The following is a 60,948-nucleotide window of genomic DNA, read 5'->3' on the forward strand; positions in this document are numbered from 1 at the left end:
AACCCTCCCTGCCTCATTCCCGGGCCCTTGGATGCAGGTGGCAGGTTATCTCTGGGTCCTGCTAACGTCTGGTCTCTCACCCAAAGCCAGGCACAGCTCCTTTGCTTCTTGGCACCGTGGTCCAGGAATGGCCGGAGGTACCGGCTGGCCAAATAGACTGCCTGAGAGCAATTCAGGCACTGCAAAAATCAATAATAAACTCCCACATTTCCTGATATATATGAGAGGAAGAAAACTGAGATGCTCGACCGTGCCACATTAAAGGACCCAAAAGTCTTGCAGAGGGACAACTGGAAAATGAAGTCTAAGAAACCATCAGCAAGAGTAATGACTGTGTCTGTCAATGAACTTTATACCCATATTTTCATCTGTAAGCCACAGTAAAGCAAAGGGAGGGTAGCTGGTTATGAAGAACACATTATTGTGACAAAAAGCATGTTGCTGGAGGTTTTAGACATTCCTGCTGCAGAAAGAGGTCACCCGGTGCCCTGAGAAGAACTCATCCCACCTCCTCTGCCTCCTGGTCATGAAAAAGCCTCCCTCTGACTTCCAGAGCCTGAAAACATTGCCATCTGTTCTCACTTGAGGGAAATACTTGTTTTATCTTTTCCATTTGTTTTAAGCTGTTTTTAAACAGGAGAGGCTCAAAATACAGGCTGTGCAACAGCATATGATACAGTTAATTTCTCTCACCATCTAATGTTAACAACATATGGAGAACGGCCCGAATTGCCAAGGACATAAATCTATCTCTGCCTGCTGGTTTGTTCACTGAATCTCCATTTTTTACGACTACACATTCCTACACAGAACTTCACCAAAACACCTGGTGGGGACGTTCCAGATGAATGAATCTCACTGTGCAGAAGGGACTCCTCTTCTCCCTTCCCCCAGAAAACATCTCCCATCAATCTCCTTTCCCCCAAATCCAGATTCCCATTTCCATTGATAAATCCCATTTCATTAATAAGCTTGATTCCTTTTTACAGTTTTATACAAATGACTACAACTCACTGGGTTTTTCCTTAAAATTGTTTCATTTGTCAACGACTCCAGGGCTCATGACAGCAAGGGACATTCATATCAGCTAGAGCCAAACCAACTGTGGGCAGGTATTGTGCAAGCTTCCTCACCATTTTGCCAGCTGACCTCATTCTTGACCTGCAAATTCTCTGCTATTCCCTTCCCATGCCAAACTATGCAGTGGTTTTGAGATGCACACAAACAAACTCTCAAGCTCTTTCCAACATGCTGAATTAACCAATATTTGAACTCAGGTTTCAGGCTGAAGACATTTACACAAACCTTAAACTGCATTGTAATCAAAATTTGGCATTTCAAGGCCACTTGTTCAAATGGACATTAGTCTTGTACGCTTTGTAATTGCTGTAGAAAAATAGCTGGCCTAATATTGGGAAGAAAATTATAACAGCAATTTTTGCTGAGTTGCAAATGGGCCTACAGGGCAGCTAACTGGAAAACCACTGAAACGCAGAGTGATGCTGAGGACTTGAAATGGACATTTTTATTTCATGTTTTTGTCCTTTTCCCTACGTACTGCACTGAACTGTGTTTTTAGGTACCTTATACATGAAAGATGGACTCTGCTTGCAATCAGCATGTGCATCTGGTCTCTCACAAAGCCTATACGTAATTAAAATGGAACAAAGTCCAAGATGTGAAACCCACATGTCTCAGGTGAAACCAGATGGTAATGGATGCTTGCTTATTCTCTTATGTATCCTGTCTCCTTACAACATACATAATGTATATATTTTGCTATGAATATCTTTTAAGTCTGTCAGAGATGGGGAATTAAGCTGTCACCAGTAAAGTCTATGAGCTCCTTTCTGTTAAAGGAAAAGTTACATAATGGAAGTTTACTGGTGATGTTTTCTTTTAAAATCCTTAGCTATCTGTCTTAGGGACAAATTCTGACCACAGTTCTCCATAGGAGTTAACTACTGAATAGTTTCATAAAAAAAAAACACCTGACTGCACAGACTTGAGCAATATTTCTGGTTGTCAGCATTAATGGGCTATCATATGATGAACTGGATTATTCATTAGAAACTTCTCTTGCCATACCATCTTGCACAGTGTGAAGTCACCTGGGTTTCAGACAATGTATAACATTGCAACTTTACCTTTTTCCAACTGCTTTTTCTTAATTATTGTGATCATTTCAGGTTTGGGGATATTTTTCCCCCAGTTCTAATTCTTACCCCCTTTTTAGGGAATACATTAAGATTAAAGAATATCAACATGTGATAAATATTTTTTCAAGAAATGGTCTTTTCTTTGAATGAAGAAATTAATCCAATGTTTCCTATGTTTGGAAGAAAAAAAAAAAAACTCTCAGACTGTCAGGTGAGGAGAAGGAAGCAGAAATGAACCTTATACTCTATCCAGACAGACATCAGGATCGTTTCTTTTAAAGCACGACATGCCAGATCCAACCCCATTTCTTTTTAGGTGCTAGGACTTATTACACCTTTCAAAAGCAGTGAAAGAAAGCACACTGTATGCCACAAATGCTGTTTTATCACTATGTCAACAATAGCACAGGCCTCAGCATTTAGCAGGAGCTATTTACTTTAGGGCTGAAAAGTCTCTCATCGGCTGGGGCAGACAGTACACAACACCAGTTTCAACACAAGGTGCCTATTTTTTTCTGATGTTGATACAGCAAGGTGCAGAAATGCTGTGTCCAGCTGTTGTCAGCGCTGTATTTCGCTGCTGTCGACTTCAGTTCAAGCTATTTCTGCCTTGGTCACGTTCCAGCTCAAGGGGACACAGAGGAAAGGGGGGGTTACGGTGCAGAAAGCATCAGGAGCTCCCTATCAACGCTGTTTGCCAATCCGGAAAGGAGTTTTGCAAATAGGTCACTCATTAAAAGTTTATAGAGCTGAATTCAGGAAGCCTCCTCTAAGTAGAACAACGGTAAAGAAAAAAAAAAAAAAAAAAAAGGTTTTATTGAGCCTTCTGGGTGGGCACAAGCATCAGGCTGAATCCAAAGCCTACATAAAGCATTACCCTTCAGATACTTATCTAGCCCCTCTCTAAGCGGCCAGTTATTATTTAGCCCTGTGTAAACAGCTCTGAAATCATTTTTGTACCTCTTTACAGAAGCCTAAAGGAGGAAAACTTGACTACAATATTAAACAAGTCACATTTGCTGTGTTTTCTTTTTAACCAAAAAGACTAATTGAGATGGAAAAAAAAAAAAATCCAGCTGAAAACCAATCGTACAAAAGAAGCCTCTCTTCTTAACTCCTCCTCTTCAAAAGCGAAGGGACCACTTACAAACGTAAAGTGAAGATTATGTGCTAATGTTGGCAGGATTCGGGACTTTACAGCTTGTGAAACTATCTGAACTTGGTCTCTTTGGCTGGGCAGGGCAAGTGTATTCTGTAACACACCTTCCTTTCATAATTGTTCAGATCCAGGGATATTTTCAGAGCTTGCTGCAACTCCCTTCCTTTGTACGGAAACCGGCGTGCCAAAAGATGGGATGCAAAGCCGAGTCGGGAGCTGGGAGGCACTCCTACATCTTACAGGATGGAAATTAAATATTAACATGCATCTCCTGCTACCTGCCTGGAACTGAAACAGCATTTTAAGCTGTCGAGTAGCAGGGAGGTCAGGTTTGAGCTTTTGAGTTGTGGTAGGCTCTCCTGTTCCTCAGCAGCCAAAATTAAACACTCCTCAAGTCCTTCAGCTTACGGCACTGCATTTTGAATAATTTCTTATAAGAAACTGAAACATTTATACCTTTAAATTCTGCTCAGTTTGGAGCAGCTGAAGCAGTTTTCTGGAGCTGAGAGACAGAGAATCTACACAATTTCTTCAACAGTATAGAGGCTTGTTCTAGATTTCTTTGATTGAGCTTGTAGCTAAGTAATTTTGCATCATAATGGAAATAGGTTTTAAGGTTATGTTCACATTGCTAAATGAAAGAGTTGGGGATTGAATGCAAGCACTGGAGCCCTGATCTTCTGCACTGCTGAGCTGTTAGGTCATTCTCTGGCGCTATTTTGGATGCTGTAGCTAGGCTCTCTCCCCATGACCAAACTTGGATGAAGTTCTGGTGAGAAACTGTACTCCAGAAGATGCTCTCAAAAGGCAGCATGGCTAAGACTGCACCAGGTCTGAATCCTCCAAACACTGTCTCAGCAGCCTTTGAACCTTTGAACTCTTCAAAATATTGCAGACCATCTGCTCCACACTAAGAAAGCGCCAGCCTGAAAAGTTGCAGTGTAGGCCAGATTTCAGACACTTTGACTTAAAACACAAATGCAAAAATAACACTTCTGACTTAGGACTCAACTACAGTCAAGGCCATGTGCTGTGGACTTATGTAGTGTGGATGCAGCCAGCCCGCTCCAGGTCTGCTGGGTAGCAGTACTGCAGATGTAAGCCACTCTCCACCACTGGCCATGCACCAAGGATCCCTTTCTGCCAGTGACACTGTTAGCAATATACTAAAAGCCACAGAAACTCTCAGAAAATTAGTTCAATTTAGACTTCAGGTACCTCATATCTTGAAAGTGTTTTCTAGCAGCGTAACAGCATTTGTGGAGCAGGGTTTGTTATTCTACAAATGTTATTCTACCAATTAAGACTCACAACTGATGGATCTCTTTCATGGGAGAAGGATCCAAGAGTCAAATGAGGCCATAAGTCTCAGAGTACTTAGGTGAACTCCTGAAATCTCAAAGCCTATCTAAAGTAGTGATTAATCCAGAAATAACAGCTACAAATGCCATTCATAAACTAGGTAAACATGCCGGGAACATGACAAATTTTGACTGGAGGCTCGCTGCTTGGCACTCTTAACACACCTCGCCAGCTTTATCACAAAAACATACAGACCCTACAAGCCATACCAAAAAGAAGCATAACCATGGAAAGCTGTTTCTCTCATTTCTCTGGTCTTTGTAAATAACTTGGTCACTCTAATCACAGCAATATACCAAAATACTGGGGAAAGGAGTACCACAGCTCAATGTCATATTTTGTGGAAAAAAAAAAAAAAAAATTCAACATCTGCATACTTGCTTCATTATGTTCCCTCAGTTCTTGGATCAGAAAAGAGCAAACAGCTGATCCTTATTTACTTGTGAAATAGTCAGTAGGAAAACAGGATTTCACAACGCCCAAACCATTTAATTTGAAACACCACAGACTGAAGTCTACTGCCAAATACAAGGCAGGATCCTGGGGGAGCCCAAGAAATTGGCAGCTCTGGAAGTTATAGTATCCTCAGCCACAGGACAGATGTGCCCAAAGGGCAGGAACACTGGAAGCAGGGGTAAATTGCTCAACAGAATGCCAAAGAAAGAAAAAGCCAGTTTCCTATAAATGAGAAACTCTTCAACAAGCTTCAATGTGACCAAAAGCTATTGTTTTCTTAAGAATCTGCAGGGCACATTCTTTAAAAGGTACTGAAAGGTGCAGCTTGCAGTCCAAATACTTTTCAACACTGATTCAGTTGACTCCATTTGTGACAGGAAACTTTGGGTATGGAAAAAACATCATTTGCAGATGAGTCTCTTGATCTGACTGCAGAGCAATCCGTTGTGAATAGCTTAGACTAGATGACTAAACTTTTAGGTAAATGAAATTAGATGATGTAAATCCCACTCCAAGTGATTTAGGTACTTAAACCTAAAGTGCCACGTAGGGAGCAAGAGGCCTCCTAGAAGTGACAATTTTAGGAACTATTAAGAGAGTTTACAGCATCCAGAGCTCTGGGTAATAAGATCCTTGAGGAAGCTGACAGTGAAAAAAGTAGAAGGCCTGCCATCCCTTTTTCAGTGTTGGAAATGTTAGCAGTTCATTGGAGACTGAATACTCTTTCTCCCTCTTTACACTTGACAGTTGAGCAGTTTGCATGGCTACTCAGTAACTAAGACATCCTTCCTCCTGCCCCAGAGCCTGGGACTCAGATGCCAGGAGAGAGATCAGAGCTGTGGGGTACTGTGGAAGAAGTCACTGACCGTATCTCTCGTGGAAACTAGGTCAGTGATGATCATGAATGAGGATAATGAAGCACTGGAACAAACTGTCCAGAGGGTGTGTGAAATTGCTGACCCAGCTGACAAAGTCCTAATGTGATCTGAACTCAGCACTGGCCCTGCTTCGAACAGGAGCTTGCACTAGGTTACCTCCTGTGCTCCCCTCCAACCTGAATGACTGACTGCAGCAAGTGTGGAGACTGCTGGTCCAAAGGAAAGAAGGTAAGAGGATAACTAACTCTTTAATCTAGCTGTAGCACTCAGTCAGGAGCTGGGATACTCAGGGGATGATATTTTCCTTCACACTAAACATAGAAATGATCCTGACAGTAGGAACTCAGCTTCTACCTGTTGTATACCTGAACTATTTCACAGAATTTCTAGGTTGGAAGAGACCTCAAGATCATCGAGTCCAACCTCTGACCTAACGCTAACAGTCCCCACTAAACCATATCCCTAAGCTCTACAATATATACACCAGAACACAGGTTCCTAAAAGAACTTAAATACTATATACCTCAGCTTGATATTCATTTCTCACTACCATGAAAAAATATAAAATTATCTATTTAATATGGATACTGAAGATGTGCTAAAGAGCATGATGCTGATGCTCAATGGTCAAAAAAGTTTGAGCCTGACCAAATTTGCTTTACCTGAGTTACAGCCATGACACAAGCTGGCTCTGCACTGAAATCTCTGCACAGTGTTTCCCGCTAATCCAAACACACAAACAAATCAGAGACTAGGATAACTCTGAATGCAGCTAGCCTGGGTTCAGCGGACTTACTTCCTCAGGATCTGTGACATACAATGGCAGCAGTGCCATTTCCAAACTCAAACCTAAATCAGGACTCACAGGCAGTATCGTTGCTGTGACTAAACTGATGAATGCAGAGCTGGCAGCCAAACAAAACCACTGCAGGTGTCAGCCCATGGCATTAATTAATTTATAATGCAGATAAACTACCTCTGGATAATTGAGAGTTAACTGTATGGCATTTTTCATTCGAAGGGCAAAACAATTCTGTACTAATTAGGAGCACAAATACTAATGGATTGCATTTTATGCATTTCACAAGCCCCAAATCTGGATTAAATCATACACACTGGCTGTTTAATCACTTTTATAACACAGATGCTGTATAATTAGATGCTTTAAAAAGATGTGGTGCAGGATTGTGCTCAGCACTGCACAATAGTTAACACAGGACTCATAAAAAAAAAAAAAAAACACACTATGATTCTACAAGGAAATCAAGAAGCAAAAATCACCATTATCACTACAATTTAAACTTGAGGGCAGAGATGTAGAAGTGGTAAATGGCCTGCTGAAAATTCCAAAACAACCCAAAACCAAAACTCATTAGATTTTTATTATTATTTTTTATACAGATGCCATTTTTTCTCTTGATATCATCACAGAAGTGCATACTACTGTATGTGTATAAAATACACATCACCATGAGTATGGAGTCATTATGGGTATAGACCACAGACACAGCTAAAATTTTACATGCATTGTATATATTGCCCAACTTTCATCGTTAGAAAGACTTACAAAAACTGCAGGAAAATAACAAACATACAAAAAACATGCTGTCAGTAAATGTTATCACAAAGAGTAACTAAATAATTATTTTTAAGTTCTTTGATTTGAAAGCACAAAGCATACAAAGAACATATCTTCTCATTTTCCAAAAATATTGTTCTTATACTACGGAGTCAAAGCTGAAGTATCTTCTTGCATTATGCATTGTCAAGAGAATTGAGGAAGGCAAGAATAATATAACTTGCTCCACACATGCTTGTCAGAGTTAACCTGTCTTAAGTGTACTCACTTCACAATATGGCTTTGAAGAGTCTGATCATAGGAGGGGAATTAGGGAAAAAAAAAAAAAAAAAAAAAAAAGGACATTTCTCATAAAATGGCAAGTGCACCAAATTTTAGGTTAATTAATATAAGACGGACACCTTTCTTGACTTACAAAATCACCAACTTTCTGTTTTTCTGAGTTTTTGTAAAACAGACTATATGCACGTTGACTGTGGGAAGCCTAAATACAAATTTAATTGTGAGAAGATAATTGGAAGGATTCTTTCCTCTGATGAGATTTTATTAATACTGATGATTTGCAAGACAAGACCTTGCAGAACTAAAGTTAGTTTAGCATGACTGGCATATGGAAAGTGGAAAAACTGAAAGAGGTTCCACATACACACACACACACACACGTTTGACTTTATTTCTTGTGTATGTCTTCTTGATCAATTTGATTCTTAAGTTCTTGATAACTCATCGATCTAGAAAACTCCCTTAGACATTTTTACATTCACATTTCAAAGAAGAACCAAATTTCATGGCCCAGCTTTTGAGAACATTCATCCTTTAGCTGTTACATCTCCCAAAGAAGAAATTAAATGCAAAAATCAAATGAAAGCATGTAAAAAAAAATAAATCAATCCAACATGAAAAGTTTAACATGGTGCTTGATTTTTCTTTTCTCACTGAAATCATGTATTATATTAGATGCTATTAGCAAGAATGGTTAGTGTTCTGGGTAATATTCCTCCTACAGCTGTTGCTGTAACTGGATAGATAATATTTCTAGCAAACACCAGTTTGTCTTACAAAGTACAAATTTTATGAGTAAAATGGTAATTCCTAAGAAGTCAGTCACGAATCACAGTACCCCCTTTGTATCAGGTAGTTACAGAAAGTTCCACAAAAGATTAGGAGCAAATGTTTATGGATATATTGCACCAACCTAAAAGATTTTCAGAAATATGCTGGGAAGAAATTTTTCCCAATCCCTCAGCTGAACCTTGTGTAGCTACCACTCTAACTAAAACAGTAAGAAAGATTCCCAGCTTCACAAGATTTGTGACAAAATATAAATGTTGACAACACTGATTTTTTTGTTAATGTAAACCTCAATATTGCGAGAGTTGAAAAGGCTGCATATTCCATGCAGATACTATAATCAAAGCCAGGGCTGAAGATTACACTCCTTCTGGGAAGGCAGGGAAACAGCCAGAGGCCTTTCCCATAGGGCCAGCTAGGCTAACAGCTGTTGGCCAAATGCCTTCATGGACATCCAGATGGGACCTCCTTTATTCTCCTCTGTCCAAGTGGAGGAGGATTTGTTATTCTAGTTGCCTCCAGGAAGCAAAGAAAACCTAAGGGCTATTCTCACAGATTACGTAGGTACACAAAGCAGCATAGGCATAGTGCTGGTAAGCTGGCTAGAAAGAGGGTGATGACTGCACATAAATGTGCTCACATCATGTTGCCAGAAACACCTGCTAAATCAGCTGCTGCAAATGCAGAGTTAAAGGTCTGAGTAGTTTCTCTCCCTCCCTTAATCCCTTCGCTGTAAATATATGCCTAACATGCAGGAAGAGAACATGCAGCAGCAGTCTCAGTTTGAACCTAGGACATATCCTGAGCACACTTCATAGCAGGACTCATGATCCCTAAGGAGGAGGAATCAGGCACAGGCCTGAGCCAAGCCACATGTAACCAAGTCCAACATGGCACATCAGTCAGCTTACAGCCAGAATTCACAAACATTTAAGTCTCTTGAATGTTTACGCTTACAATTTTTTAACCAGGGGATTATGCTGTCAGTTTTTCTTGTATTTAACGTGTACCCATGTTGCAATGAATACCAGCAGAACTGGTATGAGCATTGTGAGTTTCCAACTAGAAAAAAAAATAAAATACTAAAACATGCAAACTGACTCCTCAGCAGAGAGCAGCAGTTCAGAATTCAGAATAAAGTAATACTACAACTGGCTGCTGGTAATTATTTACATTACAAAATCCTGTTTTTGCTTAATTGCAGTGTCAGCCTATCGTCAAAGTAGCAGCTTTTAAGTTGGATTTGATTTTCAATTCAGGTAAAAAGTAGCAGAATTTGGCTCAATTTCTTTTGCAAAAGTGATCCCCGTTACAGTGGGAAGTGAAATGACAGGCCTTCCTTTAGAAGTTTGTTGTTCTGAGAGCTGCAGAGGTAAAATGATCAAAAACAATTTCTCATCCTTTAAGACTAAAAACAGCACAAAGAGTTTCTATGAAAATTGCAAGAAACAGATTAATTAGCTAATTAGAAGTCACCTAGCGATGCAAAGAGCAGACCAACTGAGCAATGACCCCACAAGTGCTTGTTCTACAATTACACGGTGACTAGCATCAGCTTTATTCTACTTACACTTCCAGCAGACTTCACTCGACTATCCTGTCACTGCTAGTGGAAAAATACACCGAAAACTTCAGAATCTAGGAGTGAGAGCTCATCGGCTATGTACAGCAGAAGTGGCCTAACATTACATTCATGCAAGGACAGGATCTAAGGAAAGCAGCAGTGCTACTACAATTACATTAAACTGCAATACTCATTTAATGAACATGTGCAAGTGAAGTGTGTTTTACAGTTATTTTGCTGTTAAACAAATTATACCGTCAGCAGTCTGTTCCATGTGAAAATGACCATTTAGAAGTCATGGTACTACACCAACCTAGAAAATGAAGCTGGATGGGCCTCTGTGCGTGCATAGTGATGAATCAATGAACTTCTTGGATTACATTAAGGATATCTCCACAAACATACTCCTTCTTTGACCACAAGAAAAATTGAGAGTGAAGACTACAAGAACAGATGTAGTAACAAGGATAACTGCAACCATCCCTCCATATGAAAAATCCAAACTTTCTCTTCTGAATATATACTTTTCTATTTTCCACAAAAGGAACAATAGCTGGAGACCCGACGCTGTTTTGAATACTTAAGTCTCACTGCTTGTAAGTTTCCTAAAGTAAAGAACAACTTTAGACACTACAACAAAAATCCAGGAAAGCTGACTTTTCTTTCATTTGGAAGGGGTCGGAGAAAAAGGTAAATATATTTCAGGAAATGGTTTACAGTAGATCATGTAGACCCTTAAGGAGATAAAGGAAAATATACCTACAACAAATTCTGCCACCCTTTTAATGCCACTTGCACATGCAATACTTACAAATGCTGGATGGTGCAGTCACATATTTCACACATTTTCAGCTGTCTGAAAGTCGTTGATTTTGAAAAATTAGCTTACCTGTAAAATATGGACTTACAAAAATACTAACCATCACTGCAGTTAATAAAAAATGGAAATTGCTCGGTGGGTTATTTATCAGCTGCAGCGAACATGCAGTAGCATAGCCTTCTGCCTGTCCTTACTATCCTTTATGTACTCGACAAGTGCATAAAGAAATAAGAAAGGACATGAAAGTGGAAAAGATATGCAACATGGAGAAGATATAGACAATGAAAGTATCCTTGGAAGCTGAGGAAAATGATCCGTTATCTTGGGATAATGGAAAAGAATAGCATATATAGGACATACCGGACTCCACCATTTCTGGCTAGCTGTGCACAGATGCTAATCCAATTTTAGGATGATTAGAAATGTTTTCTTTATTGAAAGATACCTATTGCCATACCAGATGTTATTCACTCTTCAGAAGTCCAAGAAGCAATAGTAATTTCATGATAGGAATATTTTGTTCAAGTGAATAAAGCAAGCAACCACACAAGAGGGACTAATGCAGAGCATTAATGGAAGAACATTTACAAAAGGTGGAAAAGAGATTAAAAGCTTTCTGATATTCTGATAGTATGTTACTAAAATCACTTTTCCTCACCTGTTGTTATTCATACATAGCGAAGGAGGCAGATTCAAAAAGAGTGTGGCATTCAAAAAGGGTTAAAAGGTGTTGTAGAATGAGGATTACACCCACACTCCAGGTGAGTCAGTGAAATGAAAGACTGGAGACAACCTTCTTTCCCCAAGAATTTTAATTTCATCAGGTATCTGTACAGGAAGTGTTAATGACGGATCGTCTCAGATGTGTGAGTTGCAGGCTAGCTGAATCACATTCATGATGTCCATCTACCCAAGGTGTCCACATCAATAAAAGTAGATGACAAAAACTGAAGAAACTACATTCAGACAGTTACTTGAATAAAATGAAGTTTTCTCTCTCCTTCCATTTTCTCCCTCCCCCCCCAGCTGTTTTTGCACCATACTTCAAAGCCTTATTTACATTCATACCAAATCTGTTTACAGTCAACTTCACTGTGATACTGAAGCTTTTTTTTTAGCCCAACTAAGACACAAAGCAAAGCTGGCCAGGTGTCTCTAAACCACAGAGCCAGCTGCTCCTAACCAAGCTCACAGGAAATAGCAAGGAAAATATGCAGCATTTGACACATCTGGAATAGATTGCAGAGTCTTTGAAAACTGTGTCCCAATTCCCTTCCTCCTGCTGATGAGATTTCAGGCTACCAAACTGCTGCATCAACTAAACAGGATTAGATAACGTGTACATTTTTAACCCTACATATTGTTTGTCCAAAGGAGAATTTTTGCGAGCTAGTCCAGCAAAAAAATAAAAAATAAATAAAGAGGGGGGCAAAAAAAAAAAAAAAAAAAAAAAAAAAACACCAACAACTGAGTATCTGTAGGAAGCTTTCTGTAAAAATATAGTAGAGCAAACAAACAAAAAAAAAATCAGTCAGAAGACTGCTATTTAATTTAGGAAAATTGATACAGATGGAAAATAGTACTAGCTGACACTGGTAAACATAGAAAAGGAATCAATACTGCATGCTTTGCACAGTTGCATTAACTCATTAAAAGAAATGTTCTTACAGTACTGTTGCCATAAAGCACAAGATGAAAAGGAGAAGAGCAGAGAAGAGAGATTAGTACTTATTTTGCCAACTAATTTGTCTGTAATGCCAGAAGTACTGCAGTGTGTAATTTTCAATGTGAAACCCACCTCCACACCCAAAACAAAAAGCCTAAGTCTTAATTAGCAAAACAAAGCAATGTTTTATTATCTCCATTTCTTTTTCATAAGGACAATGAATGCAAAAGAACACAGAAAAACAGCTAAGTTTAGAAGGAACTTCCAATCAGATATTGAAGATAACACAATTTTATTTTCCATAAAAAGCTGGGAAGTGAAGGTGCCCCTAAAGTTTTAGTCACTTTCAGTACCTCTGAAAGTTTAAGAAAATTAATAATGTAACCAGTTTACATATGCATTTTTAACATTCATTATAGATACAAAATTGAATACAGCACTAGCTTAAAACAACATAAACCTCATTCTTAATGTTAGTAATAAAAGGCAAAATTCTAATACAAAAAGAAAAACTGGAGGAAAGTATTTGTAATTTTTCCCCAAAGGTGCAACCAATGTATTTTGCAACTGAGATTCCAGTTGTACAAAGGACTGAGAGATGTGTTCTCCTGCTTAGGTAGACGCATAAACCATTAAACATAAAAGGAAATCAAATGTGCATGAACACTAGAGAGTACCCCTTAAAAGAGATGATATTTATAGGAAAGTAATGGTATAACTTAAATGAATACTGAGAGAAGTGCAACACACTTTTTCCAATTTCAGAGCTTTAAAAGTAAGATTTCCTTCATAGGCTATTTCCAAGGTTTAGCTTAAATTAGTTTATTCTTACGAGATGGAGTATTTATTCTAAACAAGCATTCTAAGACAGCTTTTTTTTTTTTTTTTCATTATACCCTAAGAGTGGGTGTTGAGTTTATATTAAACTGGAGACTTCTTAAACAGATCCACTGTTATAAGTCAGGGGATACATTTGCAATACTCTGTTTCAGGAACAAAGGTGCACACACAAGGATCTAACTGCATAACCAAGGGCTACAGATGCAAGGCTGTCCATCCCTGCTAACATGAACTCCATCTTTTAATAGGATCGTGCATAAGAATAAGGGCTTTCAGGATCAAGCCCAAAACAGATAATAAAAATCCATGTGAGTAAAGTTGTGACAAGACAAACTATTCAATGCTTTTACCTCCAAAATTACATCTAACAATAATTATACCCTTAACGGCCAAATTAACAAGAAAATATGTAGTCATATGAAGATTAAACATAATTTGGAGAACATGCTGTTGCAAAATATATTTTGCTGTAATTCCTAAGAAGCAACTCAAACAGTAATTTATGCAGAATTATTTACAGGGGACTCAACATGGAGCATCAGCTTTAAGTAAAACAGTATACTGGTTTGAATTTGATAAAATATTGATGAATACAAATTTGTGACACCAAGGAACGCTGGGTTTTAGTAAATTTAACAAAAAAGTTCTACATAATTATATAATTAGATGAATCTAAAATATAGAAAAAACTGCCTGAACTGGTTAATCTGAATCATTTAATGCATTTCATTTTACTCAAACTTCAGGTCAACAAGTCAGTGGTACACACGTGCTGTGAAACAAGTTACCACTTACATCTGTCAGATACAACAATCACAGATTAACCAAATCTGACTGTACCTAATCTATACTAACAGATGGTTTGTTCTTACTTCAGCACTATCTTTTTAATAAGCACATATGCAAATGTGCTGAAATAAAAGGCAGCAGTTATAAATATTTACTAGAATGACCACAGTGGGCACTTGAGCATAAGCCATCCTGTCATTCATTTTTGAAGCTGTATCTTCACTAATTTGTCTTCTGTTTTTAGTAGTCTTCTATCCTATTAACTTGGAGGGTTACAGATCATCTGGAAATTTCACACTGGTATAGGAAAGGAATGTCTGTTCGATGCAGTCTGAAGATAAAGAAAGAATCGTACTTCAGTTCATTGGAGTGATTAACCATAAAGCAACACTACTAAATGATGTTAAATGTAGAAGCAGCAAAGAACAGCCTTCCCCCACCCATGTTAGGATGGCACAAAGTGAAAATTTACTATTATTTTGTCAAAGCTACATTTCCTAACACCAACCTCAGAATATTTTATGATTTTAGAGTTAACATTTGTTATTTATTAAGAGTAATAGACATTGTGCAGGAAGTTAAAAGGCTACTTAAGATAAAGGCCATTGAAGTGTGATAGCAATTAATTTGAACTTCTCGTTTCAATACTTAAGACACTTCAACAAATAGTATTTAGGTGTCCAGCCCTCTAAGGAAACTCCATACCCTTATCACCTCGTACATCCCGGTGGTGAGAAATGCTTATAGCTAAAAGAAGCCATTGAAGTCAGGTAGGACAATTCATTAACATCACTCAATACTGACTAAGGCCTTACTGTTTTGCCCTAAAACAGATTTTAAATAGCAGGAGAATAAAGAATCACAGACCATGTTTTCTGCACTCTCATTCTTCTCTACAAGGTACAATTTTCAAATACCGCTTAGTCCTCATGATTTTTTAGTGTTTTTACACTTCATTATACTGAAAGCTAATGGATATACAGATGTTTTCATACAGTCTCTATTCTATGAATTTCAGCATTCTGAAAGGGTTACCATATTACTAATAAAGTGAGAGACATGTTACTCTTACAAAAAGGAAATGCTGCCATACAGGTGCCATTTTAGGTTGATTACTAAAATGCAATATACTATTATTTACGTTCAACTTACACATAGCTTTGACAAAACGACACATTAAAAATATGTCACAATAATATTAACAGGTTCATTCCATGATCAAGAACAATTACTTATCATTGCTGGTTTTATATGTATCTCACTGTCTTATATAAAAGGAATCATCTTTCCTAGGCAAACACCGTTTCAGTGTTTTTCAGACTTCCAACAACGTGTCACTGGTTACCTCATATTGATCCTGGGTCCAATCTTGCAAAAAAGTTAAGAAAGTCTGCTTTATTACAAACAACACTGCTTCACAGTTAAGTCAAAGGACGGCATTTAAAACATTTTAAGTAAAATGCAGAGCAGTGAAGATGCTACATTACTTATTTCTGGACTTAAATTTAACTCATCGTGCAGTTTAGGTTAAGAAGTTAAACACAAATGGAGACCTCGAGTTTAAGATACATAGAAGTCCAATAGGTCCACCTAATGGAGAAAACATTTTTAAAAAAGTGGATATGTGCCAGACTGATTAGTCAGCTACCTGAAGGATATATAAAGCACATTGTTGCATACACAATAATCATCTTTGTACAAGACTATCTTAAGCCAGTCATGTAAAGAGAGGCAATACTTATCTACTGTTTGCATGTTCAGACCCACGTCAATCAAATTTAATATGCAGGCAGGTTGGTGATTCCTAGCACACTGACAACAGTTGACTATTAAAGCCAGTTTTCCTACACAAAGTACAGTATCCTGACAGGATTCTTGCATAGGATAAACAACCAGTTCTGCTTTGTTTTTGTTACTGAACATTAGTTCCAGGGAGGACATGGGGCAGCAACGAGGACATATTGTTTATTTTCAAATTTAATGATTTCAAGAGTCTTAAGACAGTCTCAAGTACATGTAGAACATATGCAACATTCATGACAGATGTTGAAAAATCATGCAACAGCAATATGTTCTTGATGTGTGACTCAAGTTTGATTTTTTTTCTTTATTGAAAGTATTGTTTTCTTCTTAGTTTGCCTAGGAGAATCTCATCTCAATACTTAAAATTGCTTACCTTTAGTACAAGAAAAAAAATCTTGTTCTGTGAGCAGCTGCCATGCTTTCAGACATATTTCTAACTTTAAGATAATTGACAAAGCCTCGAAAGAACAGGAGAAGTCCTGGAAGTGTAGAAAATGCACAAAATTAATTATATCAACCTAAAGTACCCTACAAATTCTTAAGATTATTTAAAAATTCAGATTTTATAAAAACAGTGAGATCTTTACGCATCACTCACAAATTTAACAAGCAAGTCTTCCACTTTGATCTTGTGTGATATAAGAATATATCATTATGGAAGCCTTTTCTAAAATTTTGCACTCTCAGTTTACATACCATCTGCTAAAAAGACATGAAAAAAAAAAAGGAAAAAAAAGAAAGAGATATGTTCCACATTATCTCCAAACATGCTTTGGAAATGTTTAAGATTAAAAATGTACTGCTAGTCAAGAGAAAAGAAGAAACAAGTCAGTACAAATTGTTCTAGCAACAAGCCAACGATAAATTATAGGAGATTACAACTTGAGATTTAACCATCCAGGAATATGCACCTGACCAAGAGGAGAAAGAAGAGCAGTCAGTTCAAAGAAAGTTACTCAACTTGTGTTATGATTTATTTGTTAACTGCACAATTTAAATTATTTTTAAATGTTTAAATTTAGCTGCATTTGAAATAATATCTCTGCTCTAATAATAAGAGAAGAGATAAAGAATTGTCACACAACTTACAGATGTAACAGTGGAAATAACTAACATATGATGTTTTGTTTGTTTGTTTGTTTGTTTTTAAACCAACACAGATTCACACACTGGACACTTCAGCAAACAAACCCAGAAAAACACGCTGTTGTATAATGAACAGCTCTCTTTGCTCCATTCTCTGCTAAGTAGACTCCAACAGATTATTTTACCAGATTATTTTACCTCCGTCAGATTTTCCCTGATCCAACAGATGAATTTGCCCAAAATGTTGGGGTTGAAATCTGAATTATACATAAAACAGAGAAGCAGAAATCTGGAGAGCAATTCATCCTAGAATAGGTTGTACTCTCTAAGCAGGTCCCTGTTTTTTTTTTCCCCACAGTTGAGCAAGGGCCTACTGCCAGTGGTTCAGACAGAAAAAAAAACAACAACTTTTAAAGGTCCAGGGCAGGGCAGATGAAGAAACTAGGGTGTTTCCCTTAACCATAAATGTCATGCTATTTATTTGAGAGCTCATTTTTGATTTTGACATGCATCAAAAAATATGGTATTGTTAAATATTTTCAAAGTTTATGGAAAAAAGAGACCCCTAACATTTTTTTTATTATCTGAGATGTTGGTACATTAAATCCTTGTACTTTCTTACAGTGCATCTGGTGTTTGCTCATAAGACAACACTCTGGATAAGATCAATACTCAGTTGAGTTGAATCCACCAGGAAAAGTCTTTGGTTAGCTTAGCTATACACCTCGGTGTTTAAAAAACAAGCTGACCACAAACAGAAATTTAAGTTTATCATAAATACATCTGAACTAGATAACCCAATTCCACATGTAGAATTATTATACAGGGATTGGGTTCATTTATATGCTTAAATGAACATGTAGGTTCCTTTAAGATATATACACATATGTACTGAGATTCCAGAAGTTCAAATGAAAATCCAAACAAAAGTTAACAAATTTAGCAAAGGATTACATCCTGTTCTCTTACATCTTAATAAACAATCTCTATGGTTACTCTGGTATTTTGCTATGTGATGCACTTTTTCTTCCTGCTGTCCCTGCTGAGACCCTGACTGTTTCCTATGCTCATTTATTTTGTAAAATAGAAATTGGCAAGCAAAAAGCATTTACTTTTTTTGCTTCTTTAAACCCAAGTCTCCATAGGACACACACCGAAGAATAAAAAAAAAAAAATCCAGATAATGCTCTGCTAACTTTGACCTACAACAGATACATTTATGTGATTAAGCTGAATTCTGCATGGAGAATAATGTAGTAGGATCTGGATCAAAAGTCTTCTACCAAAGCTGCTACACCAACATTATCAGAGATAGCCCTACAATCAACCGAAAAGCAGCTGAAACAGCAAAAGGTGGACAGGAAGATTTTCAGGTGCCTGAAAGCATATTTTCTGCATTACACGTGCTGGGAAAACAGTCCAAGTTCAACCCATACTTTTATATTTCACTGTTTAATGGAGGAGGGAAAAAAAAAAAATACACCACAGAAAAAAAACACTTTCCATTGTGTTCCTCAAAAAGAAACATTGGCTAACATTTAAATTTTAAAATGAGAATTGTCTCTCTCTCCAATTTGTTCACTGTGCATGACAGGTCTTTGGAAGTTGACCATTTCACATTTCCATGAAGTGTGAGCAAATTTTTCCAGACTTTAAATGAAGTGAAGGGAACATAAACAGATAGGTGAACACCAGAAGAGAGAAAAAGATAGCAGTACATGAGCTCAAGTATGTCAAAGGATCATCCAAAACAAAGACTCCAGTTTATTCACTATGAAAAAGACATAGGATATACTACTTCGCATGTTATGATTGGGAAGTTATCTGAAACAATGAAATACAGACTTGGTTGGCAGAACTCCCATGACTTGATAATAGTCCTTCATTTCCTACTAAGTAGGTCTATGGGGGTAAATCCTCCTGTAGTGTTCCAAACTGCTGTTGGTCTATGTCATACAAAATGTTTGTAAGACAAGGGAATGCTAACTGCTGGATACATACAGCGCCTTTTATTGCAAGCTTTGTGAGGTTAAGAAAAAAAGTCTTCTAACAGTTCAGGCTGAAAATAAGGCTTTCCTAAATCTAAGTGATCTGGCTTCTGAATGTGAAAAGTCCTGTGAAAGACTAGTAAAAAGAACTACAAATGCACAACTTTTTCTATATGCCTCAAGTAGCCAACAGTAGAGCAAGCTATTAAGAAATCTGATGAATACTCTTAAACTGTATTGAAAGAAGGATATGGAAAACTTTTTTTTTTATTATTATTTAGGATTTTTGGCATTTATTGTGAAACAAATAAATCAGAAACAGTCAGAATCTCTCTCTCAAAAAAAAAATTACTCAACATTTTACTCCAACATTTGTTGTAAGCCCACAGCAGAACTGACTCAAAGGGAAGACTGCCATCTACTGAATCAGCAGCAGCTTACAGTTCCCAGAGCAAGAAAATAAAATGGATAGCAGCATTCACTCCTGTAAAAGCATATCACTCCAGACTTCACATTCAAATCACAAAATATATAGTAAGAAAAAAATTATAATGGCTGGTGTTTGAAATATCAAAATTAAAAACAGACAGAAAGACAGAACTTGATGTGTTTAAAATTTTGAACACAGGCATGCAGACCTCTTCAGAAAAAGCTGACGTCATGGAAGCACTGTGATCAGAAAGCATGAAGCCATTCTCGTCTGACTGAGTAACTACTGATGCAGCATGCATTTCAAAGGAGTAGAAAAGGACATTTAATGACCTGTGTACAAGACAACTGACTCCACCTTCCTAGGATCAGTCACATTTCATAAAATTTAAAACTTGACATACAAGCATATATATGTAAGTACCTGGTATCACTTACTTTCACTGCGTTCTCTGCATAAAGCCTAGAGGTTTTGTTACACAATTCTGCACCCTTAGATGAGCACGAGCAGATTAAAAAGCACAAGCTATAAGTCTCAGGTATGTACATAATTACAAATGTAGAATAACATTTTGAGTTGGATGTTATTTGAATAGTCTGCAGTCCACACAGTAACAGTACTGTAATAACCTGGTGAACACTACAGAAATAAGAACAGCATACAAAACTATCAACAGCAAAAGAAAAACATATAGCTAAACACCTTACAGAACTCTAGCTACAAGGACATGATATACCTTTCAGTACTTCATCAAAACAGAAATGTTTTCCATTGCCACTTACCAAGTACAAGGAATATCCACCAAAGCCAGTACTGTCCATTGAAATATCCAGTAAAGTAATCTGAAAACTGGAATTCATACAGAAGACTTAGCTGTAGCAAGAAAGATGACTAAGACACATTTAATGCTTTATGCAAATACAGGAAGCTGAGGAAAAACTAAATTAAAATATATATATATACACTGTATTTTCCTAAGATAGAAAACTGGTATTTGTGCCATAGTTTACCATACAAATAACACTTCCAGTACCAGGTGGTCTTTGGCAAAGTTATTTCAAAAGCTCTAAGATATATATACACATATATATACATGTAAATACATGTACATTGCATATACTACTTGCCAGAATCATCTGACATTTTCTGTTATAATGAATCACCACTGTCAATTTCCTACCCCCCACCCAATGCCTGCTGTCCTGAACACATTACGGCAGCCTGCTGCTTTAGATATTAACACCAAAAGCCACATTAGTTTAATCTTATCAGACAGGGATGTTCTGCTGACCCCTCAAAAGAAGAGCTTTTGACCTTCTGTATACCCCCTACTGTTAATCGCTGCCAAGAATACCAGCCCCATAAAGACCCCCAACTCATTAAAGTCTTTTCATTTTCAAACCAGCATTCAGTTCCCAGCAGTGAGCTGAACGCAACTAAATGAACCTTGAAGAGGCATTTCAACTGTTCCTGTTAGTGACCATGGTAGACAGTTTTGTCCTCTCTGATGTGGGAGGCAGCTGGAAGGCAGGGTGTGATGGTATTGGAGACAGGTATCTTTGCCTTTACCAGACTCCAGACTGCATGCTTCACTGATAAAAAAGGCTAATCAAATGTCTCCAAAACTCACACAAGAAGTAGGAATGAGGAGATGTGTGAAAAGTTGCCAGAAGGAATAAAATAACCTATTTAGTAGCTCTGCACACTTTTCATACACTTCCCATCCTGCTGTCATTCACTATGTTTACTGCATCCTGCCACAGCACATCCTATTTGTCATATCCAGTGCGCTTCTGTAGTTATCAACCAAGAAATCATGTAATTCAGGCATTATTTTCTCTAAAATAACCAGAGACGATACTAGGCAACATATTCAACCAGAGCTGTTAAAAGAACTGTTAGGTTTTTGTTCTCAAGTAACTATGCATTGAGATTCATGTTTTCTTCACAATAAAGCCAGATCATCAGGCTCAATAAAAAAAAAAAAAAAAGGTAAAGAAAAAGAATTGCCAAGTTGAATGAAAAGAACAATTTACACTATCACTATATAAATACTAGCATATCTATTATTCAGCAAACTAAGCATTTTGTATTTTGACAGCTTGTTAAAAGACCAAATGAATATTCAACAGCAAGAAAGTTCACTGCATTATTAATCCCACTTCACCTGGTAGTTAATATTGTAAGTTTTCTTAAGCATGTATTTTTTCTTTTTTTCTTTTTCCTTTTTTCTTTTTTTTTTTTTTTTTTAAACTTACAAATTCATTTAACTGGAAAGAAGATGTATTAAAACTACTGACCAATCAATTAGTGGCCTAACATGCATTACTCTAACATTTTTAAGCAAAAGAAATCATTGCTGCAAAATTCACTGAACAACAAATCTGTGTTTTTGTTGTCTAGAAAAAAAAAAAAAAACACAAAACAAAACACTTTTCTGGATATAAAAAAGTGATACAGAGAAAGCATATGTAAACTAGAACTGTTTAGACACTATATAGTGTCTACTACAGTACTACTGAGCCTGAGTGAGAAAGTTCAGTGCAAGCTTTTTGAAAAGTTTGAAGCAAAGGAAATACAATTTTGTGTATACATGCACACTTGCATGTCACCATTAAAACAAAATTGTTGGCATATATCCTATGCGCTTCTGTTATTTTCTCCAGAAGAGGATACAGCACAGGAGGTTTATCATCTTGACTACGAAGAAAGCAGCCCCGAGGTCTTGGAACTGGTCAGCTCTAATATTTTGAGATTAGTAACAGACTATACACAAGATTTTAAATGCAGGCTATGACTCAGTAATTCTTTAAAGAAGTTTAGCATGTATTCATTTTAGTGGTTGTTATGAGCACATTCTCAAGTAGACAGGAATAATAAAACTGACACAACGAGCAAGTTCTGGCCTCTGTTTAGTATGCCTCGAGGAAAGTTCAAAATAGCCCCAATGGATACACAGTTGAAAAATTCACGTCTTCATGCCCATTGAGATAAACTCCATTCCAAACTCCAAATTCCAACTAATTACACCAGAACTGCATCTGATCTGGTAGGATTCCTCTGCCCTGGGGAAGCAAAAAATTACCTCTCAGCTGTAAAAAGGATGCAGGATGTGTGCCATAAGGACCAGGTAATCTCTCCTCTCTACAATCCTTGCACTAATTGTACTAAGAGCCAATCAAGTTAGATTACTAGCACATACAGAAAAAAAAAAAAAAAAATCAGAGTTAGCATGGTATAAAAGATGACTAATGACCAAAGATCCTTAGACAGGATGAGATTTTAACATTGTGTCTCAGAAGTGTAGAACTCAAGTTCAGAAAGAATTACCAACTTCCACCACTTAGTCAGCTAAGGAACTTCTAACATAACTTTCCGAAAAGCATCTAGTCTCACACTAAAAGCATCAAGAAATTGAGTATCTGAGCTGGTAAAAATGCAGTCATGTATTTGATTTTGACTCGATTTAGTATGTATGTGCTTTTCTTTTGCCCTGTAAGATACAAGTGAGAAATGCTTTTGTTTGCTTGTTTTTTTTTTTTTTTTTTTCCCCTGATAGACTTCACCACTTATGTTTTTCTTTTAGAACACTTTCTGAGTAATACGATTGACACTTTTGGCACTTGCTCCACTTCTGCGTGATTTTTAAATAATGAGAATGAGTCACTCTATTTATCTTAACTGGAAGATCAACACAAAATGATAAATCAGATAAAGACAGATTCAGTTTCATTCTTCTTAAGCACTTATGAAAATATAGTAAGTAAATTCCCTACTGAAGCGAAGGTTAGAGAAAGTTAAGTGCAGAATTTAATATAGTTATTTTTAATTCTTTTACTATAGATGCTTGGATAAATTGTTATGGATTGGTTCTACAAGCAGAATCAAAAAACATACCCGTACAATGAGAATCCATTTGATCAGGGAGAGACCGAATCCACAGATTGCACCATACCTTCCAGCTATGGTATTTGTTATACAGAAGGATAAACAAAATCCAATCCAGTTGAAAATAAATGCCACTATAAAGTAAAAGAAACAGTAGCTTCTGTTAATCTGCATAGCTAAGCAAACAGACTTAACATTAATTTCACTTATAAACTAATAAGGACATGCTTACACAGTCAGTAGGAGTTCCATTCTGGTAATTCAAGACTTCAAAGATTTACTTTGAACCTAGGCATTCCCAATGGTATAGTCACTTAATAATAATAAAGCAAATGGTAAACAGGCTGTAACCTACTACTTTAAACAAGAGAACATTACAACATTGAGGAAAGTATTACTTTGCTACAGAAATCTGACCAAATGACGCTAGATAAGTAAGGTAAATGCAAACAGAGGGCTATAGCATACAAATCTGGATTAAAACAAAAAATAAACCTTGCTACACTTTTATAACCAAAACCAGAGTTATATGCACACATAAATGCATGTGTCAAGGCTGCATATTCAGCTTTATCCAGTTTGGATAAAACAGAATAAAGTATCTGATCTTGCTCTTTAAACACAGTATAGAGATGAAGATAAATTGAGAAGCTGCTGTTTCACTAGTTACTGTCTTCTCTTTTAGATGTATGTCCAAGCCCACAAACGCAAAATTCAAACAGTCTGTAAAACTCAAGTGGAACTATAAAGAAACTGATGTTCCAAAAGAAATTTTGGAAGACTTTGCATCATCGCCACAGTCATTTTGTACAAGTGAGAAGACATCTTGCCTAGGGTAGCGATGAGAAAGCTTACTTTTACGATAATTACAAATCTTCAAAACAAAGAAAAACTTTGAACAAATGCTAATAAAAAAAAAGAGTAAGCATTTTATCACATAACAGCTACAGAACAGCATGTTGGCAATCTTTATGTTTGCCTAGCTTCCCAAAATAGAAAAGCTTTTACATTTGAGAAAGTTTGGATACACTGTCCTGAATGCAGGATTTTCCTTTTTTAAGCAAGCTCTCCAAATTCAACATACTTTTAAGAGTAACAGATTTAGGAAGCTAGTTCTTCAGCATCTGTCTGTTCCTGTCTCAGCATAACAAGTTACTGCTCTCTCCCATCCTCCCTATTAGTCAAGCTACAAAGGGTGACGGATCATGGCTCCACTGATAGGCACGCCAAAGAGGACAAAAGACAGACAAGTTTCTAATGGGCTATGGGAATCCCCATCATACTTGCAATTTTAATGTGTACATAAAATAAGGATTTAAAGTACCTAATAGCTATTTTTGCACATAATAAAAAAAATCCCAACCAAAGTATATGAAGGGGAAACGAACTTTGAACACATCAACAATTTTATCCTCCTTTCAAATTAACCTAGAAAAATATTCAAAATAGAATCCACAATCGCTGGATGAGTATTAGAAGGTATTTAACCTTATGTTATTTGCCCAACTCTTGAAAGACAAGGAATCATCTTCCAGTACAGTTCACAACAGCTTACCTCCCCCTCCCCACCCTTTAGTCAGAGTGCTGTTTCATCAAGTTACAAACTGACAATAAAAACAGGAAAGAAAAAAACTATATAAAAGTTGTAAACTACCCAAGTTCACATACTCTAAAAAAAAAAAAAAAAAACTATAAATATTGAGATTTGTTTTCTATATAAGTTTCTGTCCATTTCTAGAAAAATTCTGCAGTGAGGACCTAATCAAAAATCCATGTCTTCAGCAATATGAGAAAATCATTATTTCTACCTCTGTAAAACTTAAGCAACACCTTAGGGAGCTTCCCCCAACATTTCCTTGGCATTGCATCACCTTAACAAATGCTGAAGTCAACATGTTTTCAGTATTTCCTATTGCTTTTTTTCCCTCCCTTGTGTCCTGTCTCTACTTCTAAAATCATCTTTATTGTCTCATTCTGTTTAAAAAAAAAATAATTCGTTCCTTGCAGAAATGCATCTGCAGTTTCTAAGCAGACTGCAACAAATTATTACTTTTTAAAAATCTATATTCAAACTGCTCTCTGCATCAAGATTAGGCTCATTTATCTATCTTCTTCCATCATAGTTTCCATGTATATTCTCTGTCAGTGATGCAAGTTCTGAGTTTTCTGGCCTACACTGCATCTGGAAAGAGTTACTACAGTAAATTTATGTAAAATTTCTGTCTCACATAATTACTGCAATAAAAGTTGTCTATATCTTTCATCTCCGTATTGCCATTGTTAAACCATAGCATGAGTTCCGCACCACACCAACAGAGAAAATAGAATGAGGAGAAACTAATGGAACAAAGTACCTACTGCCTTCTCTGTCTGCAAGATGGAGACTAATAAATCGTGCAAGCTTCTTGTTGCAACAAATGCTACCATCTGCATTCCATAACAAAAAGTGTTCCTGAGGTTGAAAATTAGGAGAAATTTCTTCTCAGAAAGAGTGGTCAGGCACTGGAACAGGTTGTCTAGGGAGGTGGTGGAGTCACCATCCCTGGGGGTATTTAAGGAAAGGTTGGACTTGATGCTTAGGGACATGGTTAGTGGGTGACATTGGTGGAAAGGTGATGGTTGGACCAGGTGATCTTGGAGGTCCTTTCCAACCTTAATGATTTTATGATGCCTGTCCTTGAGATGACTAACATTCAGACTCCTATGTGAGCTCAACTTTCTACTACTGGCCTCTTACCTTTAATAAATTTAAGACAGAAGCAGCTTTACAAGAGGAAGATGGATAAGCTAAAGATTTTTTTTTTCTCCAGTAAAGTCTTCTTTATATCGTGTAGTGCTCACAACATTTTATTTCTTTCTGATTTGTAGTGCAAAAAAACAGTTGAAATACAAAATGCAGGATGTTCTAAATGTTACAGAAGTTTCAGAATTTGACGTTTCAAACAAGGTCATCCATAAACTATTTGTAAAACCAAAGCCCTCTTCTGAGGGGCAGGGGTCAGCATATGATTTTTGATATCAAAAATAATAAAAAGCAAATGTTTTATTCCTCTGCACTTCCAAGTAAAATGGAGTAACACAATCCAATTTGGTTTTGCAAACAACCTTGCATCTATTGGTATTTTTTATACTGTAATAGACATAGGGCAAAGCAAAGATTATGTATGATGCAGTATACTTTGCCATTACTATTTTATTAATCCATCAAGAGTACCACCTCTTTCAAAAAAAGTTTTTTTTGTGCGTGTAAAAAGTTGATATCATTTTTATAAGCTCCTTTTAAGTACTGAAAGGCCATAATAATGTCTCCTAGAGCCTTCTCTTCTCCAGTCTGAACATTCCCAGCTCCCTCAGCCTTTCTTCACAGCAGAGGTGCTCCAGCCCTCTCATTACCTTCATAGTCCTCTTCTGGACCCGCTTGAACAGAACTACATCCTTCTGGTGCCGGGGGCCCCAGACGTGGACACAGCACTCCAAGTAGGGCCTCACAAGGGCAGAATAGAGGGGGACAATCACCTCCCTTGACCTGCTTGCTGGCCATGGCCCCGTTGATGCAGCCCAGGACACAGCTGGCTTTCTGGGTTGCAGGCACACACTGCTGGCTCATGTCAAGCCCTTTCTCCACTGGAACCACCAAGTCCTTCTCTGCAAGGCTGCTCTCAATGAGTTCTTCTCCCAGCCTGTACTCATGTCTGGCATTGCCCCAGTCCAGGTGCAACACCTTGCACTTGGCCTTGTTGAACCTCATTAGGTTCACATGGGAACACTTCTCAAGGTTGTCCTTTGGATGGATCCCTTCCTTCTGTTATATCAACTGCACCACTCAGCTTATTTTCATGATACTAAACATAGAACTGGTCTGAAAACACATGCTGGTTTCAAAGTTTAAGTACAGGTCAAGTCTATGACATGATTAAAATGGCAACTATATACACATAGTGAAACCATGCTCAATTATGTCCTTTATTCCCTGCTTTGTCTGTCCAAATACTTGTGTCTTCTTTTCTTAAATATACAGCAAACACCAAAAGATCTTAAAGTTTCATACCTTGCCTAGGTTTACAAAGCATACAGTAATAAATCTTTTCATGCACCACCAGAAAATGCTCTTCCCACTCCTGCATAGAATTTATTCCATTCCTGAATTGGTATACATTTTTCCTCCTTCCTGGTGGCCTCACCTTAAGTCTGCTGATGATCAGTAACAGTATTTGCTACCAGCCTCTTTTTTTTTCTGCTCAGTGATGAACATTCAAAAACTTCCCTAGGCAGTTTATCTTTAGCACTTCATTACCCATGTTGGTAAATTTCTCTTAATGCCCAGTTGGAAGCTTCCTCATTCCAATTATTTTGTATTACATCCAATGCATACGTAGAAACCACAGAAGTCAATTTCTTTCTGCATAAAGAAGTTAGGTGATTGTGTGCCAGGCTCCCTTGATGATCAGAGGCAAACGAGCACAATTCCTTTATCTCCTTCCAACATTTGCTATTTCAGTCAAACGACTTCCCCTTAGTTTCTCTTGCATGACTAAGGGAAACCCGCATAGCATTAATACACGCACAAAGAAGTCAGGTTTCCTAAATTCACACCAAGGAATCTTCCCACTGGCAATTTAGACCATGCTTACCATTTCTCAGGAAGCATACAACAAGAGGCTGTTCTAATCTGGGGCTTGTGCTACAATTCTGCCTCCCAATTTATGCCTGTTTGCAATGCTCCGGGTAGATATCCTAGCTTGTGTGCAATTTATTGTTCATTTGAAGCACCTGCTAGGTTTGAAAACAGCGTGGACATTAGTTTCTGAACTACTGTTATGGGTGTTTTCTGTTCCAATATAACATCTTGAACTAAATTTACATTTACATTTCTCTGTATTGTGAGAATTGTGAGAATTATTTTTTTTTTTTGCTGTTGAGTTGTAGATGTGTTTAAATTGGCTGGCCACGTTATTCAAAAGTGAATCACATCTCCAGATGAGAACTTAAACTTCAGCTGTCTCAAACATTTTTCTCCTTTTCTACCTCCTTATCAACCCATTTGTGAGATTCGAATTAATATTTAGTTTTTCCAGAACAAGGATTGCCCAAAGCCCTCTTCCATAGTTTCAAAAAATCCAGATGAATTCCACAATTATTTTGGGGTCCACAGGTGAAAATGCTGGTAATATTCTAAAGTACTCCTTAAATACAAGGGAAAAAACTTTTATTACTGTCACTTAGCCAGGATAAGCCAATCGGACATGATTCAAACTTCCGCTATGTGCACAGTAAGTAAAAAAAATAAAAAAAAAATTTTGGGCATGACAGTTACTTGCTCTGTCACCATTACAGCCATGTTCAAAATGATAAGAAACAGCTCACAAGTTTCTCAGTTTTGTTATGCATACAAAAAGTTACTCTGAGTAACGCACCTACTAACTTCTTTCACTGGCATTCTGAAAAGTTTATACTATGCTGTATAAGGCACATCTGACTAAAATACATAAATGAAAAATATATTAAGTGGTCTGGTGGCATAATTTGCTGCATTGACTTCATAGATTAATTTAGCTCCACATTAGAAACTGACAGACACCAGCCCTGACCATTGAAGAGCAGATTGTTCACTTATCAACATAATCACAGATTTCAAAAGTGACAGCAGTTTCTTAAAACAGTTTCACCACTTCAGCGATAAAATAGGTCGGTTTCCAAATTTTTCTACAAAGTTTCTGAAGGAAGTGTTCAAGCAAAAAGCACACAAAACCCAAAGACATTTTACAAACACAGAAAAGATGCTCAAAATACCTGCTCATGTAAAGGAATTTTATTCTTTAAACTATATTGTCTCCTTTTCTTTAGTTATACTGAACACAACGGTATTTTTTTCAACTTAGATGAGAAACAGATTTGTAACTTGCACGCACCAAGATCCAAAATGACAAAATAGAAGAGACATCTGGCCACTAGATGGCCTCAAGACAAATATTTTTGCAATTTAGGCAGCTACCACTAGATGGCAGCTACTCATCACTAGTTGATTGTAGGCAAGAACAGTAAAAAATGTATTTGATTACACTTTGGTTGAATAAAATGAGGTAATAAAAACTAAATTCTGTTTTTATATTTAAAATAGAGGTAATCAACCCCCAGGATCTTACTACAAGTGTTGTACCTAACAGTCACAGAAAGGATGCAGGAGAGCTCATCCACAATGAGTCATTCTTTCCACAATTCTCTTACTACACCACAGCTCCTGATACTGTTGTCCTGAATTTTAACTACATGATGAAATTTACTCTAGATTCTCAGTGTTCTGCCACCTTTGCTTCCAGCATTTAAACATATTCCAGCCAGGAAAAAAAAAAAAAACAACAAACACATATAGGTGTTCCGAAAATTTCACTTCGACTCCCACTCCCTTAAGTCTACATAGATCTAACCTAAATTAATTAAGTTAAGCTAATTTTTTATTTAATTCTCTAATCTCACCATGTAACGTCCATTTTCCAAGGTTTTTTCACATCTATATATGCAACAAGTTTTCATTAACTCCTCATACTGTGAACACAAACACCAAGTAAACTATATACATTCCCATACATAACTGGTATCCAGTACCAGTTAACACAGAGACAAATTAAGCATATGTTTTTATATATACCTTGCAACCTGTTTTATTTTGAAAGCACTCATTTTATGCATTTCATTCAAAGATGATCAGAGTTGGCAGTTATATACTCTCAAAATGATCAAGAAAAAAAAATTATAATCTACAGGGTATTTTTGACAAATATGCAGAAGTAGTGCTCTGTGCAGTCAGTCTCAGATAAATGACTGATTTGAAGAGGAAGAAGCCAGTTTATCTGAGTTAGCCTCTCCATTCTTGAAGATGTGTACAAGGTTCTGGGTGTGCAGTTTTGGCCAACAGCATTTGATTATCATTGGATTCTTTGCTTCTGCATAGTATGAATGTTACTTCTACTATAGTCCTAACTGCAAGCTAACAAGTCTTTTTTTAACTCTGATAAAAAGGACTTAAAAACATTTTAGACCCAAAAATTCACCCACTTGACCTCCCAATGCAGTGCTAATGAAGGCCTGGACCAGGACTTGCAAGAGCAAGTTCACACAATAAAGAACTTACACAGTTAAATACTAGGTTAAACACAAGACATCGTAGCACATAGGGCAAGGGAAGAAAAGAGAAAAATGAATAAAACCCTTCACCCCCAAGAATACATACCCTTTTTATGGTCCAACCACAGACAGAGGTCAGACTACAAAAGTCACTTTATCACCGTACATATATATTTGCATATTTGCTATGAGAGATATAAAAATTATAAAAAATTATCCGAAGATGCAACCCCCAGTTGTCCTAGTGATTTATATATCAACACTAAAGAGCTTTCATAAAAAGTTCTATAACCTGTACCTCTAGCTTTTAAATCAAGAGACTACAAAAGACATAAAAGGTACATGAACTAAAATGAAATGTAGGTTGAAAGACAAAGGGGATTTCAGTAGATAACCAATCAGGTTTCATCCTGATGAATGCTAAAACGAACAGCAGCATCCCCCACATCAAACTTTCATTAAGGCTGCCAGAGAAGCATTTCAGAACAGGGAAATATCTTTAGAAATGATAAATAAATATCCAAGTGGGAAAACGAACAGCTTTTTTCTACAAGTAATTTCCAGTGGCTAAATCCAAGTTTGCTCAACACAATAGGTAAGTTATAAGACAAGGCATGCACAACATACACAGGGCCTGAATAATTGTAAAAGTAGCACCAGCAGCAATCACATATTACCTAAGACAGTACATATTTATATGCTAGTGGTTAGTTTAACCTGAAAATAAGTGTGGCTGGATTTGTTCCATAATTAACTTAATTCACTACACTAACACAAGTAGCTTTTATATGGTACATCATTTCTCTCTAAAATTTCTAAGACCTGATGGCCAGATTTCTGTGATCCAGCCTTTAAATAAGTGCAACACACTTGCTACATCTGGAACAGTAAGTGCTTACATCTCTGTACAAGTAAAAGTAATAGTAATTCATTACAGTACATTAATTCAGTTTATCACAGTTATCTTTCATATTCCATAGAAATAAGGTAAAATTAAGATATACCTCAATAGGTCTGCAATACCAGATAACTTACTGAAAAATGCCAACATGAAGATGCCATCATTGCCCACTCTAAGCTGATCTGCATCACTGAAATCATCTCGTGGTGGATACTCTTCTTCCTGGATTTACAGGTTAGCGATAATTTAATTAAAAGTATAGAATAACTATCTTTAGGACTAAATTATTGTGTTTCTAAATCTAGAAAAAAACTGACATTTCTGTAATATGTCTATATCAAGGAACTACAGAAGAAAAATAATTCAAATCAATAAAAGAGGCTTATTGGTGCTTATGTTGACAGAGCCCAGAATTAAATCAAAATTGCTATAGAAGATACATACATATCGTATATTCATCTTAAATGAGAACAGAAATTATTTCAGATGAGTACTTTAAAATCAAAACCAACAGAATTCCCCTTTCTTATTGAAACTATCTTGGTATGCAGCCAAGATGTTAAAAACTTAATTGGATAAAATCATTACATAGTATGCTCTATTTTTTTTTTCCTGACAGAAAGGCCTTTTAATACTTTAAAAACTATGAAGATTTAGAATAAGGTGTATCTTAATATTGCTGATGCAAAAGCACAGCACTAATCAATTTATAGATTATCCAACAACCTGCTGCAAAACAGACATAAAGCAAAGAAAATCTCTAGGGACACTAGAGGGCATGAGTACGTTAAAATTGTTTTAAAAACTTCTAAACTCAGGAAAGACAATTATTAACTTACACAAAAGTAAACAGAGATATCAGTCAAACCAATGCATAAATTTCTCTGGTCATGTCAAAATACTAGGTCTTAAAATACAGAAATTATGAGTTTGTTTTGTTTTTCAGTGCTTCATTGTCAACAGGACTTGGTAAATCTTATGTACTGTTCTGTAGGCTGGGAAACAGTTTTCTGTATGACAGCTCTCACTAAAGAGAGCATGATGAAAACTATAAAAAACAGTTAAACAATATGTTAAGTAAACAACAGAAAAACAACACAGGATGATACAAGTCAAATAATGCTGCCAGTAACAGTAGCAATCTGGTCTAGACAGAAGCAGAAGTAATATTCTTTGAATTTTCCTGTACTTTTTCTCCAACTGATGATCTTAATGACTTAGAACTGAGGTAAGAAGTATCCTATTAAAAATAGTAATAAAAAATTTTATCAAGGAAGATTAAAGATTTATTTTGCTGATTGACCCAGATCAAACAATTACTAATGAAATAATGTAATTCTGATTTTAACATTTTATTCACTGACTGCACCAGATGTTACTTTATGCGTGTTTTATCCATATATATAAATATATGGATATATTCATAATTTAAAGGGCATTAAACAGTCACAATGATCTAGAGCTCTGTCATGGGATTGACATATTCACCTTTGTGAACAGTGCAGATTAATCTACCAGGGTATAGTGATTACAGTTAGAAGTATGCTAGAACAAACTGTACCAACTCCAGGCAGCCAGCACTACCCTTCATAACATGGCCGTGAAATTCCAGCTGTTCTCTTTCCTTTCAGAGTAATTAACCAGGCCTCTGTATCACAAGGTATTTTAAAACCATTGCTTTTCCAATGAAATCACAAAAAGCTAGTCCAACGCAATCTTAAGAAGCCATAATTCAACTATATACACTTTCAAATGTCCCTAAATGGTCATCTTAAATGATTATGAAAATATCAGTTTAGCACAATTTTGCTACAGCTGCAAGACTGATGGGGAAAAGTAAAAGAAGGACTAAAGATACATTAAATAAAAGACTACATTTGAACATGTTTGTATCAGAAACATATGGCTCAAAAGTTCGGACTGTTTTCAATTTTAATTTCAAAAGCTCTGTAAAATAACGTTGTTTTTTTTAAATAATTGGCTGGCTACTGTTCTTCATACTGGCATTTCCACAACAATTATCAAATTTGCTCTACGCAAATTGTTCCCTCTGAAAAACAAGATTTGCCTTAGCTACAGTAACAATTTTAACAGGTTTCTCTATATGCATGTTGCTAAGGCTTACATGTGTAAGAAATGTGAATCAGTAAATAATCCAGGGACATGAGAACAGGCATTTGCAATAAGCATGAACAACTTATTGCACTCTATTGCAAAAGACAATGATAGTAAACTAAGCTCTATTTACTGTCTCCAAAAATTGGCATATTGAAATTACCAGAATCTTTAACAAAATGAAATAGTTTCCTACCTTTAAACTAGATTCAGCCCTTGCTTACATCACTTAGTATCTGGTTTTACAGTCAGTCCCACTGCTCAGGTCCCACTAATATAGGCTGTCCTTTGCAAGACAGTGCTCTCATTTAATCTAGTTAACGTCAACAGTCTTAACTTTCCTTCAAAGTATAATTGTTTGCGACCTTTTTGGTCCCATTTTTGAGGAATGAAAAAGGGACAATGCAGAATGACTCTGTCCTCTCAGCTGATGCTCAGAAAATAAACAATTAATGACATTTACTGAATGAGAATGATTATATTTTCTTCTTCGTGAGAATGTCATTGATATCTAGTCATATAGAGAGACAAAGAGTTATCTACACATAGTTTATACATATACACATACAAACTATTGATTTTTGACAAAATTAGCCATTGTAAGGATCACAGAGAATTCATTTGATTGTTAAATATACTGAAATTTGTATAAACAGAGAAAATTTGTATTCCTATAACCAGGAAAACAGTTAAATAGCAAAATATATTATCAACACGAATATCAAACAAAGGAACTTCTTTAAGCTAAAGAACATGAAATAGTACACAGCATCTATCGAAGGCAATCCTATTAACTCCTCTGGAAACAGTGTTCTCTGTAGCTATCTTACAAAAAGAGGTCTGTGGTTCCCCCCCCGTCAAGGTTTTGTAGCTTCTTTTAAATTGAAGCCTAGCATGGCATACTGTGAGAAAAACACCTTTACTCAAGGAAAGAAACAGTGTTTTCAGTAACCCTTTGGATAGCTGAACTGGTAACTCTTCTCAATGCAGAGGATTTACAGAGAAAAACTTCATGATGGTATCTTCACGCATACAAAACAATATGGAGAAGTTAAGGAGGAGGAGGTGTGGGAGGCATAATGAAACCCAGAAGCATTTGTTTGCCAATAGGAAAATTCATAGTTAAAGTCTAAACTAGAGAGAACTATACCATACCTCGGGACGACTGAGGAATATTTCATCAAACAGACTCCTAGACTCCCTAAACTGGGCGTGCTAAGCATGTAAAAACAGAAAAATGTAAGACAAATGCAACTGAAGAGCATTAAGTAAAAGCCATTCATTGCAACATACAAACAAGCCATTTACCTGTTAGCAATATGTTTGCCCATTTAAATTAACCTTTTTAAAATGACCTTTACAATTTGAAAAGGAAAAAGATGAAAGCCAGCATAACTAATGCTATCACAACTGATGACAAAGGATTGCTACAATTTCTTTGGTACATTGAGCTAACTGGAAGAATTTGAAAGAAATAAAAACATAGATTTTGTGTAAATATTTAAGATTAAATACACAAAATCAAGCACAAAAAGTATCCATAAATTTTAAGTTTGGATTGTTCATACAATCTATGGATGCAGGGACTACGAAGTCTATAACGTGATCACAGTAATTTTTTTTTTTTTCATATCATCCCTACCTCATTCAGGAAAAAAGTATGAAAGTAGTTCATTAAATGTGCTATCTTCTTATACCATTTTCCTTTCTTTTGCTCAATTAATAGGTTTGAAGCCTTCTTTACTGCACACTTTCGAATGTACCATGAAATAGTTATCAGCTTCATGTGTCACTCGAGATAAAGGCTCTGCCTCTGTTCACATTATAGTAGTGAAGAAGCACTATATCCTCATTTTACAAGCAAGAAGCTAGAGGCACATCGTAACATAACTTACATCCTTAAAACACTAACTTCATAAACCTGAAAATTAGAAATGGAAAAAATACATTATGTAGTTTGTGTACATTTTGCAAAGTGTGTAATACAGAACTCAGACACTGCATGCAGATGTCACTGCTTGTGATCTCAAAGATAATGAAAATGAGAAAATAATTGCAAGCTAGTAAAGTCCACGTGACTTATTCTTCCACAGGTATGTAGAGCTAAGGATCAAAATCCTTCCCCTCTGGATGGCAAACCACCACCCTAACCATAATGTGACTTTTTCCACAGTCTTAATACCAAGTCTTTAATATAGCTTGTATGTTTATGCATGAGTGTGTGCTGAAAGGGAAAAAAAAGAGGGGAAAAAAAAGGACAGAAAAAAGAAGAAAAAACACAGAAGCAAAACAAGCAGAAACCATCAAATCTGAGATCCTTAGCAGTCTGAGGCCCTTAGGTACACTGAGGCAGCTTCTGATACAGTACTGCCTTAGCCTACAACTTTCCAGTTAATTTCTGCTTTGGTGGAATGATGGTGTGTTCCTACTCATTCTTCATATGTACGTGAAATTTATAAGAATTTCACCTAAGTGTAAGCACTTGCTGTGTTCCTCTGTGCATGTTGGAAAAGCATGCATACCAACAGGCTTCATGCAAAAGTTCGTTTATCCCTTTGTCACCATAACCTACTCTCCTACTTCTAAAATCTAGATTCCTCCTCACCTCCATTTTACTTACTGTTCTTCTGCCTTGGCAATTCTTTCTTTACCGATTGACTGCTCAATCATTTTACTCACTTTTTTTTTTTTTTACTATGTTCATATTTTCCAAATACAGTCATTTCCCTTCTTCATCTCCACAAGTACCTCCTCACAAAGCAACATAATCTTATCAGTGTTCCTTCTCCATTCCTATTCCCTTCTTCTCACTCACCCACTTCAGCTGCTCTTCCAGTACTACATTTTGTCTTCACTTGGTTTCCTTTCTTCACCAATCCCAGTTTATTCTTTTCCCTCTTGCTTCTCATTAAGATCGCTCTGTGCTCCTTACATACCAATTCTCTCCATTCAGCTTTGCCTTTTCTCATTTTGACTTAGACCCATCACCCTCACCCTGCCTGTGCTCACTAAGTAACCTCTTTGACCAACCAAAACCAGACTACTCTTCACAAAACAAAAGCTGTAAGCTTTAGAGCCTCGGTCTTTGTCCTTTTACCCTTTTACCTAATACAAATAACCTCGTGGTTATGTACTGATCGAAGGCCAAGAATAATAAAACTATGTCACAGCACACCAGAAACTCACAGTTCCAGTGTTTTCACCAAAAGTAGTCATGAGCAGTCATATGGTGCATTTACTTTTAGCCTGATAATCCTATTCTGATACAAGACATCTACAAATGTTCTCTGGTGACAAAACATCTGCAGTCGCATCTCCTTCAGACTTATGAGCAGTCTGTCTTCCACGAACAAGTTCAATCTCCACAAATGTATTAAAGCTGTATGCATGTACTATGGAAACTCATATTCTCAGTAACTGAATTTGGCCAAAGCCAGGCAGATTTTCTGAGAATGAGAAAAGATGTTTCTGACACAGTGACCTAAACATGTGAGAATTCAAGTGCTCCAAAATAAAAAGGCTTAAGAATACAATTTAAAAACTATTGTTTTTGCTTAACTCTATTCTTAGAATTGGCTGAATCCCAGCCTGAGGTTTTTTTTCCCAATTAAATTCAGGTCAGGGACAATTGCATTTAAGTCTAAAGCTTTCACCCCATAGGGTTCCAGATGTACAAAGTTAAAAGCAACAGGAATCTTGCAAGAAAGTTGCATGTGCCCCATCTGAAGTGTCATAGGACTGGTAACAGTACCCTTAAAATTAAGGTTTGGGTTGCTAATGTTTTGAATTTAAAGGTTTTTACATAATTTCAGATTAAGGGTTTCTTTCGGACCAGTATTTCATCATAAATTGTACTTATATTACAAGCAGTAACAACAGACGACTTAATTACTCTAACAGAAGCACGGATTAAAAGGTTACAAGATCACCACCTCCTAGCAGGAACTTGGCAAGTAACCATGAAAAATATTCCAGATTCACTGCTACATTTAGTAAAATAGACTTGTACAACACCTTCACTGGTGATGTTACACAAACCCATTTTAAATTTAGCTGCATATACTGATTACTGCATGGCAATCAAGGAAGAAACCGACTCCTCCACCTGTGTAAGTAAAAAATTTTTCCATTCACAGGCAAAAATGTGCCCAACAGCTACAACCCAGTCAGTAAGATTTTAGAGTCATAAAATCATAGAATGGCTTGGGTTGGAAAGGACCTCATAGATCATCTACTTCCAACACTCCTGTCATAGGCAGAGATGTCACTCACTAGACCAGGTTGCCCAGGGCTTCATCTAACCTGGTCTTGAATGGGGTATTCACAACCTCTCCGGGCAACCTATTCTCAGAGGGTGGTAAAGCACAACTTTAAAATCCATCTGAGGTGGTGAGGAACCACCTTATAATCCACCTCAAATCACCTTGTTCTTAAAGTGGGGATTTCTAGTGAAAGCACTGGAAGCCTAAATTAAATACAGCATATTATGGCCAATCCTATCAAATAGCAGAATCTCTTTTTCTCTCCCAAATTTTGAAAGGTGGAAAGAACAAAATCATCAATTACAAAACTAACATTTAACATTAATTGCAGATATCAAACTTTTGGTTTTACTTTGAGTACTGCATTCTTTATAAGGTTAGTTCATACGAAATTAAAAACACTGCTTATATACCGATTCATTTACTGTTTAGTATAACTTGGGGTGCATGATTTTATGTTTTTATTTTATTTTTAAGTCATAGAATGGGTTGGGTTGGAAGGAATTCTATAGATCAGCTAATCCCAACCCCCTGCCATGGGCAGGGACACCTCCCACAAAACCAGGTTGCCCAAAGCTCCATCCAGCCTGGCCTTAAATACCTTCAGGGATGGGGCACCCACAGCTTCTCTGAGCAACCTGTGCCAGTGCTTCATCACCCTCTCAGTAAAGAATTTCTTTCTTATATCTAATCTAAATTTACTCTTTCAGGTAGAAGCCATTCCTCCTCATCCCTGAAAAAGGGTCCCTCCCCAGCTTTCCTGTAGGCCCCCTGTTGCTGTAATATCTTCTAGAGCCTTCTGTCATTCTGCAGGCTGAACAACCCCCATCTCCCTCAGCCTGAACATTCAGGGATACTTGGAACAATCCATCAAACTTAAGTATTAAAGCTTTCACGTAGCAGGGATTTTTCCTTTTGGAAGATCTCTGCTTTTTGGTATCTTAACCCTTCCAAACTATTGGAAACCCCTTCCTCTCCAAAACTCTACCTTCTTTACTAATTAAATTTTTGTTTTAAATCATCTGAAACACTCAGCATCAGCACTCACTTTAGAAAGTAACATTAATGTGGATACTTAAAAGGTGACAAGATAGTAAATTAATTATTAAAACAGGGCAATATTTGGCCTTCAAAAGTGTTTAGCCAGCTGCTATGCCTCAGAACAGAGTGAATACTATACAGTTTCCGTAGTACAGTGATCTATTAAAAAATATACAAAATATGTAAAATCATCTGTTCACCATTATTTTTAGCAAATAGGCCATAATACGATCCCAATTACTGTAAACAATTAGAGTATCCTTAGGTTTCACGAAGTTGAAATAAAGAACTCCAACACTTACTCGTTGGGCAACTTCTGCTGCAGCAGCTGCCATTGCTGCAGCTTTGGCCTTCTCTGCTTCATCATATGTAGGAAGAGAGGTAGCTACACTGTATGGAGGTGGTACAGGATAAAACTCATTGTGTGTTTCTGTTCAAAACAAAGAGGTTATGCATTTTTAAACCAGAAAGATGTCAAGAACAATAAGCTTTATGTGCATAAAACTACTTTAAAACTACTTTAAAGTGCATATTCTCAAGAGTCTGAAATTGATTATATGTGGGGTTCAAGTTCTTATAAACTTTTGAAACATTTATTTTTATGCAATTAAGTGGTGAACATATTAATGGTTCTCTTAGTTGCTACTCAAGGCAGAAACCTTAAAATAGATGCTTCAAGAAGCAAACAGTTTATGAAAACAATTCATGAGCTTAGTTATATCTCCAGGTGTTCCAATCAAAGTCTTTTTTTTTTTTTATAAAATCAGAGACATTCAAAGAAACATCCTAAAAAAACTTTTAATTTTTAATATTAACCAATTAGTTAAGTATATTAATAATCACACTATATTTTTATTAGCAAGATCCTGTTGCTAACTCCAGTTGTTCCATGAAATTCATTTTCTCCAGATACTCCGTTTCATCATATTCTTTTAAAAATGTTCCTTATATCAAAACAAACCACAGACTTAATTGTTACATATCAAAATAGCAAAGTAAATATAGCATAGAACCACTAATGAAGTGAATAAATCTATTTACAATATACCTCAAGCTTCTGCCTACAGCCAGTAATAGTTTGCACAAGATTGCTTACATGGGAAAGATTTGTCAGCACAGGTCACATGGCAAAAATATGTCAGTACACTACAAAAATGTTTCACGTAGGGCTAATTCAGCACAGCTACACGTTACACTTGCAAACACTGTCTGACAGAGCAGGGATAGGAAATTGCTTCTTTAATCAACGTTAAAGAATTAGGTCATAGATTAATTCCAAAACATTTACTTGGCACATGGGAGATGCAAATCCAGGCAACTTTGCTGAAACAGTGACTTTGATGTTGCCTGCTGTTAAGTCTCCTATACCCTAAAGGAAAGTCACAGTCTCATCAGAAAAGGAGTACTGAATAAATGGGGAAAAAGTCCTGCTTCTAATTTTTCACAAGAAGTTTTATGAAGAGTCTTTAAAGGAAAATGAATCTTTTTCATGGCAATATTTTCACCAAATATGGCACATACTTTTAAGAAGTCTTAGGTTTGACAGGGGAGTGGAGGGGTTTTAAACAGGCAATGAAAAATCCTAATGAGGTCTAATAATGAAGCACTACTCAAACATGTAGATTAAATGTGGAACTGAACTACAGGCAGACTTAAATAAAAGCTAATCATTACACTAATTAATGAACAACCATTTAGTCTAGCAATTCAGAAGAATCAGTGTAATTTAGAAGCGTGCTTCTGAACAAACTGGACAAACGGCTGTGCATGAAAGCCTAGCTTTTTGCTGCAACTGTGCGCATAGAAAAAATACTGCAGCACCGTACCACTCTGAACCAAGTGCTGATTCATACACACTCCGCTCTGACAAGCTGTTATGTAAGGAAAAATACCTGAGGTTGCAGCTGCTTCTACAGCTATGCTACAGTAAGGTGGGGGGGAAGTATCTGCTTCAGATACGGCTGCTGTCTGAGGAGTCTGTGTAGTCTCCATAGAAGTGGAAGACTGCTCAGCTGCTGAAGACTCTGGTGGGTCATCCTCATTGTGAAGCTTAAAAGAAAAACAAGCAAATTTCAGGCAATTCTTTACACAACCACCTAACACTTGCAGGACTGTGATCAAAAGGAGAAAATTGCTCTTCCACAAAAACAAAGGAAATATTTAGGCAAACAGCACATGACTTCTTTAGCCCAGTTAAGTACTTTTAAAGTAAACAGCCAAAAGTAATCTTAATTGCCCCCCCCCCCCCCCGATTACTTCTGTTCAGTGACATTCACAGAACTCAGTTTTATAAATCTGCATTTTTAATGTTTTCTATTGAGAAAATGCTAAGTTTATATACTTTCTATTCCGTTAATATTTTAAAACTATTAAACAATCTTCTTAAATATGTTCATAAAATATATTAACTGATTTTAAAATACAACAGGTGAGCAAAACTATTTTGACTGTATCAGTCTAGAGGAAATCAAGAAATAACACTACTTGTATGAATGTAATTCTTATATTGTTGCGTCTCGTTAGAGAGCTTCTCCACTCAAATTTTAAGACTTTCCAAAACATTCTGCATTTCTCTACCTTCTGGAAAGAATCCTTTCCTATAAAACTTTAAAATGCTGGTTTGCTTGCTTTTTAAAACGTAGTTCTAAAAGGACACGTCCACTTAAGCTTACGGAGAACTGAGAATTACGATAAGCAAGCATGTTTGTTAAAACAATAGAATTCAGATATATCAACCAACGTATTTTCTTTGAGAAAGTGTTTTTGATTATTTTAGCTAAATCGATAGTGTTTAGAATCAAACTAAGAAGGAAGAGTACAAGCTTGATAGAAAAAAAGTATTAGTACATACTGAACATTAGTATTCACACCAGGGTGAACTACAAGATGCCTATGATGACTACCGAGGCATTCATATTTAAAACACACAAAGTCAAGTGAATAAATTGAACATATCTGAAGCAAGAATTCTGTATGATGTTTTTAGAAACTGTCAAAGCTATAGAAGATTATTGTCCTAGCAATAACAAAAAAATACTAAGAATATATCATTACTTTTGTATTGGGCAAAGTGTAGTCAGATTATTGGAAAATAAGAATGCTAAACAAATCTTATTACCTAGCATCACATTATTACAAAAATTACTGTATATCCAGAGTATATCTAAGTTCTGCAGGTTATAAATTCTGTGCTTTTCTTTCTAACGATAAACTAGTGATAACAGAACGAATTACAAGCAAACACGACATTTAAACTAAAGACAGGTAAATTGAAAAGACAGGCCAAGGGCAAACAGAAAATACTTCAAAAAAGTTACTGTGACAGAACAACTTCATGAAATTTTCATATTACTTCTATGCTACTGTCTTTAAAGGTGTCAAATTTGAAAAAGTGCTAAGTTACTTGTTAAAGCCTTTTTCAAGAGTCCTTCCAAATACTGCATCCAAAGAACTATAGCTTGAAGAGGAAAGGTTTTATCTGTATATATAGCAGACATATACACAAACCTACATACACACACATACACGCAAACAAGCACATGCTATTAGAGAGGTCACCTTGCATAGAACTGATAGAGGTTATTGAAGGTCTCTGGGTACTGAGCAGGCAGGTCATTTAGTGTCTAATCAGTGATCCAGAAAAAGCAGTAAACTGAGAAATATGTAAAGCTATTTATAGTAGTTAAGGCCTGAAAAAAGAAAACCACTTCAAAATAACCTAATGTATTTAGAGATACAGAAAGCATGTGAGAAGACAAGACACTTGATTCTAGAAAGGTCAAGCAGATCAGAGAAATATCCTGAGAGATAGAAACCTCATGGTTCTACATTAAGTAAAATCATTCACAAGGGTAATATGGTATTGATATAGCTAACAAAACTACTTTTAAATAAAATTGTCATTTTATTAGCAATGAGACAACAGAATTTTGTCTCTAACAAAATTACCGGCTTTTTGTATTCTATGATTAATGGCTAGTACACAAAATACAAATGGTACCTGGAATGCATGCATAGGTCTGACTACCTCACTGCAACAAACTGGAGAAGAGGAAGTAAAGCCTAGTTAATGTATTTCTGTCTGTTATCTTCGTTCCTCCTTCCCTCTTGCTGTCCGCTTCAATAACAGCTTTTTTTCCTCCTGCCAATATACCGCTTGTGCTGTGACCATTCTACAAAGATTCACAGCACCAATAGGTCAAGGAGCAGATCACTGCTCAATACCCACTCTGACATTACTGAGGAAATTAATTTTGTCTCTTCTACTCGGTTTCTTGAAAGCTACCTTTCTCCAGATTAAAATTTATTAACAGCTACAAATGATGGAGGTAACATTAGGTGCGTATTACTCTCCCAACCCAAGACTGCTTCACTTCACAGTGTTAGCAAGTCATTCAATTGTTGTAGCAAGTGCAATTAGGAAACAGAGAAACTCCATACTACAGGCTTTATACAAAGGAGTCCTGTTATGCCTTTTAGAGCATTGAGAAGGCATAGTTCTGACTGTTGTTTAGTATGACTCATTCAGGGACTAAGTATTTCTATTTATGATCCTGTCTTTTACTTTACTCTATAGACCTTTCAGAAATTCCGAAGTGTATAAAGGTTATCCTGTTGCAGTAAGACAATCACAACATTCCTTACAGGATACCCCAGCATTAAAATCACAGGAAGCGGCTTAAGAAGCTTGAGTATTTACAGCTAGAGTAATAAATGCTAATTGTCCCATGTGCAGAAGCTAGCTTTTGTTAGTGCTGGTTCAAGTGTTGTCTCCTACTCTCTCCTCAAGGCAGTAACTTCAGCTCTTCTACTCTCCTCAGACTCCAATGGGAAAGAAAAATAATAAAATAAAACAAAAAGCATAGCTTGCTCTGGCAAGCTGGAAGTTCTGCCTATGCCAACAGGGTAGACGTGCTGCAAGACAGGACGGTACAACCGCCTCTATCTGCCTTGTCTTCACAGGGCGCTGATCCTCCTCTGTGGAGTCACCAGTTTGCTGGCAACCTGTAGGAGCCCAACTCTCTTCAAACCTCCCCCTGCCCGTTTAATTTTGGCTTATACAGGCTGGTAAATTTAGAAGCTATTTTTGGAGACAGGGGAAGAAGAGGCCTGACACACTGCATTGGTTTCATTTCCATAGAAACCAGGCTAAAAACACTCAGAAGGGAACAGAAAACGTCTGTTTCAAGGTATTACTTAAGCTACGTACTTAAACATCACCTTTGCAGTATTTAACATTAAAAGTGAAGAAATTAGACCTAGAAAGTTTTCCAACTGCAAGATTACTTTTGCCCGCCTTTTTAATTAAAGGAATAAGGGGAAATTACAGATTACAGTTCAACCCCCCATCACCATGACTATATAGTTGTAAGCAATACAACTGAATTTGTCAAGATAACGGCCAAAAAAAAAACAAAAAAAAGAAACAAAACAATTGCTAGGACCTCTTAGATTACAAACAACTGCAAGCTACCACCTTCCCCTGCCCTCATCACAGCATTTTAAAAGTGGGATGCAAAGACATTTTTCCCTGTTATTTCTGTATCAAACTTTCTTCTGAAAAAAAATGCTTTCCTGTGCGACTGTAGTTTAGTTGGCCATACCTAGCAATAGTTAGCTGTCTAGAAATTCATCTTCATAAAATCCAAAGCAGATTCCTTTAAATCTTGGTTGTATGCAGTGTATCTGGCCGACCAGAAGCTTTACAATTAAAAAAGGGAATATTTGTTAACAGACTTGTATTTCTATTAAACTATACACACAAGTATTTCAACTCCAGCTTTCACAGCCCTTGAACTACAGTACACTCCAGGCTGAAGAGTCAGATGTATCTGTCTTAGCAGATACATTGCAAGATGTGTCTGTCTTAGCACAGCTAAAATTCAAAGCTAGATATAGCAGCAATGTTTTTTCTGACAAACGCTCGAGATCTCATGGAGACTGCCAGAGAATATCTGCAATGTAGAAAAAAAAACACATGGTAAAAGTCACCTGAAGAAAAATAATACACCTTCAGTTTACTTTGCAGAAAATGTCTATAAAACAATAATTTACTATTTCATTCCAGAAGAAGCTAAAAATCAGGGACAGAAATTTCAGCATAAAAATGTTTGAAAATACAGCTATTTTAGCATTAAATTTTTATTACAAATCACTTCTTCAGGTGCTGCATCTTCTCCTTTCCTTAAGTCCTCTATTTTGTTTGTGTGGTTATTTCCAAAGTAATCAGATTGATACCTAAAATCTACTTACACACTATACAGAACATGAACCAAAATAAAGTGCTTGGCACAGGGTCCTTTCCTGAAGGGACAGGCTTGGGTATTTTTACTCTTTAAGCCTTTAAAGAAGAAAAAAAGCAAACAAAGAAAAAAAAGAGACCTACCTCACTCTCTGCTTACACTTTTCTTTTGCCTGCAACAGTAATTTTCTCTGACCTACAGAACATTGCTGGGCTGGGTAACATTTTGCTTCATTTCATAGAACGGTTTGAGTTGAAAAAGACATTAATGACCATCTATCTCCAACCCCCCTGCCCTGGGCAGGGACACCTCCCATCAGACCAGGTTGCTCAAAGCCCCATCCAGCCTGGCCTTGAACACCTCCAGGGATGGGGCATCCACAGCTTCTCTGGGCAGCCTCTGCCAGTGCCATCCTCAGAGTAAGGAACTTCTTCCTTTCCATCTAATCTAAATCTCCCCTCTTTCAGTCTAAATCCATTATTCCGGTCAACACATATGTGATGCATTGACTGACTTGTAGAAGAGTGGCAATATAGGCAAGTTGTTAAGATACACTAAATTTTAAAAAGGGCACAGGAAAAAGATATCACGTGATGACGTCTAATGCCACGTGTATGCTATTTGCACAAGATTAGAATGATGTTTTCTGGTTAACATAGATAAAGTAACACATGCCAGCTCTATTCGCACTGATAGGTTAACATACACAAAAACCACTCAGTAATTCTGGTGACTAATTTTCTGCACATTCCTTAAAAAGTTGTAGGTTTCAATTTAAAAAAAAAAAAGTGATATACAGAAGTTCAGTACATTGTAAAATTGTTGCAACATAATTTCAATGGCACATTACAAGCAGCATGAAAACCTTGTTTAAAAATATAAGCTACTTTCATGCTATTTATAAAATCTCTTCAGTATAGCATAAGATTATCCAGAAGATGCTGCCACAGACAAAAAAAAAAAAGCATCTAGCTAGCTTGCTTCTTCTGTCTTTTTTAGATCTTTATGACCAGCTCATCTTGACACAGCCTGACTTTTAGGTAAGCTTTTGCATAAGTTTCAGTAGTAATGGTTCTGCCTGGGACACTGAAGACCAGCATTCTCACCAGCAATTTTCAATTTTGAGTACTTGAATTTGTCCTCCTTTCTAGCCTTTCCCATGATATTACTACAACATTTTTCAGAAAGGTTGGCTCCTCCAGTTTTGACCTCACACTGATCAGTGTATGAGTTCATCCCGATGGTGTTAAAATGAATATAATGCACAGAAACTCCAAAACACTGCATCTTACGATATGCTTTAAGGGAAAGCATGGAGATAACCTAGTTGATCATGCAAATGTTCAAAAAGTTGATCATAATCTAGTTGATCATGCAAATTCAACCTTTGCATGCTAAGCCAGTCAACTGGTACACCTCCTCCATGAAGAGCAATGCTCTCAGCAGCAGAGGCTCATCTTTGTCACTTTGGAGAAGTTAACACTTCCACACTTCTAGTTTTCTAGAGCAAGTTTCAGACCATGCCGAAAGGCCAACCGAAAATATCCACTTACTGCAGCTTCTGGTGCTGCAGGGAAGGACTCATCCGAAGATTGCCTCTGCAGTGCTTAACAGCTATCCAACACTTCTGCAGTAGATTCAGGACCCCTTCCATACTGGTGCACAGGTATTTATTCCACAGGAATTGTAACACAGTAAATATTAGAGGTGGAACTAACAGCAGGTTAACAAGAAAACTTCCACCATCTTTATCAGGCTTTCAGGAAGCTTCTCCCTTTTTTTTTTTTTTTTCCCCTATATGTTACACATGATATCTCTATGTACTAAAAAAAATAAAGTTTTTTTTACACCTGCCTATTGGTAATTATTTGTAAACCTACTCTTAACTGTTCCATACAAACGAGATGCTATTCATAAGAAATGCAAGCTTAAAAGGAGAAGGCTCTATCAACATAAAAACAATTTCACTAGACCACATAAGGGTTGCATATTAAGTGCTGGTCTTGTAACCACATCTTGCATTGCCTTTTTCAGTTTTAGTAGTGTAAAGTAGGGTTTCTTCATCTGCAAATAGCAAAGTGTTTATCTTTAGATTTTCTAGGGAAAAAATAAAAACAAATTTTATTTCAAGATTGCTTTTAATTCTGAACCTGTTGTAAAAATAGTTCATGTTAGAAAGAGCTTTTAGTTCAACTTCCCTATCTCTTTTGTTTCTGAATGGCATTATGGTCTCACCAGCTCACACTACACACTAATTGCTTCCGTATTTTTAGAAAAAAATAAACATAAAAACCATACCATTAACCTATAAGTGCCATTCAAGTGTTAAGATCAATCAACTCTCATTTAGGTCACCAAAAGCCACTGAACAATCAAAACTAAAGCAAATAATGTATAAATACTCTTAGACAAGAAATACAAGAGCAGAAGAGAGACATAAATCCTTCCACTAAAGAACTATTTTCTTAGAAGGAAAATAAAAATTCACAACAGCATTCGGAAGAAATCTTTCACAGTTTTTTAAAATAAAATAATATTCGGGGGATGAAGTACACATCATTGCATTTTAGGTTGCTAACTTTATTTTAAGTACAGGTTTTCATCCTTTACCAATAGAATAGCTTACAACAAGATGATGTCTTTTTCCCCAAGCTCCTGTTGTAACACCAGCCCAACGCGAACTCACACAGAGCAGAGTGCCAACTTCCCAGCAAGTTAGGAAGCAAGCTCCTTGTAGTCAGTCATCATCACATGCAATCTCTCCTGAAACATGCAATACTGGCCACAGACACAGAGCTCTAGAAAACTGAAAGTCTCCGAAGATGAAAGTCTCTTAATAAATACCAAACCCTGAAGCAATGAAGGTTATAAGGCACTTCAGTACATTCCGGTAAAACACCGAAGTACAGCAACTTCCAGCTACCTTTTGCTTTTAATTCTTTGATACTTATCTGAAACTAACTGCTCAAATTTAATCAGCACTCCCAAGCACATGGAACATACATTTTTTTTCCTCCACCATCCCATCACTTGGCAAGTCTCCACTATCACATGCTGAGATCGAGTGACAGTCACAATAGTGGAGTGGTTTTTTTTTGTTGTTGTTGCTGTTTGGTTTTTTTTTTGTCTGTTGTCATTTTTTAAAACGCTACATCTCTGCAGAAAGTTTTCAACAGTAGTCAACATGTTTTGAGGTCAAAGGTGTAAAATCTGCAGTAGAAGCAGAAAAGCAGAACAGAAGTCCATTGCTGCCGTTCCACAGCTGTGTAGAAATACCAAATGTGTCTGCTAAATAAGGATTAGGTACCATGGAAACCCGCAACCTGTCGGCAAACTTCTACTGAACAGAATCCGAAGAGATTTATACTGAATGTTGTTGAAAAATATGTTGCAACAGGATGGCTTTTCTGCCAAAGTTTGACACCCATGTTAAAACTAAGGTGAACCACAGACACTGAAAAGGTTTTATAGGCACTTAACTTAGGAAGCTGTTAAATAATTTTAGTCACTTCTGTTTAACTAGAGATCTAGCCTAGTGGATTTACCAAATTACCAAATTATTCCTCAAAGAAACGTATAACCAGTGGGGGAGGTGGTACTTAGAAATGGTGATCAAGACTTCCTCCTCAAGGGAAAGCGTTCATCTCCCGCAGTGGCTACTTTACACATACAATTTTACTTTTTTTTGGATTGTAATCCAAATTTAAACAATTGCACATTTGATAGCATGACATAAGCATTTCCATTCATTCCCTGTGGCTTCTTAGATATCTATACCTTCCCGACCCCTACATTAATAGCAAATAACCTGCTCATAAAGGACATCAACATACCACATGTCAATATCAGAACTCTTTTCTAACAGTAAATATTCTAAAAACTAAACTATTCTTAGCAGTGTTAACACTTGCACTTCTCCCCACTTAGTTCTTCAGGTTTCTTCTCTAATACAGAATTATTCAGAGATAATTCTGAATACTTAAATTTTGGTATGAACAAGATATATCTTTCATATTTATTGTAAAATTTCAAGTCAGATATAGTTTCTAGAAGTTTTTCCTATCACATGATTATAGGAATTAATTGTAAATCTACCAACAAAGAAGCGATGTCTCTAACATTAACAAAGAGGACAATTAGGACCAACAGCTTCCAAATCTTTTTTCTGCTAGTGTAAAAATATTTCTAGAAGTTTATAAAAGCGTTCCCTAAAGCCTGTGCACAGTAAGAAATTTTAACTAGTAACTCTAGTTACTAAAAAGATCACCATGTACCACCTAGCTACCTGTTTGTCAAATGGTAACTCAAGAACAGTTTGAAGAACTAGTTTAAACTCTATTAAAAAAAAAAAAAAAAAAAAAAAAAGTATAAAACAAGGCTCTCCTCCTTGAACACTTTATCATTCAATTTGAAAATCTAACATACAGACCCACTGGTAAAGAAAAAAAAAAAAAAAAGTATTACTCAGTCCAGAGGCCAGTCTAAAGAAACATTCCGTCCCCAGCACAACTATCAGGAGATGCATGGAAAGCACACAAAAACCTTAGTCACTTATTTGCCACCCATTTTCCTCAAACTTCTCTAACATTCCCAGCTGTTATATTATGGCTGGTAAATGGTACATCTCTGCTTCGTTCATTTAGCATCTGTTATGGATTTGATGTGCATGAATTTACATTCTTGAATCTGCTAATAGTATCTGCCTCAATGATCCTGTGTATTAACAAACCCCATATATTCATTTCTCTTCATGTAGCTTATTTCCTGTGATTTAAACCCAAGTTCAGCATTTCTGGGGGTGAGTAACAGCTCTGCAATGGTTGAGCCCTGATGATCTTACGAGCACCAGGCACTTCCAACTCCCACCACTCATTTTAGACTGCAGTGTTAAGAAGGCTGCCTCCCTTTGCCTGCTGTAGCTCCACCAGGCTCTTGTGAGAATCCCCAAGTGCATACAGTACCCAGCATCTGGGCAGTTCCCAGGTTTCATACAATGAGCCTTCTTGTTCATTCTCAGTATCTTCCATGGTCATGGCCAATGTTCCGTCTGGATTTGTTGGCAGCTGCCACTAAGCAACAGCTCCAGCAAAATATCAGCGACAGCTCCAGGAATCACAAATCAAAAGGAGCACACCCTGACTTACCAGCAGCTTTACAGAATCTGTTCACAAAGTATATTCTGGTCATTTGACACAAACAAAACATGTAAACTGTAAAATTGTTTAAAAAACAATAACAAAAAAAAAAATTGGGAAACAGACAGGGCTTTCACCAATAGCAAATTCAATATTCAACAGCTAGTTCCAGCTTCCATTTTAGCTTGCATTCATTTGGGCTGAAAAATAATCAGTGCTGATTCAAAAAGCTGGGTATTATTGTAAATGTAATACATGCTTCACTTAAAAGTCAGAGTACAGTAGAACAGCTCACACACAGTTTCCTAACAAGGACAGTGCAGAAGGGTGCTAAAAATGGCAAATTCATTTTACAGGGGGAAGGATACGGAAAGAGAAGGTTTTTTGTTGTTATTGTTGTTTTGTTTGTCTTTTTTTGTTTTGTTTTTTCTCTTAGAGAAGTATCATAACTGCACTGCAGGAGGAGCATAAAATTTCACCTTAAATCCCTGACCAAAGTTAGGCAGAAAAAAAAAAGACTCCAGTTTATGCCTCTTATATCACAGGTAATTATGTGTCCTTGAAAATTCTGGAGTGGAACTAAGAAAAACCTTAAAGTGTCTCAACTTTTTTGAGAACACTGAGGTTTTTTCTCTCTTCTGTATTTGAAAAAGCTAGTCATGAAGGAACAGTCTCCTACTCAACACCACAAAGTAGCCCAAAAACAAAAATATTAATTAAATAACACAGGTTAAAAAAAATGATCAAGTCAGTAAAAACTAACTCACTCCTTATAAGCAGGTCAATTACGTGTGATTTTTTGAGCATAGCTCCTTCTCCTAGTAATAGGAAAATGGAGTATTCAAGCTCATCAATTTAAGATAACAATAAACTATAGAGAAAAAATAGAGACAGTTGTTATAACAGGTTAAAAAACCCACACAGATACACAATATGACCTGAACATACTTTCTATGCATTACATGCAGAAGAACAAGCTCTACTGAAGAAATCCTCAGTTTGATTTATGGTCTTACCCTTCTCCATCCACTACAGGATACACAGCTTTAATAAAACAAACACGACAACAATGACCTATAGGCCCTTTCTTTAAGGAATGCATTTTTATGTCTCAACAGATACTTGTTAGATAGAGCTAGAGTGTTTGAAAACAGGTCTACATAATACATGGCCCAAAGGACAATTCTCTGGACCCCTCAATTGTTTGATGATGCACACATCTAGAAGCAGGTACTTTCCAGCAGGCCAAATTTTTAACTGTGAGGAAGCTAAACATCAACAAAACAAAGCACCATAACAGTCTAGGAGGAAGCTCAACTGTTCATAGGAGAGTAGCAGATCACCAAACCGGTGCTACCTCTGAACCCTGGTAAGTAGATAAGAATAGCAGACCCTGAGGTACAGGGAAGGAACGCAGAACAATGCTCATCACCAGCTGTAGACCAATACTGCAGGGCCTTAGCAGCCTACTGATCTGTCTGAATTATGCTCTCTCATTCTAGGATTTGGAATAGGTTTTTAATAGTATACAGCTTATAACGTTATTTTTCCTAATTGCATTTGGTGCAAGCCTATGTTGTGACCCCAGTGTTAGAACTTTAACTAAGAAAATCTTAACGCTTCGGTATATTCCTTAAAAATACCTTAGGTACTGTTTCCTTTAAATTGCAAAATGACAATAAATTACAAACACCACAATCAACTGCACAACTGGCCTCAATAATACCCAGCACTGTTATTCTAACCATCTTGTGCTTTATCTAAGGCATCCCTCACCTCACAAAAATAAGTGTTAACCACACTAAGCATTACCAGAGCAATGTTTAAATGCAAGCTTACGCTATTTTGCAAAAGTTAAAAGGTTATTTCTCAATAAAGAGATAGGATGATGTTTACGGTATCGTCTATCATTTCTTCAAAGCTGTTCTACATAATCTTTCCAAATTCAGCAAGGAAAAGCAAAAACAGGTTCACTGATTCAGGCTACATACACAGCTTTACCAAGAACTTGATCCTGACCCCTCTTACAGTTAACATTAACAGGTTTAGTGCCAAAATGTAAAATATTCTTCAAAGCTAAAATGGACAAATTATGTTTGTGAACTACTACACAGTAGTCAAGAGACCGAGATTTCTCCTCTCTTTTTATTCCTGGAAGGCCACGTTTTACAAGAAGGAATATGACAAACCTCTGCCAAGTACTTCCAACAGTAACCGAAGAAAATGAAAAGTGGTTTTACAAACAACAAAAAAAAAAGTAACATACAGGATATTAACCAGATTTTGTTGTGTCTACATCAAAGTTTTGAGGCCTGTTTTCTAAATCATTCTGTCCATTCCTCAGCTGAATGAGGCACAGTCAGGGACGAGGGGAGGAGGGAGGAGGAAGGGGGTGGCTCAATACCTAATTGGAGTTGGATTTGATGATCATCATGGGTCCTTTCCAACTCAGGATATCATATAATGCTTTGGTTACAGCGCGACTGAAAAGTAAGTTTGACTGTTCCTGCTTTAGGCTAATCTTAGCCTGTGATAATGGAAATGATGCTTAAGTGGAATAAACAGTTAAATGTTAAAATGGAAATATATTTTCCACTTTCATTATAAGACTCAAAGTCATAAGGCATCCACATCCTGACATCTGTGAGCCCTGGCTGTGCAAGTCAGAAATGACTTCAGCACAAAACAGAAGAAGTTAGTCATTTTCATTAAAAACACAGCTGGCAAAGGGGGTGCCCATTTTATTAAAACATGCTAGCTGTTACGGTACTTGTCCAGGAAGTGGGAGACCTAAGCCTGAGGCAGCTCAAACCCACAGTCTTGGCTGTACAATAGTTCAGCTTTAGTAGGAAGCATTGGCAGTGCTTCTCCAAGCTAACAAGTTGCCAATTTTTTTCATTATTTTTTGCCCATCTCCTCTTCAGATTACTTTTCTTCTCAGCATGAAATCAATTTGCCCACTGTGGGTGTGCTGGTACGTGCCCATTTCATCACTCCCCTTTCCAAAGCAGCTTAAGCACCTGAAGTCTAGAAGGAGGTTTGGAGGCTATGCAACTCAACACCACGATCAGATCTACAACAGAAAACTAGGGACTACGTCCCAAGAAATTAGGATTAGCAATACATACTACCAGTTGTACTGATGATACATACTTCCTTGTTTTGTTAACACTGTCATTAGGAATAATGTTCCAAAAATAGCCTAGAATTAGGCATTTCTGCTAAGTGCCTCATTTTCATCCCACCTGGAAGACTAGTACTAAAACTTTGCATTAACACAGCACTTTATAAGTACTACGTTTCTGATGCTCTCCTAATGTACTTGCCACCTCATTTTTCATGCAAAGAAGCTCACAGAGTGCTTCAAGTTCCTCTTTTTTAAAGTTGAATGATCTGAACAGATCAAGCTTGGCCACATCACAGGCGTCTTCTGCTGAGAACCGTGTTATTTGAAAGCATTTTCTTCCCGTTACCAAACTTCTGCCTTTTATTACTATTTAACAGTTACAAGACTTACTAGACGTGTCAGATACACGTGACAGCCTGAAGATTTCCTTGTACCTTCCACAGCTTAATGTCACATCTTAGGGCAGGCACATCCTTCTTTTAAGAACCTAAAAAACCCCCACAGCTTTCACAAGCCAACAGCTTGCTGCACCAGAACAGACACTGATATTCCCATCCTTTCCTCCCCACCTCTCTCTCTTGCTCAGACTTAACCCTAAATCTATGCCTGAGAATACTTTTGGAGAAAGACATGAGTGGAATAACCCAGGTACATTTTACCAGTGTACATTACTCATTTTGCTCAGTACGGTAATACTGGTGCCCTATATAACTAATCCAGTTTGTACACGGGGCTGATGAAAACCGCCTTACTTCCCCTCGCGCCCCCACCAAAAAGACAGGAAGCTGCCCACATGCCACAACCTGCGCCCACACAAAGCAGCAGCAAGCTATTGTAGCTGCAGCCGCTCCTGCTCATTCAGTGAGACAGGGCTTCTTCCTCTGAATCAGGCACAGAGCTGGGTATTAAAGCTGTGGTCCTCCAAAAAGGGATCCAAAACCATGGCAAGGACAGCACACTGAAGTCAGAGCACACCAAGTCAGAGCATCCTGCTTAATAGATATAACACCTTCTGTCTCCTTGTAAATATCTAGTACCTCATCTCCTTGACTTGAGAGGCGCACACAGAGATTTGAGGTTTAGTTCCTTGTTTCATATGGAACAGAAAAGCATTCAAAAAGCATAACTGAAAGTGAAAAATTTAAGATTGACTATTTTTTAAACATTCACTGCATCACTACCATATCCGAAAACATACCTGAGCATTAATAAGTTTTCGTCTTCATTTGTAACAAAATTCCTCAAAAAATAGGGGAAGTTTATAAGGTAAATTAGGTAAACAGGTAAAAATGTTACAGAAATATTCAAAATTCTGTTTATTATTACATCATAAAAATGAGACGTAAAAACAGTCCATTCTTTAAAAGTGTAATCCACCTCATTTCAATAGATCCTCTTTAGTCCTTCTAAACTATTAAAAGGGTCCACACTAGGAGCTTCAAGTACAAAATTAAGGTGCACTGAAAAAACTTTATCTTCAATGAATACGAGGTTTGTACCCCTGGAAGGGCCAGCTTAACTGTCATAGGCAAGCAACAGCAAAGCTTATCACTTAATGCATCTTTACTCAGTATTCTTCAGTACCATAAACTGAATCTCTTAAGTGCAACATCTTATCTCCAGGTCTGACTTCACAATCAGATCTGTGGAAAGCAACAGAAGTCTCCCTAATGTAAACTGGCTCAATCTGTTCGGTAATACCAATTACATAAGAGCGCTCCAAAACCAATAAATGTTAGATATAGGCTAGAGTTCTCATTTTAAAGATGCTGAATAATCAGTGTTTGGTTTTATTTATTTGCCAGCCACTACTTAGTCCCATGAAAAGAAAGGAAGGAGAAAATTTCTTTTGTGCACATTTCCTGTGTAGGCTGACTTTCATGTTTATGTAAGACCTACAAAGACCATTTGACTTTGATTAAGGTTCAACCAGATAACATTGTGAGAGGAAAGAGTCAATGACAATGGAGTTAAGATGTACTGTTTATGTGGCAAGGTTTTGGTAGCAGGAAGCTGCAGGGGTGTTTTTTCTCTAAGAGACTGGGAGCTGCCCCCCTTTCCCTCACGTCAGAGGGGACCAGTTCAAGCCAGCTCCAAAAGGAACCCACCGCTGGCCAAAGCAGCCTGTGGAGAGGCCTCTGGTGGAACAGGCTGTCCCCCTGCAGCCCATGGGTCCCACATGGAGCAGATCTCCACGCTGCAGCCCGTGGAGGAGCCCCCAGTGGAGCAGGTGGATGTGGCCTGGAGGAGGCTGCGGCCCATGGAGAGCCCCCGCAGGAGCAGGCCCCGGGCCGGAGCTGCAGCCCGTGGAGAGGAGCCCACACAGGAGCAGGGGGTCTGGGGGGAGCTGCCTCCCGTGGGGGACCTGTGCTGGAGCAATTTGCTCCTGGGGGATGGACCCCGTGGTACGGAGCCGTGTGGGAGCAGTTCCTGAAGGACTTGTATCCTACAGGAGGGACCCCACACTGGAGCAGGAGAAGAGAAGGAAAAGGAGAAAAGAGTGGCAGTGACAAAGCACTATGGGCTGACTGCAGCCCCCATGTCCCTGTGCCACTTGGGGCTGGTAAAATAGGTAGAAGAGTTAATATTAAAGTTGAGCCTAAAAGAAGGGGGGTAGAGAGAATGTAGTTTTAGTGTTCTCTTTATTTCTTACTGCTCTACTTTTATTAATTGGCCATAAATTAGTCTTCCCCGAATCAAGTTTGTTTTGCCTGTGACAGTAACTGGTGAGCGATCTCCCCGTCCTTATCGCAGTCCATGAGGTATCTCATCCTATTTTCCTACATTTCCCATTCACCTGCCTTGCCAAGGAGGGGGAGTGAGAGAGCAGCGTGGTGGGCAGCTGGCAGCCAGCCGGCAGCCAGCCAAGGTCAACCCACCACAGAAGAGATGCAGATCATTAAGCATTACCTGAGATAATTTTAAAACTATTCACAACGTGTAGCACTATGCAGGGGAATTAACTGGAATGAAGTATTTATAGCAGCAACTTTCATTTCTTCATCCTGTTCCTAAAAAGCATACACATCTTAACTTTTATATAAGATTCACACACCTATAAAAAAAAAAAAGTTTCTTTAATCCTCTTTAATCCTATATAGTGCCATACAATAGCAGGCTGAGGTCTTGGGAGTCTTGCATCACACATCACTCACAAATCACAGCAGCATTCCCAAACCCCACCAAACTCTAGGTGCTCCTGTGACAACAGCAAGTCCAGTGACAGCTAAACTGACACCCATGTGGACAGCTGCTTCTGGCTCTACCTACCTAGCCATTTTACCATTCACCTATATAGATATGACCTCCCATACAAATCAAAGATCGCTGGCTACCTGATCCCAGAAAAACAACCTAAAGCTTTCATCAGGAACATCCAGGGGGGAGTTATAATTATTAAGCAGTTCAGAATATAAATTCTAGAGCTTTTCATTGGTTTTATGCACCTAGATCACACATATATTTGAAGTCTTCCCTCATGACACAGTTACCTGGAAAACCACATTTCACAGAAAAAGGCAATCCCAAGCTTTAGGACTTGGTTGCTCACTCAGTTTTATGCACTGCAGAAAACAGCTGCCTTTCTTTTGCTTCGCTTCGGTAGAGATTCACGAAGCATCATTTGAGTCATCTTTTTCTGCAAACAAGTTGGACTATGAGCAAACATTTCAGACAGCAAGATAGCAATGCACAAATTAAAGTCAGATGACAAAGAGCAAGAAGTTAAAAAGAATCAGGAAAGTGATCACTGAAGAATTTTTGATTATCATTTTCCTAGAGTTGATGCCTCATTCCGCTTGTCTACTAACAAGCAGAATAGGGGAAGAAAACAATCAAACAAAACAAAACAAAACAAAAAAAGACAGCAAGGAGAAAGGAAAACAACTGAACTGATTATGCCTGGATTGAAGTTTTAAGTCATTTACCAACAGAATTGCAGTATGTAAGTGACTAAGAAGGGGGGGGGGGGGGAGGGAAAGGAAGTAAAGCAAGACAGCAAAGATTGGCTGATTTATTTCTGATGTCATATTCCTGCAGGAAAGCATGACAAGTTCTTACCCATCAATTAGTTGTCTTTTTGCCCTATAAAGGGAGGACAAAAAAGGAGGGGCAGAGAGCAATACAAGTCACACATGCCTGCGGCAGACAGTTACATAATGCTGATTTACTGCCCACTCTTAGTTTACAACACTTACTTCGCTGCAATTCCAAACAGCAGCTTTTTAGCAGTTGCATCGTTTGAACGTTTTTGAAATGCTTTTTAAATAAAATACAGATGCAAAAGAAAGAATAGGATGCAGAATGAAGCATTAGTAGTGTTTCTGTCAAAAAAAAAAAAATAAGAAAAAACGAGGGCTAAATTTATGATCAGATATTCTATCTCATTAAAAGTGCTAAAAGTGGCTTGTGGTGCAAAAGCTTAAAATTCAAGTGCTCATAATTCTTGAAGCTTTTTAACTTGTTTAAAGAAGCCACAAACAAGAAGAGAGAGCAGTGAGATAGCTCCTTCAACTTCACTGAAGTCCTACTGTTACTGCTATGAACAGAAACGTAAGCCAATAATTGTTATTACTTAGAAGAGAACTTGCACTGAATAGACAAAGAAGAAAAGAAAAAGATCAGTTAGAAGTAAAGGCAGAACTAAAGGAAAAAAAAAGAAAAAAAAAAAAAAAAAAAAAGGAGTTCTTGCTATTACTCATGAAGGCAAAAAGTAAAGGACGTAGAGTGAACATACCAGAACTGGTCAGATTTCATAAGCTTAGCACTCAGGGAGTGGTACATGCACAAAACCAATGCAGTATTAGCCACGTTAAGTAGTATTTCATTTCTATATTTTGTCCTCAAGGATTAGGACATGACCATAAAATCTGCAATAATCTACTGCCTACTACCTATCACAGACATTACATAAGCAAATACCTCATAACACTTAAGATCACAAGCTTGAATAATCAGGTGCTAATTAAGTACATCTGCAATTGCTTGGTTCCTTCTATTCTCTGACCCAACACAGTAAGTATTACAAAAATCTCGATGTCTGACAGTCAGATATAATGGAGAGAAAATCAAACAACATGGTCTTACCTATGGGATAGTAAATAGGAAGGTATTTTAAACTTCAGAGTACATCAGAGATTAAAATTGCACTTTCATTATGACTTACAATAAATTCAATGGAACTTAACGTGCTGTAATTACAAAGGCTTCAGAGACACTTCTCTAACAAAACCTCAGTGACATAAATTGGCCACAAAATTTAACATACATGGGGAAGAGTAACACCTACTGTGTAACATTAAGATTAGCCCTTTCGGAAGGCCACACCAAGAAGCATTTCTGCAAAGCTAGGCATCAGCATCACAGCTGGAAGTTACAGATGTAACTTAAAACACTAGTAACAAATTATTTCTTTGTTCCATCCTCCCGTGTTCTACTCTACTCCTTTGAATAACAGAATTATTATTATTTTTTTAAACTTTTAAAACATACCCAGGTTATTTTAGGCCTTGGGGAGGATACCGCATTTGAAGGCTGTTAAAAAAAAAAAGTCTGCCAGCATTCCCATTCTCCTCTGCAAAAAAAAAGGAAGGAATGACTTCAGGACTTCTGCTGACTTTAGCTAAATTACGGTCATGTGGCACAGGAAGAGAAGCACTGACCCACAAAGCGCTTTGGGACCCGCTGCTGTACGCAAGGCACACGGCGCTCCTCAGAAGTCACAGGCTGCTGGGTCTGCTCATCTACGACAGTCCCAGTGTACCATCACCCAAGAGCATATAGCAACCTCCCACACCGCTTGCCGAGCTCTCAACAGAAATATGCCAGACCTGTAACAAGGTATTTGCTGCTCTCGTTTTGTACGTCACGACTGAGGAACCTGAATATAGATATCAGCTTTTATTTCTACATTAAAATGTAAAGCAAGCTGATCGCTTGCAACCCAGAGGCAACGTTTATATCTGGAGAAATGTGTAAAGAAGCCTCGGACATACAAGGTATGTACAGAAGTGGACGTGATGACTTCTGTCGACGTTATTTTCAATACTCGAGATGTAAAAAAAAAAAAAAAAAACAAAACAAAACAAAAACAAACCAGTAAGATAAATTCAGCACTTGGGCAAACGATCATAGAAGAAACAGGATATACGAGCAGAGATTTCAGGCTTTCACAGCGTAAGTTATGTACGCAGCAAAGCCATAAAGCAGAAGGAAGCAAGGGATTAAATGGAAACTTTTGGGGACACGGGCTGTGCTCACATCCTCTTTTTCGACCAACAACCTTTTATATTGAGAGCAACTGATATTAAACGAGGCTGGTCCGGAATCACAGGGTTCTGGATGGGTATAACCAGCGACAAGACCCACAGAGGGGCACAACCGACCATAAATCAGTAACTGCAAAATAATAACAACTATGAAAATAATGAAAATAAAGCAGGCGGTGCCAGCAGCTCGGGCAGGAGGCAAACCCGCACGGAGCACAACGCCTGAAGGTCACCCGCCTGCGACCCACAGCCCCCTGCCTCCAAGCGAGAGGCGGCCGAGAAAAATAGGGTGGGAAAATAAATAAATAAATAAATAAAAACAATTAATTTAAAAAATAAAATATAAAGGGTGGGGAAAGGGCTCGCCCCCCTCCCCGCCGGGGACAAGGCGCTCACCACTCGGTATCGGCTGGCGGGCTGGTGGTGCTCCATGCTGGCCGCTCCTCCGACCCCACCGGCCCAGCCCGACCCTTCCCTTCCCTTCCCTTCCCGTGCCGTGCCGGTCCTCCCCCGCCCCTGTCCCCGTCCCTTCCCCTTCCCCTTCCCTTCCCTTCCCCGCCCCACCGGAGCCGCCGCCGCCGCCGCCCCGGCACAGCGCGGCCCTGCCCCCTCCCGGGGCGGAGCCCTCGGAGCCGCGGCCCCGCCCCGCCTCCGTGACGCGCATGCGCGGGGCTGCGGCCGCTAAAGGGAGCGGTTGGGTGGGAGTGGGGGGGTTGAGTGCGGCTCTGTGGGGTTGTGGCTGTCCCCAAAGGCGGCCCAGCAGCTATAGGGCGCTGTGCTGCCCCTACAGGCAACAGGACACCGCCTGGGGGTGTCTAGTTGGCATCTCCCTGTGTATTAAGCAGTTGGGCTGGTGTGCCCTCAGTTCAAAACACTCTGACAAGAGGGGGGCAAGCTGCCGCCATTTCCTTCCCCCTTTCCCCTTAAATGTCTCCTAAACCCCATAAACGTCTCCTGGAGCCCTTAAACGTCTCCTCAAACCCATAAACGTTTCCTCAAACCCATAAAGCCTCTCCACACCCGCGTGCTTTATGACCTGGCGGGGCAGAAGCAGTGAGAAACACGGTCGCCCACAGCGGGGCCGGGATGAGTCACGCCGGGGCTCTTGCACGCTGGGCTGGGCGGCTGCAGCATGGGGCGACCTGGAAAATGCTGAGAGCACAGCTCCCTGCCGCTCGCATGCAGCACGGGGCATGGCT

At 37.7% G+C, this 60,948-nt stretch overlaps 1 protein-coding gene across 3 annotated transcripts; it reads right to left on the reverse strand.

Annotated features, from left to right (window-relative positions):
* Positions 1 to 12,989: 12,989 nt before the first annotated feature.
* Positions 12,990 to 60,245, reverse strand: NDFIP2 (Nedd4 family interacting protein 2). 3 transcript variants are annotated; one of them, XM_032181745.1, is made up of 9 exons: positions 60,146 to 60,245; positions 40,872 to 41,028; positions 39,282 to 39,409; positions 34,832 to 34,891; positions 31,696 to 31,783; positions 23,548 to 23,672; positions 20,433 to 20,499; positions 16,520 to 16,625; positions 12,990 to 14,674 (listed from the first exon to the last, which is right to left on the reverse strand). In XM_032181745.1, the coding sequence occupies exons 1-8, from the start codon at positions 60,179 to 60,181 to the stop codon at positions 16,522 to 16,524; spliced, it is 765 nt and encodes a 254-aa protein (XP_032037636.1). In that variant the 5' UTR covers positions 60,182 to 60,245; the 3' UTR covers positions 12,990 to 14,674; positions 16,520 to 16,521. The 3 variants fall into 3 exon arrangements, with proteins under 3 accessions (XP_032037636.1, XP_032037655.1, XP_032037646.1); XM_032181764.1 differs by lacking the exon at positions 60,146 to 60,245 and adding an exon at positions 58,974 to 59,038; XM_032181755.1 differs by lacking the exon at positions 34,832 to 34,891.
* Positions 60,246 to 60,948: the final 703 nt, after the last annotated feature.

This window comes from Aythya fuligula, chromosome 1 (assembly GCF_009819795.1).
Source record: "Aythya fuligula isolate bAytFul2 chromosome 1, bAytFul2.pri, whole genome shotgun sequence".
Classification (NCBI taxonomy): domain Eukaryota; kingdom Metazoa; phylum Chordata; class Aves; order Anseriformes; family Anatidae; genus Aythya; species Aythya fuligula.

What these genes read in the sequence shown, in the direction of transcription:
- NDFIP2 (XM_032181745.1), bottom strand. Translation starts at nt 60,181, where the DNA reads ATGGAGCACCACCAGCCCGCCAGCCGATACCGAGTG. An exon ending in TATTCCTCAGTCGTCCCGAG is followed by an intron (nt 31,784 to 34,831) that starts GTATGGTATAGT and finishes CTGTAAATCCAG; the next exon opens with GAAGAAGAGTATCCACCACG. An exon ending in AATGGATTCTCATTGTACGG is followed by an intron (nt 20,500 to 23,547) that starts GTATGTTTTTTG and finishes TATGAATTCCAG; the next exon opens with TTTTCAGATTACTTTACTGG.